The sequence below is a fragment of the Magnolia sinica genome, chromosome 4, assembly GCF_029962835.1.
Source record: "Magnolia sinica isolate HGM2019 chromosome 4, MsV1, whole genome shotgun sequence".
Taxonomy (NCBI): Eukaryota; Viridiplantae; Streptophyta; class Magnoliopsida; order Magnoliales; family Magnoliaceae; genus Magnolia; species Magnolia sinica.
The window spans coordinates 27,170,488-27,231,411 of NC_080576.1; the positions used below are offsets into that span (position 1 = coordinate 27,170,488).

At 40.3% G+C, this 60,924-nt stretch overlaps 4 protein-coding genes across 4 annotated transcripts; 2 read left to right on the top strand and 2 right to left on the bottom strand.

The window, feature by feature from the left end:
- Positions 1-10,074: 10,074 nt before the first annotated feature.
- Positions 10,075-12,148, bottom strand: LOC131244093 (uncharacterized). Its single transcript, XM_058243751.1, has 5 exons — positions 12,030-12,148; positions 11,775-11,873; positions 11,072-11,231; positions 10,853-10,927; positions 10,075-10,128 (listed from the first exon to the last, which is right to left on the bottom strand). The coding sequence occupies exons 2-5, from the start codon at positions 11,810-11,812 to the stop codon at positions 10,075-10,077; spliced, it is 327 nt and encodes a 108-aa protein (XP_058099734.1). The 5' UTR covers positions 11,813-11,873; positions 12,030-12,148.
- Positions 12,149-17,030: 4,882 nt separating this feature from the next.
- On the top strand, positions 17,031-19,331 carry LOC131244094 (uncharacterized). Its single transcript, XM_058243752.1, has 2 exons — positions 17,031-17,362; positions 18,538-19,331. Exons 1-2 carry the CDS (start codon positions 17,062-17,064, stop codon positions 19,329-19,331), a joined length of 1,095 nt encoding a protein of 364 aa, XP_058099735.1. The 5' UTR covers positions 17,031-17,061.
- Positions 19,332-22,246: 2,915 nt separating this feature from the next.
- LOC131244424 (pectate lyase 1-like) lies at positions 22,247-25,206 on the top strand. Its single transcript, XM_058244028.1, has 4 exons — positions 22,247-23,163; positions 23,257-23,612; positions 24,014-24,149; positions 24,298-25,206. The coding sequence occupies exons 1-4, from the start codon at positions 22,705-22,707 to the stop codon at positions 24,517-24,519; spliced, it is 1,173 nt and encodes a 390-aa protein (XP_058100011.1). The 5' UTR covers positions 22,247-22,704; the 3' UTR covers positions 24,520-25,206.
- Positions 25,207-27,084: 1,878 nt separating this feature from the next.
- Positions 27,085-46,418, bottom strand: LOC131242869 (mitochondrial intermembrane space import and assembly protein 40 homolog). Its single transcript, XM_058241805.1, has 4 exons — positions 46,069-46,418; positions 28,525-28,556; positions 28,290-28,415; positions 27,085-27,508 (listed from the first exon to the last, which is right to left on the bottom strand). Exons 1-4 carry the CDS (start codon positions 46,166-46,168, stop codon positions 27,335-27,337), a joined length of 432 nt encoding a protein of 143 aa, XP_058097788.1. The 5' UTR covers positions 46,169-46,418; the 3' UTR covers positions 27,085-27,334.
- Between the last annotated feature and the right edge of the window lie 14,506 nt (positions 46,419-60,924).

Consider the following 60,924-nt stretch of genomic DNA (forward strand, 5'->3'; position numbering starts at 1 on the left):
TTGTTTGGGAAGGGGGAGGGATTATGCAATCAACCCCAATCTATGTCATGAACCACGCGCACATGCGTGTCGGTCCGTGGCATGGCATGGCATGGTGTGGTGGGGTGTGGTGTGGTATGGTACGCGCGAGTATACTTGCAAGCCTAAAAGTTTTTGTTGCCTTTTGAAATTTTAATTTGCAAGGGTTATTTGTTTTGTATTTTCGAACAAATCCGATAATCAAAAAGGTTTTTCTTCAAAAAAACCCAACAGCCATATCTGTTGCCAGGGGTCCGTACACACCCATTCGAGGCAACATTTAAAGTCTATATAATGGACTTCTCTGGTTCTAAATTTTTAATAAAGTTCAATCTTTTGGCTCTCTCTCTCTTACCCCGAATCTCTGCGAAGATTTCATTTGGTTCAGTCTTCGGGTTATACATACAATGACGGTTCAGGCATTCGTACATCGAGTGCGCCTGTGTGACAAGACAACATTCAAAGGTATCTTGGAGATTGATTATCCAGTATACTTATTACACTATGGACATCGTCCAAAAGAGGACAAATCAATTTCAAGCCGAGTGGCTTTCGTTGCGCCTCGAATCAAATAAGTTTTCTAAGTTCTTATTTTCTTTTAATTTTGAATTTCTATAATTACGGATTTACAAATCCAAAAATTCCTACAAAGACCAGCTGCAACCACCATGGGACTATCTCTATGAACTCTTTCCATTGGAGATAATTGGACCCGGTTAAAGTATGAACATGATATGTTTGAGTTGGAATTTCAACTAGTTACAAAACGTACTCATATTAGCAAATTTATTTACTTTAAACAATTCATGAATAAAACTAAATATCAAGTAAAATTATTATAAGTTCAATTGAATGGAACCTTTAATTGTACTATCTAAGATGAAGATATGCCCAACCGATCAACCCTGGTAAGAATTGGTTACATTATCATCACTCCTCCCTTGGAACGTAGTCATGACATGCGAGTGACTCTTCTAAACATGAAACTAAGCAATGTCAATCATGTAAATCCGAGACACTCAATACCTGTGGGTGAGATGAGTCTCGGCTTTATAATACTAGCATCATTTACTCTACACCGTCTATGTAAGACCCGTGTCCTAGTCTGTACTGTTCCGTTGGCTTCCGCGGTCCTTCCGGTCAAATTTCAGCAACCTTCGCACCGTATCCGGTGTTTGCGCACGATCCTAAGCCAGGTCCCGTGCACAGACGTCGGCTTGATCCGAAAGTTGTATCATAGCGACCGCGTCGTCACCGCGGTTCCAACCCCGTGACTTGCGCACCGAACCGATACCCAGGTAAGAAGATGCCGATCTGTGTTTATTCCGAGAAACACCGCGCGTTACGGATTTCGAGGGAATCTCTACACAATTAGTCCCATCAATTAACCATAAATGCAACCATACCTCAAGTACCTCACCCATTCCCTCTTTTTCCAAAAGTCCACCATCTTTCCACCTCACCATTCCTCTTTTTCTTATTTTCAACCACAACCATCTCTCTTCTCCACCAATTTCAAACTAAACCATACCTCTCATCACTCCTTTCTTACAACCATCACTCCACCCATCCCTCCATCCATTATTTCTATCTCTCCCTCTCATTCTCTAGTAATTTTTCCAAATCCCATGAGAAATTTCACACATCCAACACACTCTCTCAACTTCAAGTGTGACCCACCCTCTCATCTCCAATCTCAACCATTCATCTTTCATCAACCTCCATTAAAAGTGAAGGTAAGGAGCTAAGGAGTCCAAGGGAGCAAGGAGAAGGAAGATAAGGTGGGTGATTTGTCATTATTTTAAAGTTTAAGGCCCACTTGTTGGTGGGACCCATTTGGATGTATGTGATTTAATCAAGAGGGCCCATAGTGGTGGGGTTCCTCTATCTCACCGTGTATCTCTCTCTCTATCTCTCTCTCTTTCTTTCTTTGTAATGGTGTGGATCCCACCAATATGTGTTACATCTCCCCCGTCCATCTACATCAGACGGTGTGGCCCACTCTATTATAGGTGATGATCCGCACCATCCACTGTTTGGATGGGCCCAATGCATCTTTATATATATATATATATATATATATATATATATACACACACACACACATATATGTTATATTTTATATAATATATGTATATAATATATAATATAATATGTATTTATATACATATATAATATAAGGTATATTATATATATATATATATATATATATTTATATTGGTGGGCCACGTCCACGTGGGGCCCACCACAATGAAGTGATTATGTAAGTCGTCCAGCGTCCAGGGACGCTGGACGTTGGCAACGTAAAGTGCTAACTGGCACTGCTTAAAAAAAAGGAGAGAGAGAGAGAAAGAAATGGTGGACCACTCATGCAGGCCCCACCTTGATGTATATATAAAATCCAAGCCGTCCATTTTGTTCCCCATCTCATTTTAGGCGTTGAGCCGAAAAATGAAGTTGATCCCCTTCTTTAGCGGGCCATACCATAGGAAACAGTATTCCTACCTTCGATTTACTCCCTGATGCTCCTGTATATCAAAAATAGCCCAATATTGGACTCTATGGGTTTGTATCGAGCCACAGGGACCCATGGCTGGAGTGGATGTTGCTAATGTGGGCCCTACCATAGAAATTCCGTAGAAAAATTGGTTTTCCAAAAAAAAAAATAGAAGGGAGGCAGCAGCGCTGACGCTGCTGCTGCCACTGCCGTGCGGGCCGCTAACGGATGGACGAGTTGGGGCTCACGGCCCCAGCTGTGGGCCCCACTTTGATGCGTTTCGATGATCAACACCGTGCATTTGATGGGTCCCCATGGACCACCCGTTCACCCCAAAAATCAGCCATAAACGGAACTCAGGCGAGCCATACCATCTAAAATCATGTGAAGACATGCTTAAAACATATAAGGTCATTTGGTGGGGCCTACCTGAGTTTTGGATGTTGCTAAAACTTGGTCTGTACCGTCAGTTAGATGGGACCCACATAATGGGTGGGCTGGATTTGTGAACCACATTTCGGTGGGCCCCACATCCGCCCCAAGGTCCAATGACCTTATCAACAGGTTGGACGTTATATAAACATTACAGTGGGCTCCCTGCCCACGTTCCCTGCTCAACAGGTTAGATGAAAAATAAATATTACAGTGGGCCCCTCCCTGGCTGCATGGCCCTGTGAAAGGGTTGGGTGCACCTAAACATTTCAGTGGGCCCCTGGTCCACACAACCTATCAACAGGTTGTATGGAAAACAAGCATTGAAGTGGGCCTATTTTAGACAGAAAATAAATAGCAGTGGGCCCTATCCAGGCCCACGTGACCTTATGAATAGATTGGATGATAAATAAATATTTTGGTGGGCCCTACCCTGGTCCACATGACCTTATGAACAGTGGTTGGAAAATAAACATTATATTGGGCCCTAGGCAGGATGGAAAACAAGCATTATGGTGGGCCCCGCTTATGTATGTACTGTAAATCACACCCTCCATTAGTGTGAGCTCCATCATGATGCATGTGTTTCATCCAACAGTCCAACCGTTTGGGGATAAATTAAGGCCCATTGTGGAGGCCCATATTCATGCATTGGTGGTCCTTGTCGAGGCCCACCTTGATTTGTATTAGGGCCCATATCATGAGGCCCACTGTGATGTATGCAAGCCTATGTGACTAAGCCCATGTTGATGCATGTGTAGCCCGTCATTGAGGCCCACCTTGATATGTATCTGTGAGACCCATGTATGAGGCCATTTGATGTATTAGAGGCCCATGGGTCGAGGCCCAATAGGATGAACATATGTCCCTTGTAGTGTGACTCCACCATAGCATATGTATTGGCACTTATAATGGGCCACGCCTTGGGAGCAATGCTGGTTTGACGTCCACATTGATAATGTTGGTTAAATGTCCGCATTATAACTCTCCCCAAGGCCCACTGATAGGCCCATACTTGTGGCAAGTAGGCCGTCTAGGCCCATCTCCATTATACACAGAGCTCATCTCTTTATACATGTTTAGTATAGATCCATGATTCATGATCATTCGCACCATATGTATGCCTGATGTGAGGGTGACCGATCATAGCATATACCTTTGGATAGACTGTTTATGGGCTCCCTGATAGGCGGAGTTGCCTCATATAAGTGCATGGTATATACAGGACTGTTGCATGACTGATAGTGTGACTCATGCACTTGCATTTGTGTGATTGTAGTTACTGTATGCCCTAGCGACATCAGGGCCATAGCCTCCATAGACACATCGTGGATGGCTGGGTTGGATACCGAAAATATTTGGTTCTAGCATATGGGCGCCATAGACGTCCCTGGGTGAAAATTTCTAAACCCGATGGTACCAGAGGATGACTCCAACGTCAAGACCGAGTGGATATACGAGCGCGTGAGGGCCGAATACCAGGAGGCCGCATCTCCCACTGTGTCGTGGTCGGTTGGAAAGGAGTGTGGTCTTGCTCGCCCGAGGGTAGGGGGCAATACTAGGCTGAGTTTGACCAGCTCGCGAATGGGTCCGCTATCGACGTGCCGGATAGGTATTGGCAGACTGTTGGTCAGGCAGATAGTGAGGTTTCTTACGCTCACTTGGACTGTGCGGCTAGGAGAGCGACAGTGCCATTTGGAGTGTATTGAACCCCAGTGATTATCCAGAATGAGAACTGTACTGATACATGATGAGGATTGGCATGCTTGAGTTGCATCTCGCATCGCATGGCCGTATTATGGCCAATAGCATTCATATCTTGTACCGCATAGCCTTGGTACGGCTGATTGCATTCATGTGCTCATTACCATGATTTCCGCATTACTTTGACCTTGCATTTTGAGCACGCTTATATTGCGCACATACTCACACCACCCTCTAAGCTTTCTATAAGCTTATGCACGATTGATGCGTACAGGTGACGCCAGGACGCAGTCGCAGCCATATTCTCGCTGTAGTTGGAGCGTGCAGCCGAGCTTTCAGAGTTTTGTTTCTTTTGTTACATTGTATTTTTCCTTTCTATCGCATTGTACTCAAAAGTTTTTGATCATAGTGGATTTTGTGGTGGTGTTCTTGTGGTTATTGTTTGTGGGTTATGCTTTTGTTATGCTCATTATGAATCAGACTAATGACTTGAAATCCTCCTTGTAGTATCCTAGGATCGGAACCTGGCGAATGGGTGCCGGGATCCGAAAATGGGGTTCTACGGAGGCTGTCGGCGCCGGATTCAGCAATCGGGAATTTTGTGAGCCCGGTTTCCGAGTTCGGGGTGTGACAGTCTACATCCCTATCAAACAATGATCATCTGCGTTTTCGTCACCATCTGCATTGAATGTAAATGCAACTGCATACAATCGTTCAACTTAATCCCAATATTACAAGTCTGGATTTGTAAAAATCTTCACTTACTGATGTCACTATGGTGGCTAATACTATCATATCTAATCTCATAAATTTAAACTCAGGATTGTGATTTTAATCCTACCCTCAACAGATTATCAATAAAATATTTCAGTTCGGCCCAAAAAGCATCTCACATTGATCGTTGAAAAATGAAAATTTTATAAAGTGAAATAGACGATTAGGTTACACTATCCCATTCAAGCGGTCTGTATCGGCTTTATAAGATGGGCAATAGAACCAAAATTGGGCCTAATCAGAACTCTATCAATATGATCTATACATCATCCATGAGCATTCCAAATCTAGCCATAAAATTCATAAGATGGGCGGTCTAAATAGAACATATAGTCTAATTCAAATGGATGGTCAAATTTGATGCTCAGGGTCCACTTAATGGTGGATCTAGATACTTCATCGTCCGCCCCATGAACATTCCATATGGCACACCCATAATACACAAGATAGATAGTTTAAATCTAAAACAATTATATGAGAGTGGGCCTAAAGGAGAGGCCCAACACAAAACCTCTAATGGGTGTAGGCCCATAAAACTGTCCATAGAAAAAGGTTCATTGATGAGGGCCCAATAAATGCCCCACCCATTCAATCAAGAGTGGTCACTGGTCCATTCATCAAGTCATGTGGACGAGTCCCACTCTAGGATGTAAAATAGACCCACGAGCCTAGGAATGAAAAACAATCAGGCCCACCTCATAAAAATAAAAGGGCTCGTTGCTCCATAAAAGGGTGCACAAGCCCATTGCTACCTACACAAAAGCTCGGAGGGCTGGCTTTCAAAATAAAGGAAAAGAAGGGTGGAAACCCTAACCCATTTATGTTGGCTGTCAACTACATTGTTGTTGGCAATTAGACGCCGAAATCAATAGAGAAAGTCACTCATGGTGCCACTGTAGGTGTCGGGATATCCAAAACAACAACAAAGCGATAATGGGAGAAGCAGGTTCTCAAAATGTGCTACAAATGAAAGGGGTTTTGGGAAAACCCTAACCTTAATAGCAACGTAGCCCTTGCCCTCTATACAGAAGACCAATCATCAATCGAATGCCAGGAAGAGAGAAGAAACTAGCTTCCAAAGCTACTAGTGGTCGACCCTGATTTCGGCTTCCACAATCCTCATTATCTTACAGCACCAAATTTATTCATATTGAAGGATCCCTTTACTGCCAGAGCGAAGACGAGAGGGTTGCCCATGCTTCGATCACAATGCACAGCCTCCTTTGATTATTATTAATGGTTGCTGACCTACACGGGCGAAAGGGAAAATCCTAACTTCAATCAATGAAAATGAGTGGTCTATTAAGTTTGAATTTTACCCCAACACCCTCTAATTCTTTCTTCCCTCTTCTTTATTTAAAAAAAAAAAAATTAATAATGGATTTCAACACCCTCTATTTAGAAAAGGAGAGAATAAAGGAAGGGTACCAATGCGATCGATATGCCAAAATCCAATAACCACTTAATCCCCTCTTTGGTTGTCAATACATAAACCCGGTAACAATGACAATCAATGATGTTGTTGCGTTGGACGTCGAAAACGGATGCGGAATTGCACCCTATGGCTAGATCTAAGTCTAGATAGACTTAATTAAACAGATCTCACCCTAGCTATATGAATGGATTTCAACAAACTATGTTAATCTTCCATAACCGATATACATTTTGTTGTAATGCCAACTATAAAATTATAGTTTGTGAAATTAAAATGATCAAACAATGCATTGGAGATAGAGATGGAGATCAACAAATCTAAATTGAAATTCGTAGCTCGTTGAAGGGTCATTGCTTGAGGTGATTGTTGAGGTCTTTCACACCTTACACCCTTAAAGAAGCACCAGGATGAGAATATAAATCTTCGGTCATGTGTAAGATTAGTGATCCAGGCGTGTTTAAATAATTATTATGGGTGAAGAGTTTGAAACCCATCGAAACTCATCTCCCTTCGATTCCACATAAATTTAGCATTCCTAATCCAAATAGAATATCTTGCATGTGACACAATCATAGTACATCACCCCTACATGATTTTAAACTAATCACAACTTTAGTGGGGCCCACCTATATGCCTGATCAAGATATTCTAGCCTTCAGGAGATCTGGACTGTTGATCAATTAAACCCACCTTTTAGAAATTCTTACAAGAGAGATCGATGATGGTGATCCAGGAATAACCTCTACTTCATTTGAACTACTCACATATCATCTTCGATCAAAGCATCTTGTTGAGAAGGAAACTGGCCTTTACCGACGGTCAAAACCGCCGCCAAAGGCTAATAAAACCGCCGACAAAACCTTTGCCTGTGGTTATCTAACAGCCGGTAAAGCCTCAGTCGGTAAAGGCTTTACTAGCGGCCAGGACCTTTACTGACAGTTGTGCTGGACGCCGCTAGATCATCAGTTTTTGTTGCAGTATTGGTAAAAAGCTACGGATAAAATCCGTAGCTAAATACGACTACCCCACAGTAGGACCGTAGCCATTGGTACTGTAGCCACGGTAGATGCATAGCCTGCTGAGTGAGGTTCAGAAAATCAGTTTCACATCAGCTGATACGGCAGTGTTGAATCCATATCAGCTTACCCCAATAAGATACAGGGAAACTCTTAGTTATTCTAGGTATATGATATGCAATAAATAAAATTCATGGAAGCCCTCCTAGGCATATACTGTAAAGAAATTGCTTCCTATTTTAGTTTTTAACTAACATATTATAGGCGGACAATGCCTACAGTGAAATAAATCAAACCTTAATTGAACAGTTTCTGTGAATTAAAGTACAGAACATATAACAAATATTAGCACATGGTTACATATCAAAATATCTGAAACAAATCTTTATACACTCTGAATCACCTACAAATAAGTTTTGCAAAATTTAAAGCCAGCAATTCAACAATGTAATGGAAGTTCCTAACTGAAATATAAATTGATCTATCAAAAAAGAAAAGTGAGAAACTGAATGTAGTTCAAAAGAACCCTTGTACGAAAAGAAAAATGCAATATTACCTTCTATTGACCAATGATACACTGATGTTTGTGTGACTAGCCCCAACATCTTTGGCGTAATCCACTTCCAAAACACAACCTGTGAATATAACAATATAGCATGGAAACTAATTGAGAAACGAAACAACCTATGAAACAAATAGAAAAGTGAGCTAATAAAGTTTAAAGTGGATGACATTATTACCTGGTCAGGAATCTGATGTGATTTCATTTTTGCCTTCATCTCAATGTTGAATATTTGTAGGTGGTCCTGAATAGTTCTCTAAAGTTGAGCTTCAAACATAATGTCACAGTTCACTTGTCATATATGAGATGCAACAAAGAAGATGCTCACCACCACAAGCACAAAGAAACAGATGCATTCAATAGCCAATACCAAATAGCTGGGACAATCCTGAATAATGATATGACACATGCATTCCACGAAAAGCCATGACAACCATTTATCGAATGGAGATTGAACTCATTAGCTCGAAAATAAGGAATAGGCATGAATATACAAAATCAATGGTTTGAGGTAAAGAGGGAACATTCATTTATGATTTGAATTATTTCCCAAGTAGTGAACTACTAACATCAAAGGACCAGCAGGGTACAAGAAAAACTAGAGTGGAGATGTTGCTTGTGGGTAAAACGTAAGCCTATGTTGGCTTTCGTCGGTGAAAACAGAGCCATTGGTTGGCAATTCCGGGTGAAATCAGAGTTGGCCCTTAAGCAGCAGCCACATTTTCACTTTCCTAATATAACCCTAACCTTATTTTAAAAGAGATTCCCCCACATCCTTTGAATATAAGAACCTCAAAACCTAATTGTGGGGGCTAAAATATCTAACCACAACTAGAGTCTTTTATAGATCTAGATGCTGGTGGTTTTTCTTTGCTTCTCTACCTAGGTGTTTCCTTGTTCCGTGTGCATCGGGCGCTCCATGTGGAGAAAAAATTTTGTCAAAAGAACATACTCTGCTCTTTCCATCCATGGCACACTCAGCAGGTGATGCATCAATCAGAGCCATCCATCCAGAGATGCAGTCCACTAAAACTTGGTGGGTTGAGTCGACTCAGTTCAATGAGATTCCAAGCCAGGTTTCACAGAAACTCGCTAGCTAGCATGATTCAGTCATGACTTGATGAGTCGTGTCAATTCGGGTAAAAAACACAACCGACCCTGTACAATTCAGCATGACTCAACCAGGCACTAGCCCAGTCAACCTTTTTTTTTTGTCTAGCATCCACAACTTCAGGTCCAACTCATGAACATCCACCCTCACTTCATTTAGAAATTAGAACACACAAACAGCTCACCAAAGCTACTTATTTCTTGTCCTTCAAATACACGAAAGAATATAATATGCACCAAGCAATCCCCTGATTCGCCTTTACTCAAATGAAACTAGCATTTTACATGTGTTTCATGAGCCTGGGACAGTTTGACTCAGCGCATATGTCAACTCATTGTGTACTAAACATTTTAACACATATATTAGGGCCTTTATGCATCTCCCTTCCACATCAACTTGTACAAGGACCATAATCCACAAAATAAGTGAACAGTGAATTAACTAAACAAATTTATGAATCTGTTACCATTATAAAATCACAACTGCATGATGTCAAGAAGCATGAACTTCACCTGTCCAGCAAGTTTAAAATGTGCCCGCATGCATTCCATTCCAATATATAAATTTGGTAAATGGCACCTGGAACAAGAAAATGTCAAGATTCAATCAATAAAGAGACCACACTCTCAAGAGAAATTTCAGTTGCTGATAATTCCCATAGCAACAAATTAAACAACAGTACGATCATTTGAATATAGTGCCACTACCAAATCAATGATAAAGTTGTGGAAAAAGTTTCACACTGGCTGCCAACCTGATGCAACCCTTCTCCTTTATCGGGGCCTAGGACTGGCAATGTGAGCACAAAACTCCCACAGCTGCTATGTAATAATCAATTACATAGGCTGAGTAAAATCAACAAGCCAATGACAAAAGTATTCACTAGAAATCAGGGCTAAAAAAATAAAAAGATAAAAATTGGGTCTAACCAGGTATGCATTTTGGTTTCATGGCAGGCACTGTAATAAGGAGCCAATGAAGCTAGTTGTAACAGAGATGGCTTCAAAAAGACTGTTTGGTAATAGCCTTGTAGGGCTATCAACAACTTCACAGATTTATTCCAGCTGGCATTTCAGGTTTATTTAAAAGAGGAGAGCAGGACAGCCATTCTGGCTCTAGCAAGTTACGGGACTAGAGTAGCATTCAAAATCCATGCAACAACTACTGCATATGTTATCTGAGGATGGAGAAAGGTTGTGAGTTTGACAAGGGAAAACACAAAATGAAAGAACATGTGAGAAATTATAGTTTTATTCCACAAAGCAACAATGTTAAATATAACAATATGAAGGCCATTTCTCACTTGTTCCACTTTACTACCATTTTCACATCCAGCTCCAGCCATGACTATTTTAACTGTTGCTGCATCAACATTCGCCTTTCATGGGATCAAGAATAGAAATTATACTGGGTTTTGCTCAAGCTCATACTTGTACACTTGGAGCATCTTACGAATTGAATATGATAACAGATACTTAATGTATAAAATCAAGCAAGAGACACCTTAATAACAATGGCTTACTAGCTGATGTCGAAGCACTTGGTCATTTCCATAGCAGGCAAAGTGGCATTCCCCCCCTAGCCATGGAGAAGTAGACATCAAACCCAGTCTTCTTGGATGAACCCAAATGGTTTTCTTTTCATGAGAGGCAAGTCGTAACATTGTTGCACCATCCTCCTCCCTAAGAGAGAAAGAGGAACATGATTTTAATCATGCAAGATCTGCACCTACTCTATAAGTGAATTAAATACCTCCACAGATGAAATACACAAGAACGTCAAACCAATTTTCAGGAAAAACAAAAACAGTTAGACTGATAAAACAGTATAGCATCAACAAAATAATGTGGAATTCCCTGAAATTTTCACAAGCACAATGGTCATGACAAGCTCCAGTATACTATATATTACCAGACATAGCTACATCTAATTATCTAATTATCTAGATATGGATTTAGCTAGAGTGGCATCACAAGCACCAGGAAGAAACACTAATTACATCAATTATATCAAATTTCTTTACAAAGTATCAATCTTATTAGCATTTATGTAGTGAAAACTCTCAACTAATCCAGTTAAGAGCAATTACAAATGGCAGGGAATATATAGTGGATTAAAACTTTGAGAGAGTACAGAATTCAATCACAAAACTCTTCAATGGGAGTATATACGACTCGCAGTTTCCATGGAACTGGAAAGAGATAGGAGAGTGGAAGTTCAATCACCTCAAGAGGCAGTGCATCTGCTGCCAAAGCACGATCATCAACAACAAGGGGATTCAGACCATCTGAAGAAGTAAGTTCATGAATACCTGTCAAAAGTGGCTGCCATCGTCTCAAAATGGCAACAAGTGGAGGTAAAATAGTTACTCTTTTGCTGATGGATGAGCCACATTGCAGAATTAACCATAAATAATCGATTTCCCAATTAACAAGGACTTCAAATTTGAGCTGATATCTACAAATGCATCAAATAGATACCTTTTGGAGGGCAATGGGAATTGCTGGGCCTTTTCCTTTTGCAAAGCCCACAACTCCATGATAGTTGCCACAAGCTAACATGGCAGTGTACTTGACCACTTGTCCTCCCTGAAACATGAAGTGAACTGTTGGCAAGTTAATCTTAAACAATCCACCATCATAGGAAGCATTTTAAGGAAAGGATTTTCTCCAAAGGACTTATAGATTTATCTATGTTGACAATTGACTGTTAGCAAGTAATCTTTCTTTTTTCTTTTTCTTCTTCTTCTTTTTTAACATTGTTGGCAAGTTATCTTAAACCAGATCCGTTGCTTTCAGATAGGGGTGGCTGCCTGATGAGTGGACCAGCCATGGTGGCAGGGGTGGTGACAATTTTCTTGTAGAGAGGGTGCATATGGGGATAGCAAGCCCCTTGTTTACCAACATGTTAACGAGATGATTTTATTTTTTATTTTTACTTGAAGATTTTATTGCACAAAAGGCTAAAAGCCAAAAGAATTACAAGAAAAGAAAAACCAAAGAAAAGAGAAACTACAACTACAAATTAGCCAATTTTACAGCAAACTAATCTCAAGTCGAATGTGTAGGAAATGTAGATATTTGAGTGGATTGTCGTAGGTCTTAAAAATTATTCATCTACTCCTAGAGCAGATAACTATAAAACATAAGCAACTTAAGAAATGTGTAATTGGAAATGTCCATTTTGATTTTGAACTCGATGACGCATGATGCTGCAACCTAGGAGTTGGTTCCACGAAAGCCCAGGAGTGGGCCCCACAAGCTGTTTGATCAGAGATTAGGGGGCCCTACAATAACAATCCAATACAGAGTTAAGTAATTGGTCAGCCTTTTTTGTATTAAAAAATCTTATGTGGTCAGAGATTTCAAGCAATTGATCAACATTTCAGATAACCAATTTCTACAAAAAAAAAAAAGAAGAAGAAGAATTTTTTTCTGACTTGAGGTGCTTCCATGAGGTAATGCTTGGGGAAATCAACTTGGAGCTGGTATCATTCATTGGTGAGAAACAGAGTCTGGTTGAGGAATTTCGTCAAACATGTAGAATAGCATGAAATTCAAACTGCACTGCATCTTCCCTTCACAAACCCCCATGCTCCAGTTTTTCATTTATGGCATGCACTTACTGTTTGTGCCCAAACACAATAGCGATAGTTCTCTAAAATTTCAACTAACCTGATGATGCATTCGGACCCAAAGTTTATTCATCTTTGTGAAGTTTTGAAGTACAAATTCCTTAACATCATTACAGTGTTAGCATACCTGTAGGAAGACAATGGACAGGGTATAGAGCATTTTATCGGTGATTTATAAAAAGATATCATTCATTTTTCAAGATATCTACACCATATATCACATAAGAACCTTAGATCTGACAAGAAATCAAGGAAAATCAAAGCAGAAGGGCAGAAAACGCAGACATCGCAGGAAAAAGCTATCAGATGTGAGGGAAACTCACTGACCTGGATGTTGTGCTCGAGGTCCCAACATGAAAACCCTAATCCTTTGTATAATCCAAAAGAAGCAGGAGATATCGATTTTCTCCATTTTACGTTGATTCGATGATTTGTACAGAGAGATCGATGGGAATCAGAAGTTCCATGTGAGCATGTTATCGATAGAGGCACCCTAGCGCTTTCCTTCCAAATGCCCAATAACTTTGTCTCTCGATCTCGATGGAGGCTGATCAAGCTCTTCGAGCTCTTGCACTGCCAAGAAGTTGGTGGAGTGGTGTGGGAGAGAGAGAGAGAGAGAGAGAGAGAGAGAGAGAGGGGAGTCGTGCGGGGGCGGGAGATCGAGAGGGGTAGGGAGAGGAAGGGAGAGAGATCGAGAGAGTATGGGAGAGAGAGATCGAGGACGGGAGAGGGAGAGACGAGACGGCGGAGATGGAGATGGAGAGGGAGAGAGAGAGAGTGCGCGGAAAAGATAGCGAAAGCGAGAGAGTCGCGCTAATTACGGCTTTCTGCTTTCTTTTTTCCTTCTTTTTTTATTTTATTTATATTATAGGGACCCTCTGCCGCGGCCGTTAAAACTGGCTGCGGGCAAAGGGTAGCCCCATCGGTCGGCTAAGGCCTGGATCAAAGCATCTTGTTGAGAAAAATTCAAAGAAAATAAGGAGAAAATAATACATTTTATGTTTATTTGGCTTGCCTTTAAATGATCTGAATCATTGGTCATAATATAAGGGCCATTGGAATTGGATGAGTGAATATAAAATGTTTATCTCCGACTTCGTAGGAAGGTTTAAATAGGGTAGATGCCATCAAATCTTATAAGTCTACCCTCAAGGGCAGGTCAACACAAGCATCCTCCCTCTCTCTCACATATATAAATGAGTGACCCTCCATCCAGCGTGACCAATAGTGGATAGGCATACAGGGTACAACTGGAACTGATCAATACAGCCATTGTATCCGTATCATAAATTACAATATATCATTTTTTTTCTGAATATTCAATCAATGAAAAATGAGGGCCAGACAATGTTCACCTGATATAGAGACACAAATCAAAACCAATGGACAGCCAATAGCAATACTCAGTTTACTGGTTTGGCCCACCCATTGAGTGGATGATGATCATGGTGGGGCCCATCTTTTGCATGGATTGGATGTTCCACGCATGTGTCATGTTTGGCGGGTAACATTGGTTGAATGGCCACTCTTTATGATCATTTCTCAGTCTGGCCATTCCAGAGTCTTCCTTAGTTTTTTTTTTTTTTTTTTAATAGATTTCTATTTCTAGAAAAAAAAAATTCTAAAAAGAGTTTTTTAAAAAGTCAAATGAAGAAGAAAAGGTTCATTGGTTAGACGGTGAGTATTTTATCTTGAGATTTGCTAAGCCCACATGGCGTGGACAATGCAGCGCACATCCAAGCCGTCCATCAGCTGGTAGGCACTCCTGTGAGTATGCCTTGGCCCAAAAATCAAACCATTCCACTTCTCAGGTTGATCAGAAAACAACGGAATGGCTGGAATAAAAAAATGGGGATATTTTTTTAGGACCGTTTCTAACATTGTGGTCCACTTGAATAATCAGCCAGCCTGAATTTTTGGCTAGATGATCTATATGGTTAGACCTATTTGATGGACTGCTTGGATATTGTTCTGGTACGTACACCGCCAATATAATGGGACGGCGGATTGCGTGGTTACCCAACACCACATGGCAATGTGGTGTCAGGACTCTATGGGGCCCACAGTAATGCATGTGTTTTATCCATACTGTCACTCCGTTTTATCAGCATATTTGAAGGCATGGGCCAGAATCGCAGAATATCCAAAGCTCAAGTGGACCACACACACAGAAAACATTGGGGACAGTAACGTCCACCGTTGAAACCTTCCTGGGGCCCACAATAATGTTTAGTTATCATCCAACCTGTTCATAAGGTTACACAGACCTGGATGGAGGAAAAAATCAAATATCATCTGGATCCAAAACTTTTGTTATTCACAAGAAGCTTTCAACTGTAAGCGTTCAATCCTCGCTTTTTCTTATGATGTGGCCCACTTCAGATTTGGATATGCTTCAATTTTGGTTTCATGCGGTAAAATGAACTGGAAAAACGGATGGATGGAGTGGATAAAACATATACATCACGTGGGCCCCACGAAGCCCTGACACCTTTGGAAACGGATTGGCTACTCCCCCTGCCACCAACTCCGTGGCTGATGGTCGGTGCTCTGTGGGCCCCACCATGATGTATGTGTTTCATCCATTCCGTTCATCCGTTTTTAGATCATTTTATGGCTTGATCCCAAAAATGAGAGGGATATAAATCTCAGGTGTACCACACCACATGAAAACAATATTGATTAGATATCCACCATTAAAATCCTCCTAAGGCCCACTATACTGTTTATTTGACATCCAATCTGTTGATTAGGTCATACAGACCCAGACGAAGAGAAGTAAATAAATAAATAAAAATAAATAAATAAATAAAACAAAGATCAGCTTGATCCAAAACTTTTATGGCCCCAAAAAGCTTTTAATGGTCGACATTCATTCAACACTGTTTTTCTGTAATGTGGTCCACTTGAGAGTGGGATATATCTCATTTTTGGTCTCATACCATAAAATGATCTCTAAAAATAAATGGATGGCATGGATGAAACAAAAACATCATGGTGGGCCCACATAGCACCGACCACCAGCCATTGGCTGGTGTCAGGGGGAGTAGCCAATCCGTTTCCCCAGGTAGCTAGCCACGTGTGTTGGGGTCATCACGGAATCCGCGTCCACACGCGCGCGTAGGCTCACCAAACCTCGTTTTCGTAACTTTAATTTGATGGGATCGAGTGTATCGTGATTCCATACAGGGCAATGCATCCACCACTCACATGGCATAATATATCAAATCCAGACCGTACAGAATGATGGGCCCATTGTCGAAGCATTGCATGAAAATTGCATAGTCCTGACACCTTAACCTGAACCCCTCACTGAGTTTAAATAATTGATCATATTTTTTTAGCCGTCCATTTTATTACATTATATTAGCCGTCCATTTGATGGCTAAGCAGAGGACCCTCCAGCGTGGCCGATCACATCAGCTCCATTTAAGTCCGGATCTTCCATAGCCACAGGTATCGCCAACTCACGTGCATTGCACGTGCCTAGTAGCACTTGTGGAATAAAAGAAGTGCCCCATAGGCATTGGAAAACTCCACTCCGATCCTCAAATCACATGAGAAAATACAAAATTACAGATCCAAGAAACTGCTACCGACTGCAATTAAGACCCATTTGACTTTAAATATTAATATTGGTAATTGATATTCACACCCACCGATTTTTATAGAATCGGAGAAACTGTGTATCTTTGTATTACAAAAAGCAGAGAAAAGGGGCGTATCTATCAAAAGGACGGGTGTAAACAGAGGCCCATTTAGAGAAGATGTCATCGTAAGGCTATAAATAGAAGGATAGTGTAAGGAGGGCTTTGGTAATCCATCACTTTTAGAGAGGTTGAGTGAGTATACGATTGTGTGGTCTTGTGTAGTACCACATGGCCATGAAGACTCAAACTCCGCTTCTGTCTCTTCTCATCTTGATAACTGTCTTGGGTGGGGCCCATGCGGCGGGCTACACTCCTACACCGAGTGTGGGAGTGGCCCCACCGCCTCCATTCGAGGTGGCGGGTAAGCCGTTCCCGCCACAGTCGTTTCAGTGCAACAACGCTGCGAGCAAGTGCTACGGCCAGGAGTTGAAGTGCCCAAAACAATGTCCTGAGTTCAAGCCAGCTGACCCCAAAGCCAAAGCTTGCTTCGTTGACTGCAACTCTCCCAAATGCGAAGCTGTTTGTAGGAGTGAGTCTCTCTCTCTCTCTCTCTCACACACACACACACACACACACACACACACACACATATATAAGTAGAAAATTAGGGTGTGTGCAGCAAAAACATAAGGCGTAAATACTAAATAGTCTATATAAATGATACAGAGGTTTGCTAAGCACGCGCATATACGAGGCATCCCATCTACACAACACTATATGTACTGGTGTGGAATACTAGATCAAGATCACAGCCGTCCATCTGACAGATCTGACCATTTAGATGATACACTGCAAAAATCAGGTTCATGCATCCTTCAGATAGACGACAATGTTGTAGACAGAAAATTGGCGTGTAGAAAATCTTTGCTAGATGTTGTCAGGCATCCACTTATTTCATAAAATGTGGCTAACATTAAAAGTAGGCTGTGCCGATTTGTATATAGACGGTCGGATCCAACTCATGGACGGTTTTGATCTTGTGGGGGTGTGGAGATGGCTGCATTTTTCAATTCACTTTTTTCTCCTCTACTCGGATCCACTCATCCCACAGCTATAAATTAAAATTTTAATATCGAACCCATACTGAAATGGGGTCAAACATGCCAGACTCGGCAAACTTGGCTCATTCAAATAGTTAATACCCGACTCAATTGGACTAAGTGGGTGAGTTGATCTGAACCAAGTAGACTTCATCCAATTCGAACTCAAATCAAGTTCCAGTCACCTGGTAACTCGACTCTCAAAACAAGTGCAACTAGGTTTTGAGTTATGATTTCAGCTCGTGGGTACCCACTGCACTCCACCTGACCCAGTACTTGTAACTAGGTTGGACTTGGTCCGGATTAGTCCAGGTCAGACCTGGACTCAAATCGGATTAGGCATGTTGGACTCATTACTAAGTTGGGTCGATCCAATACGGGTCAAGTATATTTCAAAACTGGATTGAGTCGGGTCAGCCCTAACTCAGTTCAACACGACTCGATGCCCAGCTCTACAGAGAACCAATGTTTAAAAACCTGGATAAGCTGGACCCGTTTTTGAGCTGCCGGGTCTTAACGGTCAGACCCGCTCTGGCCTCTTTTTCAACCCGGAACAATACACAAACATTAACATGCAACGTTGATCTGATCAGCCGTTCTATCTCTCACATTTTATTTTTCATCACTCCTTTTCTCTATTAATTAACTCAATCGGCCCCCATAGAACGGAAACCCAACTGCGAAGGAATCGGAGCCGCCTGCTACGATCCAAGATTCGTCGGAGGAGATGGAATCATGTTCTACTTCCACGGCAAAACCAACCACCATTTCAGCCTAGTCTCCGACTCAAACCTCCAAATCAACGCCCGCTTCATCGGACGCCGACCTCAAGGAAGATCACGTGACAATACATGGATCCAAGCTTTAGGTATCATGTATGGCCCGCACACCTTCACCGTTGCAGCGAACAAGGTCTCTCAATGGAAATACGACGTAGACCAGCTTCTCTTCACCTACAACAACATGCCAGTCTTCATCGATGAAGGCCATCTCTCTTCTTGGACAGCCCCAGACAGCAGTCTTGTAGTAGACCGCACCGCCATGTGTAACAGCATCATGATTATACTACCCCATGTCGTTGAAATCTCCATCAACGTTGTCCCTATAACGAAAGAAGATGACCGAATCCACAACTATCAAATACCATCCAACGATTGTTTCGCACATCTGGAAGTGCAATTCAGATTCTTCAAACTCTCCGATCGGGTCGAAGGAGTACTCGGCCAAACGTACAGACCCAATTTCCAAAATCCAGTGAAGAGAGGCGTGCGTATGCCAGTCATGGGTGGGGAAGACAAGTTCATGACTTCAAGGCTTTTGTCAGCCGATTGCAAGAACTGCATTTTCAACACCCCCAAGATTTCAAGTGCGGCACGAGCATTGGTATTGGATCCCACCAGCACCATGGATTGCACCAGCAAGATGAGTAAAGGCCAGGGAGTGGTTTGTCGCCGATAGAAAGGGAATGAGAATGAGATATTAGAGAAGAAGATTAAATAAAAATTACTTAGTTTTAATTCATAGAGACTACAGAAATATAGGTTTGAAGGGAGTTATAAGTTGTAGTACTGCAGTGTGCTTGCATGTGGTATGGATGGGTTGGATGCATGCATGTGAATTTGAGTGCATGGGGTGTTTATGTATGTATGGTTACATACATACATTTGTATTTCTTGTTTGTACTTTTTCATGTTAGGGTTTGAATTACCATCTTGTTGTTGTGTAGAACTCATGCAAATGTAATAATAAAAGGCTTTTCATTGATATTATTTTAGGAGTTGTATGATACTCTGGCTGCCTATGACGCTTCATACACCGAGGTTTGGACATTCTGCGATAATATCACGAAAAAGTAAAAGATATTATGACAAGATTTCCAAAATATCGCGTTTTTATTACAGTTTTTTATTGCAGAAAATAATAAAACCTTCGAGAGTTTGTTATGTGGGTATCTATTTAAATTTCATATGTATCTATTAATTAGATTAAGTATTTTGAAATGTTTTTTGGGGTGAGATTTTCTGATAATGTCCGGAGAAAACCCTTAAATTTTGAAATTCTCCCGATAAATTACTGGGCCTAGAGTGAGATTTGTTAATGTTCATGCAGGCACTCAGAATTTGACACGTGGCATGTATTAACTCAAGTAAAACCGACTATATTGAATGTGGATTCAATACCACCCCGCCTATCACGAGCTCGGCATTAGGAAGATGCTCTGAGCGCGATCTTAATGTATAGGTTTTATCCACACTGTCCATTCGTTTCTCTATGCAATTTTAGCGGGTAAAACAAAAAATGAGACAGATCGAAAAGTCAAGTGGACCACACAATGGGGATGAAACTTTTATCCTACACGAGCCAAGCTAGCTCCAAAAGCTCTTTGGGCTCGACTAGATTTAGCTTGGCTAGAACGACGACCCAAGTCCAGTCAAGCTCTTTTTTTTTTTTTTAACACACGCACACACACTCACGCCGTGGTGGGCTTTCACCACCTATGGATATTTGAACCCTTAACCAAGTATTGAAACTCCTATAAGAGTTTACCACCCAAGCAAGAACAAGGATCCTAGCCGAGCCGAGTTCAAGCCAAGTCAAGTCAAACTTTCTATAACCTAGCTCATTTTGAAAATGAGCAGAGTTCTATCGTAATAGATTCTGACTCAACTTGGCTTGAACATAGGCTTGGCTTGACTGGAATATATACTATATTATATTTTAAAATAAAAAAATTATATATATATATATATATATTATTAAGTGAATATTTGATTTGGAAGTTGGGTTGGGTGTAGGTTGTAACCTAAAATTATATGGAAAATGGAAAATGGATGGACAGTGTGGATAAAACTAATACATCACGGTCGCACTCAAGAGTCCCTGCCAGTGCCAGGTAATCCCTGATCCGCGTCCAACTAAATTGTGCAGACCACTGCAGCCACTTCATAATCCCAATATCGGATTGGTTGAACAATCTTAACCTCTAATTCGTGTACACTTGCTTGTAACAATAGGACCGTTGGATGTTTTATGTTTTTAACCGTCCAATAAATGTCCACCAATCCAATTGTCAGATTATCAAAAAAAAGCTTTGATTTTTGGTTCGGGGTGCATCTACATCATTCGGACTGTTTAATTTGACTGCTTATATGCCACGTGCGCCATTTCCAAGTAATTACTAAGTGCCTGCGTATCATCCATCACACTCTGACGGAGTATCAAAGTTTATCTCATTTCTTGTGATTGGAATGATCCCGTGATAAATACCCCTTTATTTTCGAGATCAGGTGCTTTATTCTCAGCACTCCATGTACAGATCCGGACATTTGGTGGGTCTTACCCATAGATGGTCCTATCATGAAAATTACATTGATCGGACGGTTCTGATGACCTAATTAGAGAATTCATACCCGTTGAGTCTGGATGCGGATTGCGTGGTGACCCCAACACTACGCAGCTATGTGATGTCAGGACCCTGTGGGCCCACTGTGATGTATGTATTTTATCCACGCTGTCCATCTGTTTTGCAAGCTCATTTTTTAGGATGTGGGCTCAAAATTGAAGCATATCCAAAGCTCAAGTTGGACCATACTACAGGAAATAGTAAGATAATTATGTCCACCGTTGCTATATCGATGTTTATTTTTCATCCAACAGGTCACACACACCTGGATGAAGTGAAAACACAAATATCAGCTTGATCTAAAACGTATGTGGCCCCTAAGAAGTTTTCAACGGTAAGCATTCGAACCCCACTATTTCCTGTGGTGTGGTCCACTTGAGCTTTGGATCTGCCTCAATTTTGGGATGATGCACTAAAATGAGCAGGAAATGGATGGACCGCGTGGATAAAACATGTACATCATGGTGGGGCCCACAGATCTTCGACCAGTACCAAGCTCGGTACTGGAGGGGTCACTCAGGAATCTGAGTCCAGATTTCCTTGTCTTGTGGGCCACCATGGATCAACGGGGTTTTGATATATCGAATTGGATCTAGCTTTTGGACCTTACGTGTGTATGAGCATTTACTAAGTGGGCTCAACTTTAATGTTATTAATGCAAAATGAATACGAGGGACCGGTTACACTCTTTGGTGTTTTTCAAGCACATGGGAGTTTCAAGTATGGAGACTTTAAAAGATAGGTAGAGTTACAACTAGAGTCTCTCTATTTAAAGAGTATTCATCTCTCATTCGTCTCAAGCTCAGGTGCACTTCTTCGCTATTTGAGAGACAGAACTCAACTAAGCCTCTTTCAAAGCTTCAACAAGCACACCAGCCATGCCAGCAATTGTGGAGCACTTAGGTATTTTTATTATTATTATTATTATTATTATTATCATTATTATTATTATTATTATTCAAGTTCATTTTTTCAGCATGATTATTAGATGGTTGACTAACTATAACATCCCAGCCTTCCCTGCATGTGGGCCACATGGGTGGACCCTTGCTACTGAGTTTTTTTAGTACTCCTAATAAGGCAAAATGCACTTGCCCAAACATAGGTTCGTTTTGCAATCCAGAGAAATTCGTGATTTTTATCTACACGTGTCATTTTGCAGGCTATTAGAATAACCTTCAAACAATCGTGCCAGATTCACGTTAAACTTCGTGGGGCACCTTAAAATCCCACCGTCCAAGAGAGGAAGAAGCAAAGGACGAATCTAACCACCAACCCATCACATTCTATTTTGAGCTGAACTCATTTAAAACCTCCCAAACACTCCCGTAAAACCAATGGTGCTAATACAAGCACTAGGCCCACCTTCAAACACTTCTCTCACACCTCTTATAACCCACATCTAATCTCACTTGATCAGCACTAATCATGACTTCAGGAGGCCCACCCATGATCATCATCATCTCCAAGCACTTGGGCCTCTCTCTTCTTCTCTTTCTCTTCTTAGCAAATGCCACTGCTGCTGTAAGGGCGAAGAGCCCTGGCATGAACATCATCGACCAATGCTGGCGGACAAACCAGAACTGGGCCAGGAACAGGCAACAGCTAGCGACGTGCTCGATTGGGTTCGCAGGCAAAATGACAAACAATGTGGGTCGGGGTCTGACGGTATACACGGTTACAGACGCCAGCGATGACCCGATGAAGCCTCGCCAGGGGACGCTGCGCTACGGAGCAACGATGCTAAAAGGAAAGGTTTGGATTAAGTTCCAGAAGGACATGCAGATAAAGCTTGAGAAGCCACTTCTAATCAGTAGCTTCACAGCCATTGATGGCCGTGGGGCGAATGTCCACATCGCCCATGGCACATGCTTCTTGCTTCATGAGGTAAAAGCTATTAAGCACTAAGCTATGATACTTAGATTTTGGCCACTCTGAAAACCTGCTCGCTTAACAATTTACCTGCAATCATGCGATCAGGTGACCAACGTTATCATCCATGGGCTCCACTTCCACCACTGCCACAAACCCAATCCCGGCCCAGTGATCGGTCCAGGAGGGAAGATCGTGCAATTGGGAAGGCAGGATGGCGATGCCATCGCCATCGTTGGGTCCACGAAGATCTGGATTGACCATAACACCCTCTACGAATGCCACGACGGTCTCCTAGACGTTACCCGTGGATCGACAGACGTGACTATATCAAACAACTGGTTCAATAACCATGACAAGGTGATGCTTTTGGGCCACGATGACGGGTTCGTGATGGACAAGAGAATGAGAGTGACAGTGATCTTCAATCGCTTTGGCCCCAATTGCCATCAACGAATGCCCAGGTGATTGGCATTATCGATTTCAACCTTTGGTTCTTACATGCTGTTTTTTCCAGTTTCTATTATTTGCTAATACACATTCAATGGGTTATAAAGATATCTTTAATCCTTACCAAGATCTATGTTCGTTTGGCTGCACCAAATATCATGAAATTTCAAGATATTTCATGATTAATCAGTCTAATTTGGTGCAAATTTTCATGATCTTTCATGAAATCTAGTGCAACCAAACACCCAAGATGAACTCATTTTTAAGCTGCCACCAAACAAAGCCTAATTCTATTGAGCAGTAGGGAAAGATAGAAAGAAAGAAAGAATGAAAGAACAATTATAATAATAATAATAAGAGCAGAAAAATGCAATTTTTGCCCATCACTGACCTTGCAATCACATAAAATTCACAGGGTTCGACATGGGTATGCTCATGTCACAAACAATCTCTACCAAGGCTGGGGAATGTACGCCATCGGCGGAAGTATGAATCCCAGCATTAGAAGCGAAGCAAATCTCTTCATAGCTCCGAAATCCAGCAACAAAGCGGTAACTTCCATTTTGAAAAAAAAAAAGAGCCCATTGTCCATCTAGCATACTCGCATGTTCATATGTATGTATGTAATTTTGAATCGGAAGATGTTTTCTGCGGGTTTTCATGTCGAGATCTCATTCATGTGACAAATGAAATGACCAGGTAACATGGAGGGAAGGAGGGAAGGGAAGTGGAAAGTCATGGAATTGGCAGTCAGTGAATGACCACTTTGTTAATGGAGCTTACTTCAAACAGACTGGTAGTGGTGGAGTAGCCCCACGATACAACCGATACCAAAGATTTAAAATTGCAAGTGCTGGGGCGGTGAGGACATTGACAAGATCTTCAGGCGCCCTGCGTTGCTTTACAAGATATAGGTGTTGATTGGAACCTATGTAGAGAGGAAATCTAATTGTAGGAGGATGAGATAAAATCACTAAGGGAAAAAAAAAGGCTTCTCCTCTTTTTATCAAAACTTCGTAGGTTTCCCTCCATTTATCAGAGATACAAAATATAGTGGCAGGTAGAGTAACTGTTATAGCCTAATCTGCTTGCACTTCGTCTGTGATAGTGCCAAACACAGCAGAATTGTCAGTCGAAATAAAATTTCCATGAATTGGGAAATGCTTTTTTAAATTTTTATTATTTGATTGTTCAAGAACAAGATCATCAGCATCATCATCTAAGCCTTATCCCAATTAATTGGGGTTCAAGAACAAGATGAGAAGGAAAAAATTTTAAAAAGCCGTGATTGTACCTTTCGGTGGTATTCCTTTCAAATATGGCACTTTGTGCCAAGGGAGATGTGATGGCTACTGAGCCCATAGTTCAAAAACCCAAAAACTTAACTTGATGTCCTACTAGGTCGGGTTGACTCAAAGACTCAACTTGACTCAGACATTTAAGTATTAAATTAACAAGGATATTTAAGTAATAATGCTTATTTAATATAAAAAGTTGACATGGGCTTCCAAAGATGAAATGCATGACTTGTCTGCAGAGTAACTTTGACTCCCTAAGAAAAGTCAAGCATCGAATCTCACACACCCTGCTTTCATTTTTTTAATTATGAAAAGCAATCATTCATCAAGTGACTTGGTCTGGGTTGAGTCGAGTCGATCAAGTCAGCAAGCCAACTGGACGAGTCTGACTAAGTCTCAACCACTGTTCGAAATATCAGTATCGTTACAAGTTTCGCTAGCCAGGGATATGGAAACAACATCGACATCGCCGATAATATCGGTGATAACCAGAAATGCGGGGAAACATTGGAAAAATGGTGGAATTTTTAGTGAAATTTTAAGAGATGTTAAAATGTACATATTTACATATTTAGAATTTTTAAAAAAAAAAAAAAATTGCAAAAAGAATGCACAAATAATAAGTTTCCATTTAATGGGGCCTTAAAACATGTGTTGTTGTAAGAAATCAGTCCAACCATCCCAACCAACCTATTTAGCCATCCAACCTTCCATACCAACATTCATTGATATTGTAAAATATCAACAACACATGATGTTTCACCAAGAAATCATTAACAATTGTAAAGGAAACAAAAAATTATGGTCTCAATATCGCGCAAGTTGAGATATAAATAATATCAAGATATTATCAGTATTATCAATGACAGGTTGAACACTACATACAACTATGTGCCCATAATTTTTTTTTTTTCTAATAAACAAATTTTTGATGATATCAATACGTTGGCGACATTATTGAAATATCATCAATACACTTATGATACAACCATTACCTAGAATTTACATAGTCGAAAATATTGGTGATACATTGGTGATATTGATGCATTGGCAATACAAGCGACACCTAGAAATTACATACTAGAAAATATTGGTGATTACATTAGCGATATCGGTACGTTGGCGATACTTAACGATACATTGCTAATACCTAGAATTTCTATCCTACCAACATTATCGGTATTGCTACCGGTGTTATCGGTATCGCTGAGCTGGAGATAAAGATAATATAGAAGATATTTCGAACACTAGTCTCAACCAAGTCGAGCTCGCCAGCAAGTTTTGTGGTGACTAAACTCAAAATCTCGTCAAGTCGACTTGGTTGAGTTTTGGGTCGAGTCACTGAGTTTTAGAACTATGCTCAGCCCTAATCCCCCATGTCCGGTAGTGCATAAGATCCATGGCCCACGAGTGTATAATGTGCATTTGCCTTTTGTTTGTAAGAGTGGGCCCATGGTTGTTGATTCAAACAGTTGATCTGACCAGCCCCACCATTGATGGACAAGCAAAACACAGCATGTCCAGTTCCACAGGAAAGAAGGCTAAAGATTGGATGGTTAGAACCTTCCAATTTGGAAATTTTGAAATGGAACATTCATGGTGGGGCCCAAAAATCAACAATCTGGATCACCTCACAATGGGCTCCACTTGTACCAACTTAATGACCGTCGAGCATATCAGCATAATCAGACTGCTGTATAATTCGTTGCCTCGATTACCAGAAGGCATGGAGATACTAAGGTATTTTAGACTGTAAATTACCTAAGAAATCTGGATCATCAGGTAGGCCCATCAGATGGCAAAGTCCATCCGCCATCAGGACCATCAGCAATTACTGGCTATTGGCTGTTTTAAGCATCAAAGCACAAAGAATGCTAGGTGCACTATCTCGAGTGTGGTTTCACTCGCTTTACGCCTGCAGCCCACAAGATGACCCCACATTGCAGATACCATGTCTCAAAAACCAGCCTGATCTGATCACGAGGGCCAAATTAATGCAAAATAAATGAATGGTACAGTTAAATTGACCTACTTCCAAACTCTGGGTTATGTACACGTGGCCCACTTGACAATCAGATCAGCCTATATAGTGGGGATCTCATGATGGGTAGCTCTGATCTTACATGTATTCATCTTTGTCACCACATGTGAGGTGACTGCACTTAGCATGTCTGTTAAAGCATGCATCTCTCAAACAGCTCAAGGTGTTACATTCATTGAATTCTAATTTCAGGAGATCCTCTAACAGCACAATTGCAAGGCATTGATTCTTGAACTATCAGGTTAGTTATTAGAAGATGTAAATGCCAGAGTAATGTGGCTTCAAGCTGAAACCCAAATAATCGGAATCATGAGAAGGGCTTGATGGGACTAAAATGGAAAAGAAAAGCATACCACTTGTCGCATAGTACCAAGTGCGGTAATATTAATGTAGACTTTCATAGCTTAGTTTTGGATTCTTTTGACCATGATGGAGGTAAGATTTTGAATTCCTGGACAACTTCTTCCTCTTTCTTGCTCTCCTCTCCATCTAAAACATCCTTAGAAAATGCATCCGGGTTTACCTTGATGCAATTTTGCAAAGCCACGAAAGGATTCACGCAGTCCGAGCCCTGCAAAATCAGAATGTATCTATTAGGATATGAAAGGAAAAGCACATATATCCTTCCTCAAAGGGGTAACATACCATGCTTGCCTATAGTTTGTAGAGTATACTTCACTCCTCGGTTAAGCAGATCCATGTTTATTATCTGATCCAACACGTTGATAAGATAGGCCTTGCCATGGATGGCCTTAAAATAATAATAATAATAACCCCCCAGATTGGAAGATGCTCGCTATTGAATATTCAGCCTTTCTTCTGTATTTTCATTCTTAACCATCTATTTTCTGGCCACCAATTGCAGCGTTAGGGTTTTCCCATCTGGCAGTCCACAATGGGCTCAAAACATCAACAGTTTGGATCACTTAAACATGGGCCCCACTTGTAAAACCAAAAACCAAGCCCACAATACAGATTATCAGCCAGAGCATTGCATAGTACTTGTTTAGGCTGCCATGCAGGCATCTATCCCCAATGGGGATTGGCAATTGATGATCAAAATGAACAAAGAATTCAAAGATCAGCAACATAGATTTCATTGATTTGAAATGCAATAAGCAGACATCCCGGTTGTGAATGAAGTACGAGAAAAATCAATCGAAACATTTTCAATTAAAGAACATGATGTAAGAAGCACGGCCTCTATGATCTCACTTGTTTCAAGTTGAGTTCATAAGAATCATTTTAACCATTGCTACCTTTTTCTCCATCAAAAATAGGGGCATTCATAAGAAACGGACAAAAAGGCTGAAGTGCTCTGAATTACCCTTTTGGGTACTGCTCATGGTTACCTTTTCTTCAGCAGTGCTCTTGAGGAAACAGAGGAACGCCTCAGAAAACTGAGTTCCACAAGGGCCACTCCGCAAGTTAGCCACACAAGGGCATTCCAGTGCTTTCTGTGCTCTCACATCCAGAGACTGGGGGAAAAAGGTCATGTAGGAATAAATAATTTAATAACAATGATGAGAAGCAAAAACCAAAACAATAGCAATAACAGATTCAAGCCAACTGTTAAAAGGAACTAACCTCATCCTGATTGCCACCAAAAGCTACAGCTTCTGTAAAAAGCAACGGATAATAAGACCATGCTAAATAGTAAATACCTCTAAGCACACATACATTCCATTCAACAAAAGAGAAGATGGTAAAGCATCAAAATTGTAACACGCAATACAATTTAATGAAAATATTATTTTTCATGCTAATTAGCATTAGGGCTTTCAATGGACTGTGCCCCGCCTGGCCCAACCAGCTCAATAGGCTTAGACCAACCCAGGCACAGCACCCTCACACCCTAATTAGCAAATAACTAATTCATACTCAGATGCCTAGATTTGCATCCCTAAGAAGCCCGTTAACCAATGTCTGACAATCAGATCAGATTCAAACATCATTGGCTGCAAATCACAAAATCAGAGTATAAGTTTTTTTAAGTTTTTAGAGAAATGATAGAGATGATAATATAATTAAAGAAAAATGCTCTGGTGCTCTCAAAGTAATATAATTTATATAGCTCCTAGTTGCATCGGTTCACTTGGAAATCCAATCAGTAGATCTGAACTGTCCATTGAGTTCAGAACTCATTTCAAGGGACACCATGCAAAAATCAAATTGATTGGACGATCCAACCCATCCTTGATTTGGTCTACACCTATCCATTTTCAAAGCCATGGATGGGATGGTTACAATTGTCTAGCAAAATTGATTCTTTAGAATCATAAGCAATTCATGACAGGCCCTAACAAACAGATGGATCAAATTCTTGACTGAAACTATTTTTGTGTAAATTATTTTGACCGTCATATTAAAGACCATTGATCAAATGGTTCATATTTGTTCAGATCAGCAGCATTTTTTTTTTCTTTTAAGGATGATGATAATTTATTAGAAAAGCGCCGGAAAGGCGACAAAGAATACAAAGTCACGACAACCACCCTACCCACCAAATTACATAGGCAAAAAAATAATAATAATAATCTCCCTATTATTACAGCAGCCCCACTCCCAAATAAAACCCCGAGCCCTCCCTATGACCCACTCATAGTTGTAGCTAACATTACGAAAATACCTCCCATTTCTCTCCTTCCATATCACCCAAAGACCTGCCAGCCAGCAAAGCTGCCACAAGGCCTTCTTTTCCTTCCCTACTTCCGCACCATGCCAAGCCATAAGCAAGTCACCAATAGAACTCAGCATGACCAAAGAGACATTGAAACTGAAGAAGGCACCATTCCACACCTTGGTAGCAAATGGGCAATGGAGGAAAACATGATTGACCGAATTCCAAATTAACACCATATAACAAGCATGCATTGGGTAAAATCATCCCCCTTTTTTTAAGATTATCCACAGTTAAAACCCTCTCTCCCAACAAACCAACAAAAAGCTGCGATCTTTGGCGGAGCGGCATAGGAACATACATGCTTAGTATTCTTGAACATGCCATCCGCTCCTATCCTGGTGAACATAGAGTAGAGAGACCTAACTGGGAAGCTCCCTGACTTCTCCCTTTGCCACACCATTCGGTCCCTTTCCCTTCTAACCGGATGATAAAAATGAATGAGATAAGAAGCGAAGCCAATTCAACCACCTCTGCATCCGAAAGGAACAGGCAACAAGGAGGAGACCACACCAGAGATATACCGCCTATCGAGGTACATGGCGCAACGAGGATATTGCAGGTTGGAGACAAGCAAGCAATTTTTGGAAACTAGATTAGCAATGAAGTATCCCAACCCACACAAATTCCCAGAATCGAATCCTCCCCCTAAGACTAAAGCCAATCATCCCATCATCAAAGCCTGACTTCATAGAAAGAATTCCCTTCCAAATCACCGAAGCTCTATACAAGGAAGACTTCTTAGTACTCCAGCTACCAACACCGCAACCATATTTAGAAGCAACATGGCCCTCCATAAAGCATCTTCTTCCGATCCAAACCTCAACCTACACAACCATTTACCCAATAACGCCCTATTCATCACCTCCAAATCCTTAATGCCAGCCCCACCCTTGTCATAATGATTACACACTTCTTTCCAACTTAATAAGTGGAACTTGGAATCTCCTTCCGCACCTTGCCACAGGAAATTGCACCACAGTCTATCCAATTTTGCTAGCACCGACTTTGGACATGAGAGAGAGAGAGAGAGAGAGAGAGTAGATTAGCAAATTTTAAATGACCGCTTTAATTAGAATTATACAACCCCCAAGGGATAGATACCAGCATTTCCTTCTCGCTAATTCCCTTTTAAACCTTTCCACAATTACATCCCAAAGATGCTTCGCCCGTTTACCAATGCACAACGGCAACCCAAGATAAGATGAAGGAAAAGATCCCAGCTCACACCCAAAAAACACTAGTTATCTTTAAGAGCTCCTCCCTGTGCAAATGAACACCCAGCACAACACTTTTAGCAATATTGACCTTCAACCTAGAGACAACTTCAAAGCATCAAATAATAATTCTCAAATTGCCCACCATCACCTCTTTGGCCTCACAAAATAGAAGCGTGTCATCCGCAAACTGAAGATGAGAGATCGGGGGGCTCACTCTACCCACACAAAAGCCACAAAAGAGATCATTTTGTTGCCCCCATTCTAGCATTCTTCCAAGATCTTCAGCTGCCACCACAAAGATCGGCATGATGTTGTACATGGTAGCCCATGAAATGTGAGCTAAACCTAATGAACAGTCTAGATTAATAGATTGGACTGTCTACGTGTTCCAATGCAACTAGGTGCACTATAACTCATAGTGCTTTGAAAGCACTGGAGCATTTCTCATAATTAAAATATGTAAAACAGTCCATGGCCAAATTAACCATAATCTACAAGTTTGCGTAAAATGCCATGGGTTTATGATTATTACATGGGAAGTGTACATTATAATGAACTGCTTAGAATATCCAAGCATCAGCAATCATAACAGAGTCAGTTTTAGCAATCAACTGTAATTAGCTTTCCTTTCTCTAATCATGGGATATAACTAGCTTGAAACCATCAAGAAACACGAAGTCTGTTCCATTCCATTTTTTGCGAATGTTACAATCAAAGCATGATTTTTGTTGAAACTTAAGGATCATTTTGTAGGGAATTCAACCCAAGCCGTGGGATTTCAATCATAAACCAAATGATTAAAGCAATTTCCATAGCTATAAATAGCACCAGCAGATAAATAATTTTAAAAAAAAAAAAAAAAAAAACTGTTGTTGCTCTCTCTACACAGCATATATGTTTAGTGGAATATCAAAAGCTCAATCATACAAATGGCATACAGCTGTTCCACATAAGTCACTTTCGGCATACAGATGACATACAGACAGTCATTTTATTCCATTTACTGTAATATATAGAGAATATGCCTTGGTTCTAAAAATAGATTTATCATAAAATCAGAAGACACCTGGATACATTTGAATTGTAAGTATGCAAGTAAACTTATCCAAGTTGTTTGTAAAAAAAGTGCGTGCGTGCATGTCTCTGTGTGTGTGTGTGTGTGTGTGTGTGTGTGTGTGTGTGTCAGCAATTGAATCAAACTGAAAATAAAGGAGAAAAACAACAACAAATTCATCAAAGATAATGGTTAGTAAAATGTAAAATGAAACCAATAGATACAGGAAACTAAGAGATCAGCCAATCAGCCAAAATCAAGAAGTCCACATCACTTGATACCATTTTTAACACCCAATGCGATTTCCAAGATGAACTAGAGAAGGTATGTAGAACAATCACATCATAAAGAACTATAAAGGTAAGTGTTAGGAAGTTACTAGCAATTACATTCCCTTGTCCTTCGATCTGTAAGATAAGGGCCAGTTTGTATAAGAAATTTTTGTTGCAAATCAAATCAGAATCTATATGATTACAATTCTCCTCCTTTTGGATTCCAAGCAATACGATGGATATGAGGAAAAGGGAAACTAACACATTTCCTACATGGTGGAAAAGGAAATTGTAATAATTACAAAATTGATTTCTTTAATCATGGAATTCTCTTATTCAAAATGGCCCTAAAAGTAAAACTAACTTCATTACAATAGAAGATCCCAAAAAAAATGGTCTTCCATTACTGAGTTGATACACATTTCAGGTACCCTTCTTTTTCTTTTTCTTGATGACTCGCAGGTAAAGATTACATAGAAAATCAAAGGGAATAAAAGTTCCATCAAGGCACTGGATAAGAGTCCCCCAATACATAAAGATAATCTACGTACTCCTTCCTTTGCAAGAGAATCCACAATACAATTAGCCTTTCTGGGCACCTGAATAAAGCTAATATTCAAGTCATGAATCTAAAGCATTAATGCAAGTAATACAAAAGATAGCTTCCACAGGGCATCACAACTTCCCAAAGCCCATGCAATCGACAAGGAATCCCCTTCAACAATTAGCAAATCACCTAGACAACTTAAGAAAATAGCCACCCTAGCTTTAATGGCCAATAGCTCTGCTACAGGTGGCAATGGTCTGGGTTTGGGCTGACCCTACCAAGCTAGGCACAGCCCAGCCTGACAGTATAAGGCCCAAGGCCTGATCCTGGCCTGAGTCAAGCATGGGCCTAGTATAGTAGGCACAAGCCCAAGCCTGAAATTTTTATGGTTGGGCCCAAGCCCGGGCACACAACATGAACCTTAGGTTTAGGCATGATTTTACATTCTTTCCACGTAATTGAGTTTTTTATGGAAAAGATTTTTATATATTTATATTTCACCTAATGGACAAAGTGGATGTCACATAAACAACACGATGGGCCCATAGAGCTTTGGGTACAGGCTATATGCGCTTAACATGCAGGCTACTCGCATCAACATTTTAAAATGACAAAACCGGTCCCATGGAGCTCCTCGAAAATACCTAAATGCCCTTACCTTTGTTTCAAATCCCTTTCCATGTCCATTGATTTGTGCAAAAAACTGCATCGCACTCTCACAACATATATCGTAGAAACAAATCAAGCCACACTAGGCTACGATAATCCAAGCCCAAGCTCGGGCCAAAATTGATCAACCCTTTCATGCCAAGCCCAAGCCCAGCCCAGCCCACGAGCGTAACTAACAGGTCCAAACCCAACCCAACCCAAAGCCGAGATGGGAAGGCCGCACGGCCCATTATCACCCTTAGCTAGACACTATTTGAGTTACAATCCTCGCTGGCCCAAAAAAGTGAATTTGATTTCTCCCTTCTCTCTTAACTCTTAAGACACCCTATGCCCAAAGCCCCTAGATTTCCCAAGGAACTGCCATCCACACTGAGCTTCCAATAACTGGAACAAGGATGCTTTTAAATAACTGTAGTAAACTCTTCTTATATGCTTCCCCGCTGTGCTAAGGAGCACTTAATGTTGGCTGCAAGATTTGCCCCAAGTAGATGACTTATCATTAAAGATTCTTTTACTTCTTTCCTTCCATGTATATACTGATATGATTTGACAACAAACATTCTCTATAGGACTTTTCCAAGAATCTTGAATAGCCCATAGTTCCAACCATCCACAAGCTTGTCCACCAAACCCAACGGGGGCTATTCGATCTGGAACATGCGGAAGAAACTAGACCAAATTTGCCAGACCAACATAATAGATGATGAAAAGATGGTGTGCAGATTTTGATTCCTTCTTGCACATAATGCATCTGTCAGGCATCTATTGGCAGAAGCCCAACTATGCTTCTAGAGGTTGCCGACCATGAGAATCTTATTTGCTACTTGCACCAACAAAAAACTTCAACCCAAGGATGAGCACCAAATTCCAACGCCTCCACCAACAGAGGTCTCATGGACCCAGTTGCACATAGCTCCTTGAATAAGTTTTTTGATGAAATTTTATCTTTTAAGGCAAGATGCCCAAATCCTCTCATCCTCATCGAGGGAATAAGAGGGTGATGCATAGAAAATCAAGCAGCTTAACCACCATAACAAATTTGTGATCCCATAGATTTCTGAGAAATTGGATTTACCATTCAATCTTGTCACTTGGTAGCTCATATGAATCCATAACCAGAGTGTTTCACAAGGCTAATGAGAATGACAAAGAAAAATTGCATGTTTTCAACCAATGCATCTTCCCAAAATAATACTCTTTCACCATTTCCAACTTTCCCCTTCTTATCTCCTTTAGGGTCCAACCCTTCTCCATGTCCCCATATTTGGAGGCAACAACTCTCGTCCAAAGTGCTTCTTGTTCTTTGGTAAATCATTGCCTCCACTTTGCTAATACAGCCCAGTTTTTCTTAATGTGACTGATGTCAATGCCTCCAGTTGGTGTACAAGTCACCTCTGAATATTAATAATAGTAAGATGGTAGATTGAGAGAGTTGATTTTATAAGTGTAGTTCATCCTCCAAGGAACATACACAAGCACTTCCATGTAAGGGCGGCAACGCCTGGCCAGCATGCCCACATGGCTTTGAGCTAGGCTCAGATATGTTAGTTAACCCCATGGGCTAGGCCCAAGTCAAGCTAGGTTTGGATTTGGCCGGCTTGGGATTAGATTATTCAAGTCTAGCCCAATATTTCTCCTACATATACCACGAGAGGTGAGGGAAAATTTTTCCACATCAAAGGATATGACAAGGGATTTTAAACAAAGGTAACGAAATTTGGGTAATTTTGAGATGCTCATTATGAGCATTTTCGTCATTTTAAAATGTTGATCTAAGTAGCATGGACATTAATTGCATATGTCCACACCTGCATGCACACAACATATACAACACCAAGCTCTATGGGGCCCACCATGTTCATGTGACATCCACTTTGTCCATCAAGTGAGGCCCCTCTTTCTAACTGTACATATGAAAATCTTTTCGATAAAAAACTCAAGTGGGCCAAACATGGGGAAAGAATGTAAAATCATGCGTAAAACTAAGTTCACGTGGTGTGTCCGAGTCAGCTGCTCAACCTAGGCCCAACCGTAAACGCTTAAAGAATGACACAGCACACGTGAAAGAATAAAAGAAGAGGAACAGATTTTTACACAAACCACACTTCCAAAGAAGTTGATTTTTTAGGTTTTTGTCTCTTTCTCTATAATAGAAATATTTTCCCCTAAACTCACACTTTTCTATTCCAATCTATCATTCAACTCCCCCAAGTACATTGTTGATACCCTTTGGTGCTCTGGTAGATTGGATATGGAATGCTTTCACGTGATTTGCGAGCCGTGATAGCATTTTGTTGATTGACTGCCTGCATTGAAGGAATATGGCTTAAGTGAATGGGTATGTGTTTGCAAGACACCAAAACTGCTTGTCTACTTATCCAAAGCTCGTTTGTGTCTGTTACTTGGGGCTGGTGCTTTCAACGGTTCAATGTGGCTTACTCAATGCTGAGTTCTATTCAACATTCAAGCTTGGAAACAGCACCACCCTCACAGGAAGCAAAAATCATCTGGGATCTATGATTCATGTCTACCTCATGGGCATATGGAAGAAAAGGAACAACCACATGTTCAATACGATTACTGGATTATGCATCCATCTCTATTGTCACTGCTAGACTTAAACACCTCATCTGTTCCTGGACCGAGGCTTTGGGTTTCTTTCCTTCTCGTAGCTCTGGGGCTAATCCCCTTCATTGGCTGGATCTTTTGTATAATGCCTTAGCTTTGTAACGGACTTTTCTTTTTCAATAAAGCGTTTTTACTGGTCAAAAAATATCATCATCATCAACTAAGCCTTACCCAATTAATTGGGGTCATCTACATGAATCTTGTTCTGCCATTCCGCTTACAGGTCAAAAAAATACAAAAGATAAAGAGCCAAAAATATCTATCTGGAGTTTACTAATTTTATATCTAAATTATATTCTAAAGATTAACATCTAAATTTCAAATCCAAAATGAGAAAAACAACTACAAAAAATATTCTAAATCTTAAATAACTTGTCTAGAAAACCACAATATCATGTGCAGGGGGCTGTTAATATCCGGCCCCACAATCAAAGGGGGCCCATTCTGGACAATTGATTGATCCAGCCAGGCCATCCAATTGGACTGTAGACCACACAAAACAATTAGACAATTGACTCTGGTCCAGATATATCATCCAGCCTTTGATCACTAATATAGGGAGTCGAATCTGTCTGATCTTTATATAAGACCATTTGATGGACCTTATCTAGGCCTAATGTCCAATCTGATGGCTTGATCATTAATCAACCAGCTCATGTAGTTATCTCGGGCCCACCTGATAGTGATGGATGGCCCAGATGCATCAGAAAATCCTAGAAAGATGGGATACTTTTTATTCTAATGTCAATTGTCAGATCCTTTTGAAAATCAATTTGAGGCAGAGAAGGCAGAATTATGAATGCAGTTTCCCTTTGTATGCACTGCTGCTAGTGCACAATGGCATGGCTGGACATCAATTCTAATAAAAAATAAGATCTTCATGATATTTGGGTGCATACAAATGATAGCTAAAACAATCTCACTAACACTTCCTAAAAAAACAAAAAAAAACAAGAAGAATAAGAAGAAGATTGCACGAAGAGAACCAAAAGTGTATGTTGTTTGCAGATGACATAGTTTTAATTGACAAGACAAGGGAGGGGCATAAACATAATGCTAGGTTTATGGAGGGATGCTTTAGAATCTAAAGGATTTAAAATTAGTCGGACTAAAGTAGAGTATATGGAGTGCAATTTTAGTGACAATGGGAGTGAAAATGAGGAATTAGTTAAGATTGTTGACCAAGAAGTTCCCCAAAATGACCACTTCCAATACCTGGGGTCAATAATTCATAAGAATAGAGAAATTGTGTTACGATCAAGGTATTCCATAACGGTAATGGTGGCCATAACGGCCACCACTGTTACCTTTACGATATGGGTCGTAATGGCTGTTACGGCCCCTGTAACGGCCACTACGATCTCTTTTTTTTATTTTTATTAAATAATAATAATAATAATAATAATAATATTTTTAAAAAAAAAAAACCAAAAAACTTAGATCTATTCCGTAACGTTGAAAAAAAATTTCCAAAAACCCATATTTGCCTTTTAACAAATCATTACGGGGCTATTACGGCCTATACAGGGGGGTGTAAATAGCCCGTTAATGGCGGTTACAAGTCATTTTTTCCATTACGGCCATTACGACCCCATAACGTATAACGGTTGCCATTGTTACCTTTACGTAACGGCCTTTACAGCACACCATGATTGCGATGCCCAATGCCACGTGTCAGTTCTCTTAGATTTGCTTAGTTATTAATAATGATCTCTACGTACTATATGGAGAGATTCCTTAGAGTCCAAGCTATGTTAGGAGAGTTGTTGGATGAGAGTCCTATATAAATCTATATTGCCTTAGATAGAGTCCAAGGCTCCAAGCTATGTTAGGAGAATTGTTGGATAATATTCATATATAGATCGGTATTGCCTTAGAATCCAAAGCTATGAGAGTTATTAGAAAATAGTCCTATACAGATTTGTATTTGCTTGGTCGGAAAGCAAGAAGGATAATCACTTTTCTTTTACTTCGTATGTAGTTGGATAGTTAGATGGTAGATGAAATATCTTCTAGCCAGGCTCTATCGTTTTGGTATCGGATCCTCTTCATCCTGTGGCCATGTCTTCTACTAAAGGATACAACATCCTGTTAACAATGAGGTTGATCATATTCGAAATGATTTTGCCTCTACCAGCAACAATGTTACCAATTTACATGCCTAAGTCATTGAGCTAACTAAAGTTATTTTGAAGATCCAAGAGACCTTGGCCACACGGCTACAAGTGCCACCACCTGCTCTTGATCGAGGCCCTCCCCATCGTCCATATCTCGAGAATCATCCCCCATTATCTCCTGCTCAATTTTCGGATTTTCAAGGGCGTCCAATCCAACTTGATTTTCCTGCTTTTGATGGCGCGGAACTTGCAGAGTGGATTTTCCGTGCTCAATAGTTTCAACGTCTTAATGGCATACTTGAGGATCACTTGGTCGATGTGGCTTCGGTTTGTTTGACAGGTGAGGCCATACCTTGGTATCAATGCTTAAGCAAGACTATTGGCCATCCTAATTAGGGTGCTTTCACTCAAGCCTTGTGTAGTTAGAGCTGGGCGCGAACCAACTCGACTCGCCTAACTCGACTCGTTCGGACCCGACTCAAACCGAACCGAATGGGTGAGTCGGTTCGAACCGAGTAGGCTTCGCCCAATCTGAACTCAAACCGAGTCGAGTTCGAGTTGCACAGTAACTCGACCCAACTCAATTCATCAAACTCGACCCAATTTGAAACCCGACTCAACTCGGGCTGTCGGGTGTATATATATATAACATAATTCCTAATCCTCTCTACCCTACCCGCCGCACTCCCTGATCCGAAAAACCCAACCCATTCCCGTCCGACACCAATCGGCCATCTCGTCCTGTCCGGCAAGCGGCAACAAGCCTCTGGCCTTCCTCCTCCTCCTCCTCCTCCTCTCTCCTCTCCTCTCCCGTCCGGCAGGCAGCAACCAGCAGGCCATCAGGTGTGTGTCTGATTTTTTTTCAAGATTTTTTTTTTTAATGTTACGAGGATGGACCACACACAGGAAATGGTGGAGATGGAAGGAAGCGGCTTGCGTACTGAGTAACTCAGTACGCTTAGTAGTCCACCATGATTTATGTATTTTATCCCCTCCGTCCATCATCTTTTTCGAATGGCTGGCCAGCCAGCCCGATGACCTGATCCGAATCGGTGTCAACTCGATCCAACTCGGTATTTCTGACCGGGTTGGACTCAATTCAGATCAGCCCGGCCCAACCCAGACCCGAACTCGGATCAAGTCAGGCATGCTGGACTCGGTACCGAGTCAGATCGAGTTCGGGTCAGGCATTTTTCAAAACCGGATCGAGTTGGGTTAGACCTAACTCGGTCCGACTCGACTCGATGCCCACCTCTATGTGTAGTCGCTTCAGCAGTCCTAAAGATGAGGAACTAGAAGGATCATTAGCTAAGCTCTGACAAACAACAACAGTATAGGAATATCAGGCCAAGTTCGAACACCTGGCTAATAGATCCCGAATTTTACCTAAAGCCTTCTTTATTCGTTGTTTTATTTTCGGACTTAACGAGGATAACAGACATGGCGTCAAGCTCCTCAATCCAATCTCACTTCATCATGCATATACCATGGTCAGGCACCAAAAGGAGGCTATTGCTTCATTCGTTGCTTCAGTTAACTGACAATCACCAGTCCAGGCATAACCACTACCTCCTCCACTGTCCACTAATCACACCCCACTTGTGTCATCATCCAAGCTCCCCCTTCCAACACCGCAATTGGTTTCTAAGCCTCTTAATATACCCCCTGGTGTCCACCAATTGAGCCTGGCTTAACAATAGGAATGTAGGGAGAAGGGATTGTGTTTCAACTACAATGAATAGTTCAATGTTGCTACTAGAGGCCGGTGACAATTCAAAATCTAAGCCTAGCTTGGAGGACCATGATGTTCTCATGATGGAAATTTCTCTGAACGCTCTTATTACTCAAAAATCTAACACAATGCAGCTTTCCAGACATATTAAGAAATGGTTAGTGACAATACTGGTTGACTTGGGCGCTACCCATAATTTCTTACATCCGACCATAGCCAAGCAATGAACATTTCTGGTAAGCCTTGTTAATCCCATTAAGGTTACTATCGCAAACGGTAGTGTCGTGCACAATCCAAGACATTGTCACAATATCACCTTATCCGTACAAGGCGACAGATTCACCGACAGCTTTTTCCTCTTACCCATTTGCAATTATGATGCAGTTCTAAGGGTTGAATGCCTCAAGTCAATCAGAACCATTAATTGTAATTTCAAGGATCTAATGAAGCAATTTCATTTGAGAAAGGAATCAATCCAATTGACTGGCATCACTTCCATTTTCGACACTATCAAGGATTCAAGCGAATTTCATCAGCTTTTCTCTCAGTAATACCAATGCATTTTTGTGTACCTGTTACAATCTAAAGCTAACCTCGATACCCCTATGCATCCATCTATTGTTTCCTTACTCCGACAATTCGATGATATATTTGTTGAACCACAAGGCCTTCTGCCATCCAAAAGCTATGATCATCACATTCCACTTCTCTCAGGCAACGCACCTATAAATGTTAGACCATATTGCTATCCTTATTCCAAAATAAAAAATAAAAAATTGAGCAGCACATGAAATGCGTGATTCAAGTATTATCTAGCCTATTACCAGTCCACTTTGTCTCATGTTTTACTTGTTAAGAAAAAAGAGGAATCCCGACGCACGTGTGTAGATTACCGCACCCTTAACGGGATTACGATCAAGGATTGTTATCCTATTCCAGTTATTGATAAACTACTGGACGAACTACATGAGGCCGCTATTTTTTCGAAACTTGATTTGCGCTTAGGTTACGATCAAATGAGGTTGGCTAAGACTGACATACCTAAGAAGGCATTCTGAACACACAAGGACCACTATGAGTTCCTCGTTATGCCCTTTGGCTTGTCGAATGCCTCGGCAACTTTTTAGAGCCTTATGAATGAAATATTTAGGCCCTTTCTGCGGCGCTTCGTTCTGATATTCTTTGATGATATACTTATTTATAGCACCAATTTTACAAATCATCTAGATCACCTCACGTTCGTTTTTCAACTCCTTCGCTCCAATCAACTTTTGTTATGCGCGGCAAATGCATGTTCACCCAGACATCGATCCAGTATCTTAGCAATGGTATTTCCAATGAAGGTGTTCAAGTTGACCCCTCAAAGATCAAAAGAATGCAGCCCATCTATTTTAAAGCACTTTGGGGTTTTTTGGGCCTAACCAGATACCATTACAAATTCGTTAGGGACTATGGAAAATTTGCAGCACCATAACAAATATGCTTCAAAAGGATTCATTTCATTGGTCACTTGAGGTTGAGACTTCTTTTGAAACTCTCAAACAAGCACTTACCACCACTCTTATCTTGGCTTTACCGGATTTCTCACAAGAATTCGTTCTTGAGTGTTATGCCTCGAGATCTAGCATCAAGGCAATCCTCGTGCAAAATGGTCGTCCTCTAGCTTACCTCAACAAAGCATTATCAGGTCGCCACCTCACCTTATCCGTTTATGACAAAAAGATGCAACTATCATATTTGCCATTTTCGAACTGGAGGTCGTACCTGTTGGGGTATCATTTCAAATCCTTACAGATCATCGGACCCTTAAATATTTTATAGAGCAACGATTAACAACCTTAAAGCAGCCAACGTGGCTTACCAAATTGATTGTGTAGACTGCGAGACAATCTATTGTCCCAACAAGGAAAATATTGCAGTTGACGCTCTCTCTCATCAACGTGAATATGCTGAATTTTACATGGTGTTGCAACCTATATTCTCAACTCTTTCAAATATTGTGGCCAATTATTCACAAAACTCGGATCTTTGCACCATCTATGATAAATTACGTCTTAACCCTATCGTCATCCCTCACTATTCCTTAGATAACGACGTTTTATGCTATAAGGGTCAAATTGTTGTTCCTGTTAATTTCGATTGGTGTGGTAGGATTTTTCACGAATTACATGCTTCCTCAATAGCGGGTCACTCCGGGTTCTTGCCGACTTACAAATGGATATCGACCAATTTTTATTGGAAAGTTATTAAACAAACTATTCGAAAACATGTTGTCGCATGTGGCACCAATTAGCGTATAAAATATGAGACCATCGCCCCTCCCGACTTGTTGCAGCCGTTATTGTTCCTTCGGAGGTGTGGGCTAATCTATCAATAGACTTCATCAATGGGCTTCCCCCTTCCGAGCATAAAACATATAGTTGTGGTGGATCGTTTCAGTAAATATGCTCATTTCTCAACACACGCTCACCCGTACACTGCTATGGTTATAAGTACTTTTGTTCATGACGTGGCAAAGTTGCATAGAATGTCACGGTCCATCTTCAGTGATAGAGACCCCATCTTTATTAGTCAATTCTGGGACACATTTTTGCTTAACAAGGCACTCAATGGTGCCGCAATACAGCCTACCATCCTCAGTCAGATGGGCAGACCAAAGTGGTTAATGTTAGTGCACTTATTTGTCCACCTTATTTGTCAATCACGTGATTCCGTGTGTCATGTAGTCGGTTGAGCCCTTGGAAGCTAAAGACCAAAGACACAAGAAGACATGGAACATCAAGGAGCAAAGAATAGGTAAATGAGTTGTCTTGATGACCCTATCCCTTGACCCGAAACAACCCTTAGCCTCTAGATGATCCTAACTGATGCAGGTTGATCTGGGCCAGGGTTAAGCCCATTAAATCCAAGCCCAATAGTTGGCCCATCAATAAGGAGGCCCAAGCCTCCTATTTAGGTAGTTAGCTAGCGAAATCAATCAGCTAGCTAAGAATAATCCAGTAGTCAAACGTTTTTAATGCATTCTTATCTCTTTAATCTCTTTTCTATATTTATAATAAGTCATTAATTGTTAATGACATTATGTTTTCCCTTGTATTTGCATATCAAAAGCCTATATAAGGGTCTGAGACGAGTAGTATGGAGACATCTTGAAATTGAAACAAATCTCTAGAGTTGTTCTCTTCTATTTGTTTGTGTTCTTATGCTTAAAATTGAAGGTGCTTATGTTTGGGCGGATCCTTCCCAACAGCCGATTGCGCCAGCTGTAAAGGTTTGAGGTGAACCTATTGAAAAACCTCCGATAATGAATACTGGTATACTCAAGGAGAATGTGTCCACCGGAAGTTAAGTGGGGAAACTGAACCACTATACATACTTGTATTTGGAATTGTCATTTGAGCACATTTCTAATTATGCTTATGTGATTGATTAGTTGAATGGTAGAAATTGAATAGTTAGCACATCCCACACACATGTACGCTATCAATTATAGACTAGTTACTTGAATTGAAATATCATATGTAGTCTATATGATTGGACCCACTATTGGCTTGGAAGCCTTAGTGTTAAATTACCTTACTTAGTTTAATTTGGTATACTAGTTTAAGTAGACAATTGTGCTTTGAATTGGCATAATTTTCAAGTGGTCATAGCCATTCATTCCTTAATTCCGCCAAGCTTCTACACACAGAACTCGTGTGGCCCGCCACCTCACGCAATTTCAGTTAATAGATCCTTTTAACAATACCTTTGATGTTTTGCCAGTCATCACCCACATAATTGGGTTTAATAGCTTCCTTGGGCGGGGTACCGGTACAACACCACCTTCCACAGCTCCATTAAAAAGTTACCCTTTCAAGCAGTATATGGACGCCCTCCTCCACGCATTGAAAATTATGCGTCGGGCTCCTCGAGTGTGCATGTTGTAGACTCTGCCTTGTGTGATCATGACCATACCCTACGGGTACTCAAAGACAATACCCTACGGGTACTCAAAGACAATCTACAGTTAGCTCAAAATCCGATGAAGATATATACAGATACCAGTGCACGGAGAGTAGTTTTTATATTGGCGATTGGATATTTCTACATCTCCAACACTATCAACAACACTCTATGGGAGTTTGTGGGCCACATAAATTATCTCCCTGGTTCTATGGCCCCTTTCTAGTCGTGGCATGTGTAGGATCAATCACTTATAAACTTGCATTACCGTTACAGTTTAAGATTCATCCAGTGTTTCATGTGTCGGTCCTCGAAAATTAATTGGTGGCTAATGTTCCTTCTCTAACTACACTCCCTCCAATTTCTAATCTTAATGCTACTAAATGGACCCCATGTAAGATACTTGATCGAGGAATTTTCAAGCATAAGAATCAAGCCATTACCAAGGTCCTTGTGCAATGGGAAGGTTTACCAGAAGAAGATACCACGTGGGAAATGTACAGCGACTTTGTTGCTCATTTTCCAGCCTTTGTACCTTGAGGACAAGTTGTCATTTAGAGGGGGGGGGGGGGGGATGATGCCCGCAACATGTCAATTCTCTTAGATTTTGTTAGTTAATAATAATCTCCATGTACTATATGGAAAGATTCCTTAAATAGAGTCCAAGATATGTTAGGAGAGTTGTTGGATAAGAGTGCTACATAAATCTGCATTTGGTGTGTTGTTGTGATGCCCAATGCCACGTGTCTATTTTCTTAGATTTTCTTAGATTTTCTTAGTTGTTAATAATAATCTCCACGTATTATGTGGAAAGATTCCTTAAATAGAGTCCAAGCTATGTTAAGAGAGTTGTTGGATAAGAGTCCTATATAAACTTGCATTTAGTGTGTTGTTATGATGCCCAATGCCATGTGTCAATTCTCTTAGATTTTCTTAGTTGTGAGCAATGATCTCCACGTACTATGTGGAAAGATTCCTTAGATAGAGTCCAAGTTATGTTAGGAGAGTTATTGGGTAAGAGTCTTATATAAATCTATATTGCCTTAAATAAAGTCCAAGCTATGTTAGTAGAGTTGTTAAATAAGAGTCTTATATAGATTTGTATTGACTTAGAGTCCAAGCCATGAGAGTAAGAGAAGAGTCCTATATAGATTTATATTTGCTTGGTTGGAAAGCAAGAAGGATAATCACTTTTCTTTTATTGTGCACATAGTTGAATAGTTAGATAGTAGATAAAAATATCTTCTATACAGGATCTATCAGATTGAGCAGGATATTGCCCATAGAATTTGACCAGGGTGGAAGAAATGGAAATGTGCATTTGGAGTTTTATGTAATTGTTGTGTACCACTCAAATTGAAAGGGTATTTTTATAGGATAACTATAAGACCAGCCATGCTTTCTGGAACGAAATGTTAGTCAATTAAGGAACAATAAGTTCATAGGATGAGTGTAGCTAAAATGAGGATGTTGAGATTGACAAGTGGCAAGACGAGGAAGGACAAAATTAGAAATGCATGCATTCGAGGAAACTTACGAATAGCAACCACCACACCGTTATGTAATAACATGAGGGAAAGTAGACTTAGATGGTATGGTCATGTGCATCAGAGACCAAGAACCGCGTCGGTTAGAGTCAATGAGTTGGTACGAGTTGAAGACTCTAAACCGGAAAGGGGAAGGCCCAAAAGGATGCAGATGGAGGTAGTAAGAAAAGACAAGATGACCAATGCTCTAACAGAAGTTATGGCCCTTGATAGAGCAGAATGGCAGAACATGATTCATGTAGCCAACCCTAATCAATTGGGATGACACTTAGATGGTGGTGGTGAAAGTTCGAGCACACTATTTTAATCCTGGCCCAAACGAGTCAACTCATCTGATTTTCAAATCAACAAGAAGCCAAGAACTCCATTCGTTTCTGAAGTATATAACCTAGATACTATAATTTGCTAATAGATGCAATGAATTGTATGTGTTTGCACAAACGGACGTTTTAAATGCTTGTTACCAATGTACAAAAACCAAACTACATCACTGACCACTAAACTGTAATGGTGCCGTAATTAAATTTCAGTCTGTAAATTATTTAAAAAATTAATGAAATAAGTTCCTAACTCTGAGATTCAAAAATGAAACCTCGGTTAGAATCTCTCCGAGATCAAATGATTTGACGACCGGATCGTATGCATATAGCAAAAATAGATAGGAGAAGCAGTTCAGCTTAGATGGTTTCTTTGAAGAGATAGATTGAAAGAGAGAGAGACCTGCAATTAGATCTTCCATGGAAGAAGGCTGAGAGTCTACGTCTGCAGATTTCCGTATGATTTGATTTTCCCTGGAAGAATCGCTCTGAGCTTGTCCCATCGAGATCGATATATAGGAAAAGAAGGTGAAAAGAAAGAGAAGAAGCAGTTTGGACCCGAAAATCAGAGGATTCGGTTTTCACGAGGTATATGAGAGAGAGATGAGCGGTTTAGAGCAGCGGAATTCACTCTCAAATGCTCTCTAGTCTCTACTTTCTCGGGGGCAGCAGTCAATGGTCAGATACAGCATTTTAGCCGCCGAGAAAACGTGTTGGCGGGGAAGAACTGTATCCGGTCAACCGACGGGCGATTGGAACAGAACCGAATCGCGATTCACAGGACGGTATTGGGTCAGTATGGATTAGTCCTTGGCCCAGCAAAATCAAAATATTTTCAGGAGCTGGAACCATTACCCTAATATTAGGGGTGTCAATGGATTGGGTGCACCTAATTGGTACTCGAGCCCCAGCCCAACATGGGTCAGGCATGGTGTGGCTAAACAAGTGTGAGTTTAGGCATGGGTGTGAGTATTCTTTTGGAGCTCAGTAAATAAATGGGCCCGTGCAGTATAAGTATAAAACACTCGCTTCTGAATCAAAGAACTCCCGGTATATCTATTTATCCTATAGCAGAACCGGAGGGAGTAACAAGAATCCATGCCGGTGTTATTGATTTTGGATTCAGGGAGCACTATACATAGATAGAAGCGCCTAAATTGATAGTCGCTTTTCAGCTGTTTCGGTAAGTTTAGCAATGTTCTTGAAAAAGTGGGGTACGGAAGAAGTGTAACAGTGCTGAGGCAGCTCAAGCTGTGAATTTGGCCTCTCTGCTGGATCGGGATCAAGATGGGCCTCCCCTACCAAAGGAGCCTCATCCCTTGGTGGGTGATTGCGGTCTAGACCCAACCTAGTGTTGGGCCTAAAGCTGCAAGCGTTCAAATCCCACAGCCTAATTATATATAAATATGTAAGTAATAAATATTGTATATATATGGTTTTGCTAATGCCCTCATCATGTCCCTAATTTTTTTAAGTGATACATGATGAGTCTAAGTTTTATCATTGAGCAAAGTCATTCATTCAGTTTCATCGTTAAAGCTGGACGATCAAGATATGAAGCCAATACAAAACATCATGTGGCCCACCATATGAATTTATGGAGGTTTTTTGGGTGTTGTATCAGAATGGCCACATCCTACCCGCACAGGTAATATTGTTTAAGCAGATGAATATTTATTTTATGATGGGGCAAATAACTTTTTATATACAGATGCATAACCTGTAATATAAGTTTATTTATAAAAGTAATTGCGGAATAGGCAGCCTCTTTTGGCCAAAGCTTTACTTTCGTTGCATCATTATCACTATTGCTTGCTTTGGTATGGCCCACTTGAACTGACACGGATTTCTTTAGTAGGAAGTTATTGTGCTGGTATGCAAGGTGGGGTCTATCATGATGTTTATTAGAAATCCAACTCGTTTATCATTTCACGAGAGTATCCAAAACTCAATTAGGCCATACAAGATGAAAAAGTGGGGAAAGGAATTCCTACCGTTGAAACCTTCCTAGGCTCCACCTTGATGTTTATATGTCATCCAAGCCATTTATTAGGTCATTTTTACTATGATGAAGTGAAAACACCCAAAACTTAGACTGATACAAAACTTTTGTGGTCATATAAATATTTCAATGGTGGTCACTAAATCCCCACTATTTCCTCTCATGTGGCCCATTTGAGTTTTGGATCTACGTTATTTTACCTGCATGTCCTAAAACGATCTCGAAAAATGGATGGACAGATTGGATTTCTCACAAACATCCGCATCCCACTTGAACCTTTGATCTGCTCAGTTTTGGCTCATGCCTCGAAACGATTTGTTAAAAAGGATGGAAGGCATGGGTGAAAGACATATATCAACGGTGGGACCCACATATAGCCTGCAAGGCAAGTCCGTCCTGGCAAGGGTAGGAGCAATCCTCGTCCAAAATACTTAGCCTGACCTAACTTTTAAACAAGCTGGACTTTGACTGGTAAAAGTAGACTCGAGCCAAAGCCAATGTTAAATTGAGAATCTGACCCTTAAAATTCCCTGGACTGAAGTGAAATCTTGTTGCATGTAACAAGAGCAGCGGGCATAATATTCCTTACTTTGAAAGAAAGAAAAAATATGTATATTCTTTTATCAAATAACATGGAAAGGATTTCTGCGAAAGAGACGGGACATCAAGGACCGGGTTGGACGCACTCTAAAAAGAACATTCGACGGAAGAAAAAAAAAAGGTTTGGATTCCAACCGAGCGTGGTTTGGGTACTCCCCCATCAGGACGAGGGCGCCTTGGCTGCGACTCCGAACCAGCAATGTTGGTGAGACCCTGTCCCTAGGGCCCACCTTTTTAAAAAATAACTTTTTTATTTTTTTAAACACACCCCTGAGCCAGCAATGTTGGTGAGACCCTGACCATAGGGCCACCTTCTTTTTTTTTAACACACCCCCACACACTCACACCGTGTTGGGATTTCACCACCTATGGGCACTCAAACCCTTGACCGGGTGTTGAAACTCTTGAGAGTCTACCACCAGAGCAAGAGTACGAACCCAGCCTAGGGCCCACCTCAATGTATGCCTTGTGTATCCACGTCGTTGATTTGTTTTTCTGACACAGGGAAGGACGTGAGGTCGAGCACCATCTTCCTCAAGTGGACAATTGTTCTGAATCCACATAACTTCTTTGGACTCCTCAAGCGACTTTTCGAATCCAAGATAAAGAAAGCAAGCAAAATAGAAATAAATTCTATAAATTTTGTAATTTGATTGATGAATAAAATAAACGAGTTCACAACCTTTTAAATAGGGATACTAAGCAATGTGATAGAAATAAGAATCAAACTACAACTAAAACTCTCAGAATTCGCAACTTATTATAAATAGTAAACTAGGTGGTTGTAATGTCTACCAATGCACAAGGTTTTTGGCCAAAAATAGTAAGTGTCTTACTTGGCTTCATAAAGTTGTTCTCCTAATTATTTTAAGCGCTTATTACATTGGGCGCAACTCCTAAAGCCCAATGGATGAAAAGTTATAATTAAACTAAAATTACTATTTATAGTAAAAATGGAATTAAAAGAGGGAAATGACCATCAATATGATGGTATTTCGCAAATCTGGCTTGCGCAACCCAACAAAACAAGGTTGGGTAGCTAGAGTAACTTGTTCTACCTCAAAATCATATATTTTACGCCTGTTAGCTCATTCTGAATTGCGAGATACGCCCCGATTTAAGGTCTGATGGTCTGGATCACTTCTGTCATCTACTAGGCCTATTCTGATCCATCTTGGCCATGAAATTGTCTGCAACCCGCTCTACATCATTTTCTAGCTTATTGTAGGGCATGGTCCCAAAAAATGAAGTAGATGAAAATTACAGGCAGACCACACCACATAAACAGTTGTTGTTGAACACTCACCGTTAAAAAATATCTAAAGTCTACCGTAACGTTTATATATATATATATATATATATATATATATATATATATTATCCAACCGGTTGATAAGGCCAAACAGACTTGGATGAAAGGAAAAAATAAATAATAAAAAATATCAGCTTGGTACAAAACTTTTGTGGCCCAATGAAGGTTTTTAATGGTGAGTCACCATCTGTATTGCTTCATTTTTGGAACCATGCCCTAAAATAAAAACAAAAAACAGATAGATAGACTGCGTACATTGAGGTTGGCCCTATGGTCAGGTTCCCATCTACATTGCCAGTTCCAGAACCGCAGCCAAGTTGCACCCCACGAGGACCAGGTGCGGCTTCCGTGGTGGATCCGGGGATCCACCTAGGTGGGTGGGATTCCTGACTATGGGGCAAACTGTGATATATGTTCCTCGCATCCATGCCATTCAAATGTTTTGACAGCTCATTTTAGAGCATCACCCGAAAAATGAAGTAGATTTAAAACTTGGGTGGACCACACCATAGGAAATAGTGGTAATTGAATCCCCACCATTAAAAACTTCTTGGGTGCCACCGAAATGGTTGTTTACCATCCAACCTTTTGACAAGGTCACAAAGACCTGGATGAAGAGTTCACACAAATATCAGCTTGACACGAAACTTTTGTGGCCCACAAGAAGATTTTAATGGTCAGTCATCACTGTTGATGTTGTATGTTCCAACAGATATTCGGTTCTGCTTCATTTTTTGGGATTATGCCCTAAAATGAGCTGTCAAAACAGTTGAACTGCGTGGATGTAAGTAACATACATCAAGGTGGGTTCCCCAGTCAGGGATCCCACCCACCTGAGTGGAGCCGGGATCCGTGAAAGCCGTTCTGTCAGGGGCTCCGTGGGGCCCACAATGATACATATGTTTTATCCACACCCTCCATTTTTAGATATCATTTTAGGCCATGAGCCCAAAAAGGAGACAGATTGAAGGCTCAAGTGGACCACACCGCAGGAAGTAGTAAGGATTAAAAGCTTACCATCCAAAACTTCTTATAAGAGGCACATAAGTTTTGGATCAAGATGATATTGATGATTTCCCTTCACACAGGTACATGTGACCTTATGAACAGGTTGGATGGCAAATAAACATCACCATTGGCCTCGGGAACTTTCCAAAGTCAAATCCAATCCCCATTGCTTTTCTATGGTGTGGTCCACTTGAACCTTCAATGTGACTCCTTTTTGGGTTCACGGCCTAAAATAATCTGTCAAAATGGATGGACGGCTGGATAAAATATATACATCAAGGTGGACCCCACAAATCCTTGACAAGACCATCCATCTCTAGCCAGGTCCTAGTGGGGTAGAATCTAATCCGCACCGATTCCAACCTATGACTCAACAGTAAAAAGAGTGCATTTCAACAGTCAAGTAATGGGTTCCAGTGCCCAACATACTTATCTAGAGCTGGGCATGAGACGACTCGACTTGACAAACTCAACTCATCCAACTCAATCATATCCCACTTGATCCAAACTGAGTGGGTGAGTTGATCCGAATCGAGTTGACTTCATCCAATTTGAACTCAAACCAAGTCCAGTTCAAGTCACCCGGTAACTCGACTCGACCCGAAATCCAACTTGGTATTTCCTCAACTGATCCAAAACTCGACTTGTACATATATATTAAACAAACTAGGTTTTGAGTTAATGGAAAGGTTGTAGCAGAGAGGTTGCAATTCGGGCAAGTGAATCTAGGTTTTGAGTTGTGATTTTAAGCCTTGGATACCTGTTGCACTTAGCATAAAATCGTGTAAACAGTAAAAAAGGAGAATCCAGGGATATAATGATATCTCAAATGCAGCATAAGTTGGTCCACAGTCAAGTTTAGATCTAATTATACCGACTAACCATCCATCTTTTCCATTCAACTAGAAAGGGAATATTAAGAGAGAAACAAAAGGGGTAAAGAATGAAGGGTTCAAGATGAAGAAAGTATAGGTCTTTTTGTCATCAAAAGAAAAGAAGGAGGATGATTCTTACCTTTTCCTACACCTCGAATATTTAGAAAGAAGGAAACCTGAAATTGGGGTGGAATCATCAACACTCAAGGGCCAATCTCTTGAATAAAGATAAAGAAAATGTACGAATTTCTATTCATTTAATAATAATGAAATTAGGGTTTCTCACAGTGTATATATAAGTTATGGAAAAAGTAAAAGTGCACTAAAGCCCTTGAAAAAAAAAAGACGACAAGTAAAGAAAGCATAATAAAGCTCTTGAAATAAGGAAAAGAACAAAAACGCCTAAAACTAAAACACCCGTGTGGTAGGGTGTGAAATTCGACCCATGGATCCATGGTCATGGTGCAGTCATGCCACTCCTGCACTCGTATCGCGTCAAAAAATGGGTCCGATGGACCCAACATCCATCCACATCAACTCCTCCGATCCAGTACTCTATTGGCGACGCCTCCTCCTCTGGTACACTCTAAATGGTGCACCACTGATGTTCGCATCGTGTTGGATAGAACTTGTTAGCATGAGAGTGTGTGTGTGTGTGTGTGTGTGTGTATTGAGTGGTTTTGTGGACTACTATTTCTTTTTTGATGTTTTATTAATATAAATAAGAAAAGGGAATGGAAAAAACACTAACACTAATTGTACTAACTTGTATTAGAGTTAGCTCTGAAACCATGTTTAGCATAATTGGAGTTAGTGTTTTCCCCCTACTCTTCTTTATTTATATTAATAAAATATCCCAAAAGAAATAGTAGTGCATGGGACCATTCACTGCATAATACTCTATTCACTGCATAATACTCTCTTTGACAAAACTAAAGAAATGACTTGGCTAACCTTGAAAATCACACACACACACACATATTGCAATAAGTGCACCCCAAATTCATGGATTCATAGATTGACTTTCAACCAATGGACTTTGGATTTTCCCAAATTAAAATCCAACACAAACCAACGGTTTTGAAGAGTTAATGAACTTATCCAATTCACATTCTCATCTTCATCCCAAGTAGAGCCTAATGGAAAGAGTATAGATATTACATTTCCCACACATGAATGATTAGATTAGTAAAATAAAATTTTAAAAACTTAAAAAACTCTTGAAAATGAGTGCTCAACTCCTTTAACATAATTAAAAGTCAGATTAACCCAACTAATGCCTATTTGGTTTTCCAATTACAATAGTAATTGATTATAAATGGATAATGATTCTTTGCTCTCACAATTATATGGTAACATTATTAACATTTGATTGCAATGATAATTTTACCATATTGTTTGTTTTATTTAGAAATCACTGTAAAAATAATAGTTTCGTAATTTGAAAATGTAGTGATTATAATTTTACTTCATTTACTAGAGTACTTGACTCTGGTTTTAAGAACCATAATTCAAAATTAAACAAATACTTGAAAATGATAATGATGGCTTATTTTCTTTGTATTTCATAGGAAAATAGAAAACCTAATTATAACCTCCAAGTGAAGCCCTTGCCTATAGATATGAGTGACAGGATTTGTATCTTCTAAATCTAGGATTGAACCGTGCTAAAATGGAACACCAGCTAATACTGATGAATTGTCTGGGCTAAAATCTCAGATCGAGTCTGTAACTCATATGGCCCCGTCTACATTTGTGCATGTGTGCATGCGCGCGCATGTGTGTGTGAGAGAGAGATAGAGAGTTAAGACCCAGCGACTGTAACAAACTTGGCTGGTCTTGAGCTGATTTGTGAATCGGCTTAGTAGCGGTTGAATCGGCCAAACTCACCCAAGCTGGGTTCACTCATTGAATTGAACTAGATTGGGGATTGGATCCGCTTGAGTCTATATCGTTTATGACGAGTTGCTTGGGACTCGCTTTAGTCTTAAAATCAAAGAGGCGGTTCATGTGTGCCACAAATGCAGGGTGATGGCATGCATTTTTGCTATGGAGGCTAACACGCATTTTTTCTAGTCATACACGTGTCACGGCCTAGAGGCTGAGCTAGCTAATTGAATTGATCAAAACCATTGCGATGATGGTCGTCGTAGATTGCTCATGGACCAATGGTGTTTACCTAAGTTGAATATTTGTCCCATTTTTGGTTGGATGAGAAACTGAATAAGTACGTTTGTCCCATTTTTGGTTGGATGGGAGACTGAATAAGTACGTTCTTTCTTGTCTGACGATCTTTTAGCTCACTAGTTAAGGATTAATATAATCTTTTTTTTCACACTCAATGAGATTTTTGGGCCATCTAATGGATTGGGAATATCAACGGTTTGGATCATTTAGCTATCTCACCAACTTTGGACCGGACGTGGATTTCGTCCTTCCCCTGCTTGGACAGACTCGGTTGAGATAGGGGTTTAGTGGGGTCCACTATAATGTATGTATTTTATCTATGTCATCCGTCCATTTTCACATGAGGCAGGTCCAAGGCTCAAGTGGACCATGCCACGGGAAGCGGTAATAACACCCACTGTTGAAACTTTCTTAAGCCCACCGTGATCTTTATTTTCCATGCAACTTGCTCAAAATGTCACATAAATATGGATGAAGGGAAAACACAAATATCAATTTGATAAAAACTCATGTAGCATCCAAATTTTTTTTATTGGTGGTTGTTCAATCCCCACTATGTGGTCCACTTAAACCTTGGATTTGCTACATTTTTGACTATTGTCATAAAACAACATACATCATGCAAGCCGTACATGCGAAGGATCTTGACCATTAAGGAAACCATTAAGGGTTTAGCCGTCTCAACAACCTATAAGAGGAGCGCGTGATGAATAACTCGAGGCACATACCAAATGCAATTTATTTTCTTTTACATTTATCTTTATGTTTATCTTAGTATAGATTGCTACTGTCCAACGCCGTCGCTATAGTGCCATATAATTAGATTAAACATCAATGACCATAAGTTGATGGATCCTAATAAACTAAGTCCTTACTTGGGTGATCAATATCTTTTGGTGCATTTTACCTGAAATTGCGCGGATTGTCTACCATGACACATGAGGAAGCTTGCTGGAACTTAGAATTATGGATAAGTCATAGAGGGAGGGAGGGAAGGAGGGAGGGAGGGAGGGGGGTGTGGGTAAATAGAAATACTTTAAAATTCTTACATAATTAAAATTATTTACTAATTTTAATTCATAAGGTAATTAACACTTAGACTTCTAAGCCAAATAGGTCCAATCATATAAACTACAAAAGATGCAACAATAAACGACCAATTTATAAGATAGTGATCCTATGCACGAAATGTGTTAAAATTTCAACACCCAGCATACATCTAATTATGCATTCATATAATTCAATAAATCGAGCTCACAAGCGTAAATAGAAATGTGCGCAAATAATAATTTCAAACACAAACATGTATAGTGGTTCGGATACTTTCCTACTTCACTCTCAACGGATGCACTCTCCTCGAGTATACTAGAATTTCATTATCAGAGGTTTTAAATCAGGTTCACCTCTAACCTTTACAATGGTTTCTCCTAGACTAATCATTAACCTATACGTACACTTCCGTGTTGGAGAAATATGTTTCCACCCGTGTCGGTGTCTCCTATAAGAAATTTTAGTTAGTTTTCTATCGTTAAACCAACAACCACTGGTGGTCTTAATCCAAGACCCTAAGTACACTCTCATCGGTGGCTCCCCATAGAGACTAACATGTATGCACCCGTATTTGATAAATGTGGTCCTAATCCAAGGCTTTATGTATACTCTCACTGGAGGCGTCCATGTAAACTAATATGTACGCACCTGTGTCGGATGAATTTGGCCCTACACAAGAGCCTAGTTCCTACGGAAGAACCTATTCAAGTTTGGGTTGCAAATTCTATACTCAATCCTAAATAGGAAAAGAGTGTGAATGGACTCTATAATTGACGACTTACTTGTTGGATTGAGCCCTTTTATAACGTCTTGCTTGAGATGCTTCTTCAATGCTCTCTTATACTTGAATTAACTCCTCAATTGCTCTCATATCCGTCAATGCTAATGGTTTAGTTCCATGATCAAACACACTGCATGCGATGCTCCAATGAGGCGACCAAGGTGGTGGGATGATGGTATCATCTCCTACAACTAAAGGGATAATTATTTCTCAAAAGAGATTCACTAGATGGTGTGTAATAGAGCATATAGACAATGATATACTTATAGGCTTAGTGTCTAGTCTTTAGAAAATGGTGGAGATAAAATGCATCTTAAAATGGAGGTGAGAATCCTTATTACAGTAGTAATCTCAATAAAAATGACTTGAATCTCACGGGTTTAGAGTCATAGGATGATGAATGTCAGTGAATAATCACCTAAGCTCTAATTGTACAAAAAATCTATCAAAATGCACAAGGTCCATATACCATTTATAAAGAAAACAAGTTTCAATGGTATATAAAAAAAAAAAAATACAAAAAAATGACACTATCGATTGATCGAGCGATGCCTTCAATTGATCAAACTCCCCTTCAATAGGATTGAATGTCCTTCGATGAGATTGAGAAACTCCATAATTTTGATAGTGTTGTTGTACGTTTATGGCTACCTTGATCGATTAAGCCTCGAGCTTTAATCGATCATGGTTCAATCGAGACCCATTAACAACCTATCGATGGGGTCGAGAATCCCTTGAAAACTACTGTATTTGGACTATTTGATTTACAACAAGTTTGTACCTCTTTTAGCCTAATTTATCATGTTCTATTTGAGCTTTTAAGGTTATGTGATGATCAAACGAGGGTTTACTTATTTGAGAATGTATCATCTAGAGGTTAGATTGTTTTGAGTCTAAGGTTAGGGCGAAGGCACCTAATGATTTACATGTTCTTCACTCCTTAATGCTTCTTATCATCTTGTGCATTCGCCCTTCAGCTTTCAAAGGCTTGACAGACTCATCAACAAATGAACTCACGTGATTGACAAATAGGTGCACATATCAGTGCACTGACATTACCGACTATTCGCTTAGATCATCTGTTCATACGGATGAATTAGGTATTTATCTTTTTTTATTATTGGTAGTTGTTTTTTACTTTTTCGATTATAATGAGCCACATCTACATATTAATAAAATGAGTATTGTTTCAGTCTTTTTTAGTTTAATTGTTTATATTCATTTTTTTGAGAAATATATTAGGCGTAAGAAGTGATGAAAGAAAAGTTCTTAATACAAGGTAATTTTTTATATCAATGACTTACCCTAACCATTTCACAAATCACCTGATTGTTGATTACAACCGATGGTTGAGATGACAGTTGAATTTTTGAATTCGGTCTTAGTTAGTCGTTTCAACATGGGGGGTCACTAGCGTTCAACCAAACATTGAGTCAAGTACAACTCTAGCACGCCTGTGCTTTTCAAGCGCACATATAATCCAAATGCAAGCCTTTGATCACACATGTGGTCTTGTGTTTGATTGAATTACACAAACAATGAGAAAATCTTTGACTGAATGTTCATCACTAAACATAGAGCTTCGCAGGAAGAACAATCAATAGTGTGACAGTTTGTTCGAGACCTAGCAAGAGCCAAACATTGTAAGCGAGTTTGTTGTAATCCGACCGTCTTTTCATCGCTCAGCGTGGGCGAAGCTTTGTAGGCGAGATGGTCAACAAAGTTTATGAGCACGCAGACAGGTAAGCCTTGCGGCTTTTTATTTGAAACTTAGGAATTTTCCTGGCAGTCCCGTTACGTGGTTGTAGACAAAGGGTGAGTAACAACTAATTTAATCGGCCCGTTGCAAGAAACACTTGCATCCAAGTAATTGATTGGGTTCACTTCCTCTTGCCCTTTAAAGAATCATGGCCTCTCACGTTTTGTCATATGTGTGAAAATGTATACAGTTGGCTAGCTAATTGCGTGCGTGCACTCCCTTCCAGCCATTAGACAAGTAACCTTTCACATCTCCCAAGGTGTAAATAGGAAGCGGATTGCGTAGCGAGTAAACTCACTATGCTGAGCGTACTTAGCAAACTCTTCAAGGTCCACCATGATTTATATACTTTATCGGCTCCGTCCATCCATTTTAACAGATAATTCTAGGACTTGTGCCCAAAAATGAGGCATATGTAATGTTCAAATGGACCACACCACAAGAAACAGTTGAATTGAATGTCTACCGTTGAAAGATTCTTGAGGGCCACAGAAGTTTTGGATCAAGCTTATATTTGTTTTTTCCCTTCATCCATATCTGTATGATCTTATGAACAGGTTGGATGACAAATAGACATCACTACAGGCCCTAGAAAAGTTTCAACAGTGGAAATCATTATCCCCAGTTTCCAGTGGTATGATCCTCTTGATCTTCGGATATGCTTCAATTTTGGGCTCAACCCCTTAAATTAGATGGAAAGATCGCGTGGATAGATGCATACATTCAAGGTGGGCCCAATTGAGTTTACTCAGTAAATTAAGAGTGTACCGAGTCAATCCGATTCCGTGTAAGCAGTAGTTGCCTACTCTTATCACGCTGGTCATTTTTAAGTTATGTTGTAACATGAGTTGGCTCACTGATAGACTTAGTAAATGTCCGACAAAGCTCACAATGGGCCCATGTAGCTTTTTGTTGCGCTGCCTACCTGCTGTATCAAATTCACATCCCTTTGTCTTCCTTAAACCAATCGAAGTGGATTGCATGGTGGCTTGCCACCAATCTGTGATGTCTGTTTTGTTTATCTATTTTGTGAGAATATGTTAAACCAATCGAAGTGGATTGCATGGTGGCTTGCCACCAATCTGTGATGTCTGTTTTGTTTATCTATTTTGTGAGAATATTTTAAGACATGGACAACAAAAATGAGACAAATCCAAAGCTCAAGTGGACCACACTATAAAAAGTAGAAGGAACCCTACCATTGAAAACTTCTTAGGGGTAATAAACGTTTTTGATCAAGCTGATATTTGTGTTTTCCCTTCATCCAAGTCAACATGACCTTATGATTTGGTTGGATGTCAAATAAATATCATGGTGGGCCCTAAAAGGGTTTCAATGGTGGGCATCATTGTCTCCACTTCTTTCTGCGGTGAGAGCAGATTAGGTGAGACTTGTCCACGCCCAAGATGGTACAACCCTTACCATGGGGCCCACCTTGATGCATGTATTATATATCCCAACTGTACATCCATTTTTCTAGATCATTTTATGACACCAATTATCAGGGGACCACACCATATAAAACAATGTTGATTGACCATTAATGGGCCATAGAAGTTTTGGATTAATGTTTTTTCCCTTTATCCAAGCTTATGTGATGTTATCAATAGATCCAATGGTAAATAAACACCATGGAAACATTAAGGTACACCCTAAGAAGTTTTTAATGGTAGGATGGTCAATCACCACTGTTCCTTATAGTATGGTCCGCCTAACAATTGGATCTGCTTCATTTTTGGGAAAATGCTTTAAGATGATCTTTAAAAAAAATAGATGGATGACATGGATACATAATACATACATCAAGGTGGGCTCCACGATAACTTAATGGTAAGGGGCTAAGGGCTCCACCGTCTTGGGTGAGGGCTGGTCTCAGCTAATCCAGGCTCCTTTGTGGTATGATTCACTTGAGCTTTTGATCTTCCTTAGTTTTTTTAGACTTTATCTTAAAATGATCTTGCAAAATGATGGTACAGAGATAGCACATAATCATGTGGGGCTAATAAAACTTGAGGACGTTAACACACCACCGAGATAGGTGGTGTGTGGCACACCACGCAATCTACTTCCTGAACCAACCAATTTGTTGTAACGTTGGCCGCCGGGCGAGGGGACCGACGGATTGCGTACATAGTTACTGAGTATGCCTTCATCCTACCGAGTAAACTCCGTTTGGGCCACCATGAATGTTTGTGGTTTATCCACGCCGTCCACCTGTTTTTCCAGCTCATTTTACGGATCCAGCCCAAAATTGAAGCACATCCAAATCTGAAGTGGTCCACACCACAGGAAAGTGTGGGAATATTAATTTCCACTGTTGAAACCTTTCCAGGGCCACCATGATATTTATTTATCATCCAACTTGTTTAGGGAAAGCACAGATACCAGCTTGATAAAAAACTTCTACCAAGAATTTTTCAACGGTAGATGTTCAAGTCACGTGGTTTTCCTGTGGTGTGATCCACCTCAGTATTTGATATGCTTCATTTCATTTTTTGGAGTATAGCTTTAAAATTAAAATTATATCATCATGTGAAATGGACGAACGGAGTGGATAAAATACATAAATAACGGTCGACCTCACAGAGTTGAGTCGGTATTCTAAGCATACGCGGTTCCGCCAGTGACCCAAGCTAGCTGTTGTCAGAGCTCATGGGCTTCACTGAAATGTCTGTTTTTTATCCACTCCATTCATCTATTTTTTAATCTTATTTTAAGACATTAACCCAAAAATGGGACAAATATAAATCACAGGTGGACCTCACCATAAGAAAGCAGTATTGATTGAATGTCCACTGTTAAAAACTTCTTTGGCCTACCATAATGTTTATTTGTTATTCAAAATGTTGATAAATTCATACAAATCTGGATAAAGTGAAAACACAAATACAATCTCGATTAAAAACTTTTGTGGCTCTCGAAAGTTTTCAATGGTAAGCATTCAACTCCAATATTTCCTTTTTAGTGTGGTCCACTTGTGATATAGATCTTCTTTATTTTAGGGATCGTATCCTAAAATGAGCGAGTAAAAGGGATGGACGGCACAGATAAAACACATATAATATGGTGGGTCCCACAGATCTTTGACACTAGTTAGATGGCTAGTGTTGGGTAGGGCTAAAAGTTGGGTGGGTTCAACCGGGCCGACTTATGACCGACCCGACATTGGGTTGGGCTCAGGCAAGATGTATTAAGTCCAGTTTTAAGCTTGGGCTATACAAACACCAATCCGATAAAACTTGGGTTGAGCTCGGGTTAAGGTCTCAAGTTGCTCGACCCAGCTCAAACCTGGTCAATATATAAGTTACTCATAAATTATAATTTAGTGTGAATGGTTTGTGTCGAAGGCATAAGAAATTCTAGTGCTGTTGGGTCTCCTTGGTTCACATCAATTCCAACGACTCAACCTAACAAGATATATCGAATTTCTCACTCTCAAATAGATTGTGTGCTATATATCATGACTTTTAGAGGAGTAATTTTATATTTTAACTTGTTTGTTTAGAAAAAAATGAAGTTCTTTATCATGAATAACTGTGTATATAATTAATAAAATTATAGATACAAAAAATAAAATGTGCATTGAAATATAATAAACTAATATAATAATAAAAATATTAGCATATAATTCGACCAACCGGATCAAGCCCGCTTAGGTTGGGCTTGGGTTGAGAATTCCCAACTC

Excerpts from the sequence above, each read along its gene's own strand:
- LOC131244093 (XM_058243751.1), bottom strand. The coding sequence starts at position 11,812 with ATGATCGTGCTTTGGCAGCAGATGCACTGCCTCTTGAG. Across the intron at positions 10,928-11,071 it reads AAGTGCTTCGACATCAGCTA|GCGAATGTTGATGCAGCAAC; the intron begins GTAAGCCATTGT and ends ATCCCATGAAAG. Across the intron at positions 10,129-10,852 it reads ATGGTAGTAAAGTGGAACAA|GTGCCATTTACCAAATTTAT; the intron begins GTGAGAAATGGC and ends TTCTTGTTCCAG.
- LOC131244094 (XM_058243752.1), top strand. The coding sequence starts at position 17,062 with ATGGCCATGAAGACTCAAACTCCGCTTCTGTCTCTTCTCATCTTGATA. Across the intron at positions 17,363-18,537 it reads ATGCGAAGCTGTTTGTAGGA|AACGGAAACCCAACTGCGAA; the intron begins GTGAGTCTCTCT and ends CGGCCCCCATAG.
- LOC131244424 (XM_058244028.1), top strand. The coding sequence starts at position 22,705 with ATGACTTCAGGAGGCCCACCCATGATCATCATCATCTCCAAGCACTTG. Across the intron at positions 23,613-24,013 it reads TGCCATCAACGAATGCCCAG|GGTTCGACATGGGTATGCTC; the intron begins GTGATTGGCATT and ends TAAAATTCACAG. Across the intron at positions 24,150-24,297 it reads CGAAATCCAGCAACAAAGCG|GTAACATGGAGGGAAGGAGG; the intron begins GTAACTTCCATT and ends TGAAATGACCAG.
- LOC131242869 (XM_058241805.1), bottom strand. The coding sequence starts at position 46,168 with ATGGGACAAGCTCAGAGCGATTCTTCCAGGGAAAATCAAATCATACGG. Across the intron at positions 28,557-46,068 it reads CATGGAAGATCTAATTGCAG|AAGCTGTAGCTTTTGGTGGC; the intron begins GTCTCTCTCTCT and ends TGCTTTTTACAG. Across the intron at positions 28,416-28,524 it reads TTGGTGGCAATCAGGATGAG|TCTCTGGATGTGAGAGCACA; the intron begins GTTAGTTCCTTT and ends TTTTTCCCCCAG.